The 60,948-nt window shown below is 50.2% G+C and overlaps 5 protein-coding genes across 11 annotated transcripts in view; 2 read left to right on the forward strand and 3 right to left on the reverse strand.

Annotated features, from left to right (window-relative positions):
- The window catches only part of LOC119957843 (zinc finger protein 541-like), a 66,687-nt gene extending 55,695 nt beyond the window's left edge, over window positions 1-10,992 (forward strand). For all 5 annotated transcript variants that reach the window (XM_038785990.1, XM_038785989.1, XM_038785994.1 and 2 more), the window contains 4 exons: window positions 3-91; window positions 2,318-2,470; window positions 4,651-4,835; window positions 10,143-10,992. In XM_038785990.1, coding sequence (XP_038641918.1) covers window positions 3-91; window positions 2,318-2,470; window positions 4,651-4,835; window positions 10,143-10,326 — 611 coding nt within the window. In that variant the 3' untranslated portion in view covers window positions 10,327-10,992. The remainder of the gene's footprint in view (window positions 1-2; window positions 92-2,317; window positions 2,471-4,650; window positions 4,836-10,142) is intronic.
- A 6,436-nt stretch (window positions 10,993-17,428) lies between these two features.
- erh (ERH mRNA splicing and mitosis factor) lies at window positions 17,429-23,171 on the reverse strand. Its single transcript, XM_038786126.1, has 4 exons — window positions 23,074-23,171; window positions 21,974-22,061; window positions 19,998-20,118; window positions 17,429-18,147 (listed from the first exon to the last, which is right to left on the reverse strand). The coding sequence occupies exons 1-4, from the start codon at window positions 23,074-23,076 to the stop codon at window positions 18,045-18,047; spliced, it is 315 nt and encodes a 104-aa protein (XP_038642054.1). The 5' UTR covers window positions 23,077-23,171; the 3' UTR covers window positions 17,429-18,044.
- An 11,889-nt stretch (window positions 23,172-35,060) lies between these two features.
- LOC119957871 (E3 SUMO-protein ligase ZBED1-like) lies at window positions 35,061-44,956 on the reverse strand. The gene is given in 6 exon segments (XM_038786036.1): window positions 35,061-36,524; window positions 36,527-37,520; window positions 37,522-37,742; window positions 38,652-38,787; window positions 39,799-40,110; window positions 44,678-44,956. Coding segments are annotated over 5 exon segments (2,430 nt in total). The 5' UTR covers window positions 40,093-40,110; window positions 44,678-44,956; the 3' UTR covers window positions 35,061-35,739.
- On the forward strand, window positions 44,767-49,913 carry mrps12 (mitochondrial ribosomal protein S12). Of its 2 annotated transcripts, none has more exons than XM_038786037.1 (3): window positions 44,767-44,874; window positions 48,365-48,458; window positions 49,403-49,913. In XM_038786037.1, exons 2-3 carry the CDS (start codon window positions 48,410-48,412, stop codon window positions 49,837-49,839), a joined length of 486 nt encoding a protein of 161 aa, XP_038641965.1. In that variant the 5' UTR covers window positions 44,767-44,874; window positions 48,365-48,409; the 3' UTR covers window positions 49,840-49,913. The 2 variants fall into 2 exon arrangements, with proteins under 2 accessions (XP_038641965.1, XP_038641966.1); XM_038786038.1 differs by having other exon boundaries at window positions 49,406-49,913.
- Window positions 49,914-55,014: 5,101 nt separating this feature from the next.
- Window positions 55,015-60,624, reverse strand: socs9 (suppressor of cytokine signaling 9). Of its 2 annotated transcripts, none has more exons than XM_038786041.1 (2): window positions 60,532-60,624; window positions 55,015-57,921 (listed from the first exon to the last, which is right to left on the reverse strand). In XM_038786041.1, the coding sequence occupies exon 2, from the start codon at window positions 57,685-57,687 to the stop codon at window positions 56,377-56,379; it is 1,311 nt and encodes a 436-aa protein (XP_038641969.1). In that variant the 5' UTR covers window positions 57,688-57,921; window positions 60,532-60,624; the 3' UTR covers window positions 55,015-56,376. The 2 variants fall into 2 exon arrangements, with proteins under 2 accessions (XP_038641969.1, XP_038641970.1); XM_038786042.1 differs by lacking the exon at window positions 60,532-60,624 and adding an exon at window positions 58,840-58,989.
- Between the last annotated feature and the right edge of the window lie 324 nt (window positions 60,625-60,948).

Genomic DNA, 60,948 nt, shown 5'->3' on the forward strand with positions numbered 1-60,948 from the left:
AGGTACTGAGAAATGGACTACTGCAGAAAAAAAGATGTTCAATAAAGCAATTTGCCTTCACAATAAAGATTTCTTTCTAATGCAGAAGATGGTAAGAGATAATCAAATCGCAAAGTCAGGGTATTAAAGGCAGTTAAAAACGATTCAACTGCCAAAATTGACTCTATATACAATATTGAATTAAAAAAAAAAATTTAGAGTACCCAATTATTTTTTTCCAATTACGGGGCAATTTAGCGTGGCTAATCCACCTAGCCTGCACATCTTTGGGCTGTGGGGGCGAAACCCACGCAAACACAGGGAGTGACCCAGGGCCAGGATTCGAACCCGGGTCCTCATGGCCGCAGGCAGCAGTGCTAACCTCTGCTGCTCCAATATTGAATTTTTTAGGAGTTATTTTCACTTTCACTGTGGGCAGTAAAGTGACAGACGAGAGGACAACCTGCCCGTGGTAGAAGATGCCCGTTTTACATTTCCCCACACTGTCGGCCTTCTAGTTTCCTAGGTTACACTACCATCTTAATCTCCAATTAGTCATGAAAATTATGCTCTTGTCCAAAGTAATTTTGATCTTTAGAGCTCATAAAACAGAGGAAGCTTTCATCTTATCGATCGAGACAAAACTCCCAGGCCTCAGCAGAGAGAGAATCCCACTCTGACTGCATGGAATTGCCAGTCCTTGGAAACATTTGTCAGCCAGCACTAAAATACTGACACCTTATTACTGGTGTGTGTGATCTATTTACAGCAGCATTATGGAATTTGAAAGCGTTTAGTGGAAGATGGTGCAGTTAAAACAGCATATTTTGGTTAGCAGCCTCAAGTGGCATCATTGTAAAGTGTAAATATTTTTCTGCCCACAAATGTTTTAATCCAGCACATTCTCCCCGTGTCTGCGTGGGTCTCACTCCCCACAAACCAAAGATGTGCAGGGTAGGTGGATTGGCCACACTTCTTTGGAAAAAAATTAATTGGGTACCCTTAATTTAAAAACAAAACAAATGTTTTAATCCAAACATGGAGGGCACCCATGGAAAAAGAATCACAGCATTATAGTTTAATGCAGTAACTACTGTATTATGAAGTTCTATTTCTACAATTTTGGATTGTTGGTTCGCTATTAGAATTTCCAGCAGTACTCCACAATTTGTTGCTACCACCTAGTGATGAGAAAGAGACTGCAGCTGCTGGAGCTGCAAGATGATCTTTAGCCAGTCAACATCTAAATAATTACATTACATCTCATGGAACTTGGGAATGAATTCCATGCGCAGAATGAAAGTCCCGGCACGCAGAAGCCTTGGACGAAGAAAGCCTTTTTGCTCATCCTTCTGAACACAAACATCTTCCACTGCCAAAATGTAACTGTTTCTTAAATACTTTTATTCCCCTTCTCGCTTCTGCAGCCTGAAGGAGCTTGAACTAAATGAGTTAGGGGTGGTCCCAGTCCCCTTCCTGTGAGTTCGCTGTACTATTTTGATAAAGGCTGCTTAATTCTACATCCAAAAGGTTTTAAACTGGGAGTTTCTGGTTGGGAGAGACTGGTAGTGAATATCAGGACAGGGTGGCTGGTGAATTAGGACACGTGAGCCATTTGAGGCACTATCAGAGAATTTTGTTCTTAAAAATTGTGTAATGAAAAACCACCAGGCTGGAAATCGGACTGTCCAGGTTAAACCCTGTGATTGTCCACGTTTGTAATACCATTAAGTGCAAGAACAATCCTCGGCCTACTGAATTCAAAACATTTTTCTTTAAAGTATAATAGCGGTAGCATAGTGGTTAGCACTATGGTTTCACAGTGCCAGGCTCCCAGGTTCTATTCCGGCTTGGGTCACTATCTGTGCGGAGTCTGCACGTTCTCCCCGTGTCTGCTGGATTTCCTCCGGGTGCTCCGGTTTCCTCCCACAAGTACCGAAAGACGTGCTGTTAGGTGAATTGGGCATTCTGAATTCTCCCTCAGTGTTCCCGAACAGGCACCGGAATGTGGCGACTAGGGGCATTTCACAGTAACTTCATTGCAGTGTTAATATAAGCCTACTTGTGACATTAAAGATTGTGATTAAAATATAGGAATGATTTAAAATTGAATAGTAAGAGGAGGCAGACCTGCTGTAGATTACAGGGCTGATTTTACAAATTACTGCTACCATTGGGAACTCACACTCTACATATTGAAAAAAAGCAGGGGTTCTGGATCTAAAATGTAAACAAGTGAATTGCCCCAGGTGAAACACCCCCCCCAGTAGCGCACACACAAAAGTATTAACCCTGTTAGAACAGATCTATTGCATTCATGGGACCTGCTGTTTTACAGATAAAATACAAAACCGTGGCACAATGTGTTGAATATTACTACACCTGGAAGAAACAGCTAAAATTTGAGTGGAAAAGAACACACTTGCTTGAGGAAGAGGAGATAAAGCGTGAGACAGACAGTCCCGCTGATGGAAAAGAAATAAAAAAGCTGGTTAGAAATGCTGCTAATTATGCTCAGGCCAGTGAGGGAACATGCAGGCAGGTAAGGGAAACCCAAGGCAATGCTGGAGGAGTCTCTGCCCATATCCAACAGGCACCAGATTTTTGCTGCCGGTGTGGATGAGGGCAAACTGCAGGGTGGATAACAGACTGACCACAGGACTATAGTACAGAAGACCGCTGAAATGGGGGTAATAAGCATAAACTAGGAGCAGAAATAGGCAATTCAGCCTTTTGCGCCCGCTCCGCCATTCAGTACGATCAAGGCTGATCTCTTCTTGACCTCAACTCCACTTTCCTGCCTGTTCTCCATATCCCTTCAACCCATTACTAATTAAGAATCTGTCTAACTCCTCCTTGAATTTACTCAATGTCCTGGCATCCACTCTGGGCTCCACAGATTCACCACCCTTTAAGAGAAGTAATTTCTTCTCATCTGTTTTAAATCCGCAACCCCCTCCATCATCCTAAAACTATGACCTCTTGTTCTAGAAAAGGAATGTGATAGTGAGAAACAATATAGCCGGGGGGGAGATAGATACTGTTTAGTTGTGACAAGAAGTTCTGAACGTTATGCTGCCTGCCCAGTATCGGGGTTAGGACATCTCCCGTGGCTGGAAAGGGAGGAGATTGATACAATTGTCAGGGTTCATGTTGGCACACAACACAGGGAAGAACAGGCAAGAGGTGAGTACCAGGAACTAGGAGCTAAACTAAAGAACAGGAGCATTCAACCATTCTAAACTGGATTACCCTAGCTCTGAGTAAATTAGGATAGGGATAAGAAGATGAGTGAGGTGAATGGCTAATGGAGCAGGGTATGAAAAGGAGGTTTCCATTTCATGGAATACCAGCAGCAGTAGGGGGGCAGGAAGGAACTGTACCAATTGGACGGACTCCACCTGAACCAGGCTCAGACTAGGTTCCTAATGGAACGGATAACCAGGATGGTCACAAGGACTTTAATCTAGTTAAGGACGTTGGAGAGGAATGGGGCTCAATGGTAGTAGATAATAGCTGAAAAACAGAAGAAAGGCAAGACGTCAGAGTCCGAAATTGAGCTTTAGGCACCACAGATGTAAATAAAAATAGAGATAAGCAAAGTGTCAGTACAACATTAGAGAAGGACAAGAAGGGGGTGTGTGGCTCAAATAAGAGTTCTTTATCCAAGCCTACAGAGTGTAAGGAACAACAAAATTTAATCTGGCATAAAGTGAACAGGAAAGATGGAAAATCGTGGGGAGGGAGGAGTGAGTAGTAATAGTGATTTAGAATGAAATCACTTCAATAATATGAGAGGATATAACGAGAGGTTAAGCAGACAGTGGAAACCTCATGGGAAGAATAATGAGATAGAAAAGAATAAGACAAGGGATATGTGTATACGGTCCCTGTAACAAGCGAGAAGTTGGAGGCTGTAGAAATACAAAGATTAGGTAAGCATGCAGCAAATGCAGAGTATTATAGGCACAAGCAGACTAGCACAGGTCGGAATGATAGTGAATTTGTTGATTTGTGTCTATGATAGTGTTATGTTTTTGGTCCTGGAACCTTTCAGGATCAAGTAGACGCGGAGGTGATTAACATCGCAACTGTTCTTTAGTGCTGTCGCAGTCGAGCTAATAAAACATGTATGCTGCGATCCCACAGTGCACTGGCTTGCAAAGTACAGCAAGCCAGTCAAAGCATACAGTAGAAAACAGAGAGATCCCAGCTTAGTGCCACTGACCTCTGGGTCTTCAAGCTCTACACCGGGCTGGGACTCCAGTGCTACATTGTTAGAGCTGCTGTCCCTTGAATGGAATGCTAGACCTGGGGTGCTTGTAGAGGATACAAGAGGAAAGTTGCACAAACAGTTGATTTAACCTACTTCAGACAGAAAATGTGGTCGGGACTATTACCCACGGAGGCAGTGCAAATAAATAATGAGAGGCTATTAAGTGAGAATTGAAGAGATATTTGAGGGAATAAGTGATTGAAATGTGTTTCTTTCCAGCACTGACTGGGTAGACTCCAGTATCCTTTCACTGCATACATTCCTTGTATGTTTCTATATCAGAAGGACGTTCTGGTAACAGCAATAGTCAATTTAGTCATTGGTTGTAATATTTTATCAATAACTCTTGTGGGTAAAAATATTCAACTCTGCTTTTTCCCCCTCCCCCTCCTCAGTCGTTCATAGCCTCACAGGGTTTGAGCATTCCTTCCCAGACAAGTGTGAGCCGGGAAAAGCTCAAGAAGAAAATTGTACGGTCTAAGCCGAGCCCTTCTCCATCAGTTCACTGTCAGACGGGAGCCCAGGACAAGAATGAGAAAAAATTTATCCTGGGGAATTTCCCTTGTAAAGAGTGCACAAAGTAGGTAAAGCTATGAGTGGTGGGGTCTGGATAATACATGTTGCCAAGAGTTGTGATTTCCTGATTAACTGCTGTTAAGGTGCAGAATTAAGTAAATAACTTGCATTTATATTGGACCTTTCACCACCTCGGGACAACCCAAAGAACTTTACAGGAAGTGTTTTTGAAGTTCACTGTTGAAATATGGGGAAACTTTTAAAAACAATATGTTTAAGAATTTTTTCATTATCAAAACAACTAGAAACAATCAAACAGAAAAACATAAAAGATAAGAGAAAAAAGGCAAAAACACATACAACATATAATAAACTTAATACAAAAACTAACTTTTAAAAATAAATTTAGAGTACCCAATAATTTTTTCCAATTAAGGGGCAATTTGGCGTGGCCAATTCACCTACCTACCCTGCACATTTTTGGGTTGTGGGGACGAAACCCACGCAAACACGGGGAGAATGTGCAAACTCCACAATACAAAAACTAACCTAAACTCCCTAACACCTGATGGTGATGTAACTCTTTTAAAAAAAAAAAGAAATGAATGGCTGACATCTCGGGTAAAATATCTCCACTGACCCCCTAACGTTGAACTTGACCTTCTCCAAATGCAAAAATTACATTAGGTCACCCAGCCGAAGTGAGGCTCTAGGCGGAGTGGGAGGCCTCCACCCAAGCAAAATTCACCTTTGGGCTGTCAACGAGGCAAAGGCAAGGGCATCCACCTTGACCCCAGACTGAAGCACCAGTGATTCCAACCCCCCAAATATGGCCACCAGCAGACACGGATCCAAATCTACACTGAGTATCTCTGACATGGTGTTAAAGGAAGAAGCCCATAAACCTATCGACTTGGGACAGGACCAGAACATATGCGTGTGATTAGCCAGCCCACGATAGCGGTGCTCACAGTTATCCCCAGGGAAGAACCCGTTCATCCTTGCCCTGGTCAAGAGCGTCCTCGGCAAAACGTTAAACTGAACCAGAGGCACAAAAAGGACAGTACTGCAGCGGGAGCCACCTTGTGTACGTCTTCCCCCTACATTACACCACTGGGAAACTTTCTCAAGGGCAATTAACAATGGGCAATAAATGCTGGCCTAGCCAGTGATACCCACTACCCATGAATGAATTTAACACTGGCAGCACGCAAATTGTGCACAGTAAGCTCCCACAACAGTAATGAGACAATAGTGAATTATCGCGGATGCTGGAATCTGAAACGAAAATAGAAAATGCTGGAAAATCTCAGTGGATCTGACAGAATCTGTGGAGCGAGAACAGAGTTAACGTTTCGAGTCTGGATGACTCTTCGTCAAAGCTGGAGAGAACTGGAAATGGGCTGGGGTGCGGTGAGGCTGGATAGGGGGTGCGGTGAGGCTGGATAGGGGGTGCGGTGAGGCTGGATAGGGGGTGCGGTGAGGCTGGATGGGGGTGCGGTGAGGCTGGATGGGGGGTGCGGTGAGGCTGGATGGGGGTGCGGTGAGGCTGGATGGGGGGTGCGGTGAGGCTGGATGGGGGGTGCGGTGAGGCTGGATAGAGGGCCAGAGATAGATTGAGGCTGGGGAGAGATTGACAAAGATGTTGTGGACAAAAAGAAAAAGGGAATGTAAACGGTGGTGATTGTGGCACATTAACAGCACCCCCTATCCAGTGTTAATGGCACAACAAAGGTAAGCAGTGTGTCAAAGGACAACCTGGAACAGAGAACAGATGGCCCTGGTGGGGTGGGGCAAGCAGAGACAGTAGTAAGCGAAAAACAAGATGGAAAATAGGATGAAAAGGGGGATGGAAAATTGAATCAATGGAAGAAATTGGATCTCAAACAATGACGAGACAGAGTACAGAAATGAGATACAAGGGCAGCACGGTGGCCTAGTGGTTAGCACAACCGCCTCACGGCGCTGAGGTCCCAGGTTCGATCCCGGCTCTGGGTCACTGTCCGTGTGGAGTTTGCACATTCTCCCCGTGTCTGCGTGGGTTTCACCCCCACAACCCAAAAATGTGCAGAGTAGGTGGATTGGCCACGCTAAATTGCCCCTTAATTGGAAAAAATAATTGGGTAATCTAAATTTTAAAAAAAAGAAGAAATGAGATACAGAATCTGGTGAACTGATGCGACAACAATAATCTCTCCCTCAATGTCAACAAAACGAAGGAGATTGTCATCGACTTTAGGAAGCGTAGTGGAGAACATGCCCCTGTCTACATCAATGGGAATGAAGTAGAAAGGGTCGAGAGCTTCAAGTTTTTAGGTGTCCAGATCACCAACAACCTGTCCTGGTCCCCCCCATGCCGACACTATAGTTACGAAAGCCCACCAACGACTCTCTCAGAAGACTAAGGAAATTTGGCACGTCAGCTACGACTCTCACCAACTTTTACAGATGCACCATAGAAAGCATTCTTTCTGATTGTATCACAGCTTGGTATGGATCCTGCTCTGCCCAAGACCGCAGGAAACTACAAAAGGTCGTGAATGTAGCCCAATCCATCACGCAAACCAGCCTCCTATCCATTGACTCTGTCTACAATTCCTGCTGCCTTGGAAAGGCAGCCAGCATAATTAAGGACCCTACGCACCCCGGACTTGCTCTCTTCCACCTTTCATCAGGAAAAAGATACAAAAAGTCACTTACCAACCGACTCGAGAACAGCTTCTTCCCTGCTGCCATCAGACTTTTGAATGGACCTACCTCGTATTAAGTTGATCTTTTCTCTACACCCTAGCTATGACTGTAACATTATATTCTGCAGTCACTCCTTCCTTCCCCATGTACGGTATGCGTTGTCTGTATAGCAGGCAAGAAACAATACTTTTCACTCTATACTAATACATGTGACAATAATAAATCAAAAAATGAAAATAAAATGATAGAAATAAAAATGGGATGAAGGTGGATGAGAGAGTTCACAGCCTGAATTGTTGAACTCAATGTTAAGTCCAGAAGGCTGTAACGTATCTAATCAGACGGTATGGTGCTCTTCCTCTTGTTTGAGTTGGGCTTCACAGGAACATTGCAGCAGCCCAAGGGCAGACAGGAAAGCAGGACGGTGAATTGAAATGGCAGTGACAGAAAGGTTTGGGTCCTGCTTTTGTAGGGATTGATGGTGTTCTGCAAAGCGGTCACCCAGTCTGCATTTAGTCTCTCCAGTGTAGAGTAGACCATATTGGGAGCAGCAAATACAATAGACCAGACTGAAGGAGGTGCACGTGAAGTGTTGCTTCACCTGAGAGGAGTGTTTGGTGAGCAGGAAGGTAAAGGGGCAGGTGGTGCATCTTCTGCGATTGCATGGAAGGTGCCATGGGAAGAGGGTGATGGGGGAGTCAACTAGGATATCCCAGAGGGAACGGTCCCTGCGGAATACTGACAGGGAGTGAGGGGATGATGTGCTTAGATCATGCTGGAGTTGACTGAACTGGACAAGGATGATACTTTGAATGGGGAAGCTGGTGGGGTGAAAATTGAGGACGAGGGACCCAATTCTGCGAGGGGATGGGGAGAGCAGAGGGGCAGAAATGAGAGCCCTGTCAACTATAGTGGGTGGGACGATTAATGAAGAACGAAGATATCAGCACCATTTTGGAAAGTGGCATCATCACAACAGATATGGTGAAGGAACTGGGAGAACTCGATGGAACCCTTGCAGGATGTGGGGGTAATGAGATAACGTTTCTTTACCATGCTTTTCAGGTGAATTGCAGTTGTGTTTTGGGTTCTTTCCTTTACTTGCTGCTCAGGAAGGTTCTTTCTCCTCCCTCACTTCTGCATGTTCTGAGAATCTTGCAGTGCCACTTCCCACTTTCTCTTCATGTGGTGAAACTGCCCGAGTATGAAACGGTGGACAGCTTGGTCCAACAAACTTGTCCCAAGACAAAAATCAACCACAACTTGCACTTGGATAGCACCTTCAACGCATAACACATTCCAAGGCATTTTACAAGAGGAGAGTTATTGGTCAGCAAGCAGTCGTGACAACTAATCCTGTCTGCCGATTTCCCTTCCACCACCAAGGGTAACACTTGATGAAAATCCGAGGTTAGCTAAAGGGAAGGAAAACATTTGGGTGTTCAGATACTAACATGGCCCTAAACTCACCATTTCCTACAGCGAGAGGACATGGCCTTGTTGTAAGGCACAAGGAGTTTTGGGTATGGGACACCCACTCTGATAACCTCACCCTTTTGAAATAAAGGAAGAGATTTTTTGGGATGTGCATGCGATTAGTGTGGGAGATACATGGTGTGGGAAATTCTGAGTGTTCCTCTTAGCAGAGTGAATTGCAAAGAGTTAGTTGCACAACCATTAGGTTTCAGACAGTGAAGAAGAATTGGTGTCTGCTGCTTTCAGCCATGATGAATCGTTTAAAGCAGGGGTGGGCAAACTGCGGCCCGCGGGCCGCATGCGGCCCGCCAAAGGTATTTCTGCGGCCCACCAAGTCATTAAAAAAAAAAAAAAAAAAAATTTTTCTAAAAAAAAAAAAATTTTTTTTTTTTTTAAAGGTTAATGGGTGGGGGGGCTGTTGGATTACTTACTGGCATAGGGTGGATACGTTGACTTGAGTAGGGTGATCATTGCTTGGCACAACGTCGAGGGCCGAAGGGCCTGTTCTGTGCTGTACTGTTCTATGTTCTATATGAGGCGCCCAGAATCATAACCGGGTGAAGTAATTATTTTACTTAATATACTATGCGGCCCTTTGTGAATTGTGAATTTCTGAATGCGGCCCTTGCACGGAAAAGTTTGCCCACCCCTGGTTTAAAGGCTTTTCTTTTCCCAGCTGGATAAGGGTGTAAACTGCCCTCCATGAAGGATCATTTAGAATCTTACGGGTGACACAGTAGCACAGGGGCTGCACTGTTGCTTCACAGCGCCAGGGTCCTGGGTTTGATTCCCGCTTGGGTCACTGTCTGTGTGGATTCTGCACATTCTCCCCGTGTCTGAGTGGGTTTCCTCCGGGCGCTCTGGTTTCCTCCCTCAAGTCCCGAAAGACGTGCTTGTTAAATTCTCCCTCCGTGTACCTGAACAGGTGCCAGAATGTGGCGACTAGGGGCTTTCACAGTAACTTCATTGCAGTGTTAATGTAAGCCTACTTGTGACAATAATAGATTATTAAATAGCAATTTGCAATGACAAGAACTCAACTGCAACTACAGTGTCACATAGATAACAAAGCGAAGTTCCCTCCCCCTGCCCCTTCTGTAATCAGCAGAGCGTTGTTTGATTATTTTGCATGGCAAGTAACCAGATTGGTTTACAAACTAATAACCCATTGGAAAACAATCTTTATTATGCACGTGTATTTCAGAGTATTTGACAAAGTGAAAAGTCGAAACGCTCACATGAAATGCCACAGGCAGCAGGAGGAGCAAGAAAGACAGGCAGAGATGAAGCGGTCGAGGATACGTTTGAAAGTTGAGCCAAAGGAGGAACCAGAGGAGACCATTCTAGTCTTCACGTCAAACAATTTGTCAAACATTACCACACCATAAAAGACTACCAGCATCTTGGGGCTAGCAGATGTAGAAAGAAGGTTTTGGGGAGAGAGCAGAGCAGTAGTCTTGAGTTTCAGATTGTACAAAGAGCTTGCACAGAAAGAGTCAACACCCTCCCCTCTACTGTAAATAACTGCTTCCAGGTATTTTGATTTGGTGCATCTGGAGGTGGGGAATGGGTGCACATTGCATATTGTAAGTCTAGACCACCAGACACACATAAAACACGAGTCTGCAGCAAATAAATGCACAGGTTTATTTTTCAATTTCACATTGGACTGTTTTCAAGACGATGAAGACAGGTCCTAAACGAGGTACTTTGTGTCAGCCACAAGATTAACTAGTGGGGTAGAGAAACCCTGGTTCAATGATGATGTGTTAAACCTGTTAAACTCTTGCCATTGAGCTGCTAAGCTTGCAGTAATTTACAACCCATAATGACCTTAGTGTATAGATAAAGAAGCTCCCAAAAGGTAATAAATACCTGAACCATTGTATTTCAGTCACCTTTGAAGAATGTTCTATTGCTACCCCACTCACCAGCCAATGGACAGGTAGAAATTGGTGATGCCCTGGGTCTTAAAGTAAAATCACTGATTATCAGCAGAAAATTGGGACATGGAGCACAATGAAACAGACAAAATAATAGAGGTTAAAGGAAAGAAATCCCTTCTCCTAAAATAGAAAATACAGGGTAATGGAAAAGAGATGATTAGCCCGGGGAGGGGGTGGGGGAGCACAGGGGTTCCACGCCTCAACAGGAGGTAACTTCAGGAACAGTTTATAAACAGGCAATGACGATCAATCACCACTTCCACGTTCTCATTGGAAATGAGACACAAATGGGGAGATGATTGTTGTGAGTGGATAAACCTGCTTGTCAACTGCTACCCCGTGCATTGTCTAATCTACAATGGGGTATAAAAAGTTTTAGAAGCTACCTTTGGTCACCACGAGCTCGGGTAGGTAGGGCAAGCAGATGATGTTTGGTCAGCTGCTATCAGTGTCTCTTGAAAATAGCTGGTTTGAGAGAGTAAACGGAGGTGAGTGAACTCCAACTTTGTCAGTGAGCTCCTTCCCTCTACTGGGAGACATGGGCAAGATCTTTGCCTCCCAGGGAAATTTTTCTTTTTCTCTCCTTTAAATTTGAGGATAGGTTTCCTCGGTTTCTCTTACCTGCTCTCAGCCAGGGTGTGCGCACACTCAGGACACCCAGAAGATGGGCTTGGGGGAAATGACCTGCCCAATGTCACAAGGAGGTGCACACATTTGTTTCAGGAGCAAATCTCCCTGAGGACAGTGCATGGGTTTCATTTGGCGGATGCCTGCTCAGCAATTCCGGGGATGGAAGCTGTACCACAGCACTTCTGAGACACGCAGTGTTCACACGCATGTACACTCCAGCAGGAGTGGCTAAATAATGAGCAGTCAAACTCCCGCTCGGGAGTGCTGAGGATAACTAGCTTTCCAATAATCTCCCTGTCCTAAAAAATGCATTATATAGTTTTATCCTCTTTGCATTTTTAACATTGGTGATATTATCACTGTCTGTGGCAATGGAAAGATAATTGCTACAGTCGTTATTTTATGTACTATTTTAAAAGATGAAAAAATTTGCAGTACATTTTAGCGCTTTTAAACAGGAAGTAAAGCTGAGCCATTAGGATATCGTGCCCTCTTAGCCCCAAGAATCTGGTCAACATGAGAGTCACTTCAGGCAAGAGTAGCTTTTTAAAAAGTTATTTTTAACAGAGGACAATCACCGAGATGTCATTATGCCAAATCTCTGGACAGGATTTGCACGGGCAGACTTTATTTTATGGTGGCTGGACCTGAAAGGCATCAAACTTTGTACCCGAGCATTGGATACACACCCAGGAGTGGGAAAGACAACATTCAGCCAGCTGAAACCCAACCTGCCACGTTAATCATTTTCATTTGGGGACGATCAGAGCTGTGGGGCAGTGATCAAATTATAAACTGTGTTTCAGATCATATTATACCAAGAAATATTTGATCAGGAAATGGGGGTCAGAATTTCCTCATTAGTGGGAATTTATTAATCCGTGGGAGAGGGGGCAAGTACTTTAGATTGAAAGTAATCCCCAACTATTTTAACTTGAGGCATCTCCTGCTAAATTTGTCCTGTTGTTTCCTCACCCTGCCCATATAGTCCATAAACTACATAAAAAGTCTAAGTTTATAGATAACCACCCTCTTAAGAATTAAACTCCCAACTGTCCCAAAATCCATTCAAATTAATTGCTGAAATAGTTTCAGAATTACACGCATCTGTCAACTCTGCAGGGGGATCAGTTAAATATTGGGAGTTACCCCTTTAGGATTTGGTAATATTGCACATCTTGACAAGATGTGCTGTGCAGTTCCAGCAGAGTGGAGATCTGTCTGCCTCCTGTTAATTTACATCAGATTAATGCCCAGTTCTCAGTGGCTGAATGGGCAGCGTTCCAGATGAGAGATTGGGAATGCATTAAGCCCCAGAGCAACTATTTCTGCTGTCGGGGTTCCTTCTTTTGATTATAGTCACGGTTTATAAAACGTGATCCACTCTACGAAATGCAAAATAAAATAAAAGAGTTGGGCGCCATAAAGTTTCAGAGCTTCAACTGTTTCTGTTTGACAAGTGAGAGAAGGAATGTGGCCTGATTCATTTCCTTCGCATTCACCAAAACGCGAGATAATTTTTATAAAAGCCCAAACTAAAGACTTTGTTGTTTCAAATGCTTTCATAATCTGGAAGATCTAAAATGGAACAGCTTTTGCTTTACACGAGTTTTATCTCTTAATTTTCTATTGTACATTGCTGTATATTTTCCTTAAGATACCAACCCATGGGCAGTTCACAGATTACTAGAAAATTGCATTAGGAATGGATGTATTTTTACTTTTTTTTGCTGATAAGTGCAGTGTTTTCTTTTGTGTATATAAGAGAATTTTTACAAATACAGCATATTCGAGTGTGTTTCTGCATTTCTGTTGGGAGAAGCTGGGAAAAGGAGGGAGTGCTGATTGCCCCCTCTGATCCGGTTACCTGAATTCCTCCTCGAAGTAGTGTGCTGCCAGTGTTATTCAGAAGCACTGAAGCGTTTCAAATTCATCAAGTTGGGGCTTTGTGTGGAAAATAAAATCTGTTGAATAATTAGATGCAAACCCACCAATGCTGTAAGCACAAGGCCCTGTAGAGTTAACTTGCTTTAAAACTGTGCAGGATTGTTTCAATAAATATGTTGACTGTTGGGAGTATTATTTCAGCTTTGTACAAAGGACATATCTGTTTTCCCTTTTCAATTCCTGAAAGAATGCAAATTACTCAACCTTAGTACTCTCAGCTGCTACACGTAACACTTTCTTACACCCAAATTGTCCCATTCAGGCGCTGACTTGATTTTATGCAGGGCCATACTTTTCTCCAGAGTTGGTTGGTCCTTCTGGCCCTGAAAATCTTTTACCGGGTTGAATATTGTTTTAAAAATTGGTTTGTTGTTGGAAATTGGTTGCAGCTCCACAATCCTGTGAATTTACCAAACCACCTTCTCCTCCACCCCCCCACCCCAAACACACACTGGTGGTGTCAGATTGAGCAGAATTAAATGAGAATTGGTTGATTAGGACCAGAGTTTACAGCTTTGATTTTTCTCAAGCATTCACCACTGGCAGTGACTATATAGACTAAAGTCAGAACCCACCCTTGCCTGATACCCAGACATATTAAGCAGACGGATAGTATCAATTTTGAGAGTTGTGGATTTAAGTTCCAATCCGGCACATTATTAAAATTTTTTTTTTTTTATTTTAATTTTTTTTTTAAATTTAGATTACCCAATTATTTTTTCCAATTAAGGGGCAATTTAGCGTGGCCAATCCACCTACTCTGCACATTTTTGGGTTGTGGGGGCGAAACCCACGCAGACACGGGGAGAATGTGCAAACTCCACACGGACAGTGACCCAGAGCCGGGATCGAACCTGGGACCTCAGCGCCGTGAGGCGGTTGTGCTAACCACTAGGCCACCGTGCTGCCCCGGCACATTATTAAATTAAGAGTACCCCCCAATTATTTTCTTTCCAATTAAGGGGCAATTTAGCGTGGCCAATCCACCTAGCCTGCACATCTTTAGGTTATGGGGGCGAAACCCACGCATACTCGGGGAGAATGTGCAAACTCCACACGGACAGTGACCTAGAGCCGGGATGGAACCTGGGTGCTATTAACCTCCTTTAATTCTCCACTCCAGCAATCATTGTATTTCCCAATCCAAAGTATTCTTTACACAACCCGAACTACCTAACGCAGCCAGATTCCTCTCCTTCCCAACGAAGGTGCACGTGTTTAGAACAGAAAAATACAGAACAGATTAAGAAAAAAAATTAATCGACTCCCCATCATTCTACCATAATCCATGTACCTATCCAATAGCCACTTGAAGGTCCCTAATGTTTCCAACTCAACTACTTCCACAGGCAGTGAATTCCATGCCCCCACTACTCTCTGGGTAAAGAACCTACCTCTGACATCCCCCTATATCATCCACCATTCACCTTAAATTTATGTCCCCCCGGGGAAAAAGTCTCTTATCTATTCCCCTGATCATCTTATAAACCTCTTCTCAAATTGCCCCTCATCTTTCTCCGTTCCAATGAGAAAAGGCCTAGCACCCTCAACCTTTCCTCGTAAGACCTACTCTCCATTCCGGGTAAATCTCCTTTGCACCTTTTCCAAAGTTTCCACATCCTTCCTAAAATGAGGCGACCAGAACTACACGCAATACTCCAAATGTGGCCTAATCAAGGTTTTGTACAACTTCATCATCACCTCACGGCTCTTAAATTCAATCCCTCTGCTAATGAACGCTAGCACACCATAGGCCTTCTTCACAGCTCTATCCACTTGAGTGGCAACTTTCAAAGATCTATGAACATAGACCCCAGATCTTTGCTCTACATTGCCAAGAACCCTACCGTTAACCCTGTATTCTGCATTCATATTTGTCCTTCCAAAATGGACCTCACACTTTTCAGAGTTAAACTCCATCTGCCACTTCTCAGCCCAGCTCTGCATCCTATCTATGTCTCTGCAGCCGACAGCAGCCCTCCTCACTATCCATAACCATCAATCTTCGTATCATCTGCAAATTTACTGACCCACCCTTCAACTCCCTCATCCAAGTCATTAATGAAAATCACAAACAGCAGAGGACCCAGAACTGATTCCTGCGGTACGCCACTGGTAACTGGGCTCCAGGCTGAATATTTGCCATCCACCACCACTCTCTGACTTCTATTGGTTAGCCAGTTTGTTATCCAACTGGCCAAATTGCCCACTATCCCATGCCTCCTTACTTTCTGCATAAGCCTACCATGGGGAACCTTATGAAAATGAAAATTGCTTATTGTCACGAGTAGGCTTCAATGAAGTTACTGTGAAAAGCCCCTAGGCGCCTGTCCGGGGAGGCTGGTACGGGAATCGAACCGTGCTGCTGGGCTGCTTTAAAAGCCAGCGATTTAGCTCAGTGAGCTAAACCAGCCACTTACTAAAGCTGCCTTACTAAAATCCATGTACACTACATCCACTGCTTTTCCTTCATTCACGTACTTGGTCACCTCAAAGAATTCAATAAGACTTGTGAGGCAAGACCTACCCCTCACAAATCCGTGCTGACTATCCCTAATCAAGCAGTGTCTTTCCAGATGCTCAGAAATCCTATCCCTCAGTACCCTTTCCATTACTTTGCCTACCACCGAAGACTAACTGGCCTGTAATTCCCAGGGTTATCCCTATTCCCTTTTTTGAACAGGGGCACGACGTTCGCCACTCTCCAATCCCCTGGTACCATCCCTGTTGACTGAGGACGAAAAGATTATTGCCAACAGCTCTTCAATTTCATCTCGCTTCCCATAGAATCCTTGGATATATCCTGTCAGGCCCGGGGGACTTGTCTATCCTCAAGTTTTTCAAAATGCCTAACACATCTTCCTAACAAGTATCTCCTCGAGCTTACCAGTCTGTTTCACACTATCCTCTCCAACAATATGGCCCCTCTCATTCGTAAATACTGAAGAAAAGTACTCGTTCAAGACCTATCTCTTCAGACTCAATACACAATCTCCCACTACTGTCCTTGATCGGACCCACCCTTGCTCATTCTCATATTTCTCACGTGTAAAAGGCCTTGGGGTTTTCCTTGATCTTACCTGCTAAAGACTTTTCATGCCCCCTCTTAGCTCTCTTAATCCCTTTCTTGTTCCCTCCTGGCTATCTTGTATCGCTCAAGCACCCTGTATGAACCTTGTTTCTTCAACCTTACATAAGTATCCTTATTCCTCTTAACAAGACTTTCAACCTCTCTCGTCAACCATGGTTCCCTCACTCGACCATCTCTTCCCTGCCTGACAGGGACATACATATCAAGGACACGTAGTATTTTTTCCTTGAACAAGTTCCACATTTCAATTGTGTCCTTCCCTGACAGCCTATGTTCCCAACTTATGCACTTCAGTGCTTGTCTGACAGCATCGTATTTACCCTTCCCCCAATTGTAAACCTTGCCCTGTTGCACGCACCTATCCCCCTCCATTACTAAAGTGAAAGTCACAGAACTGTGGTCACTATCTCCAAAATGTTCCCCCACTAACAAATCAATCACTTACCCTGATTCATTACCAAGTACCAAATCCAATATGGCCTCCCCTCTGGTCAGACAATCTACATATTGTGTTCGAAAAGCTTCCTGGACACACTGCACAAACACCACCCCATCCAAATTATTTGATCTAAAGAGTTTCCACTTAATATTTGGGAAGCTGAAGTCACCCTACCCTGTGACTTCTGCACCTTTCCAAAATCAGTTCCTCCACATCTCTGCTGCTATTGGGGGAAGTTTAGCAGACTACGAGCTGAAGTGTACAGAAGACGCCTGAAAGGACTTTCCCAACCCCCAAGGCACACAGAAGCAAGGAGTAAATTGCCTGGCAATATCCCCTCTGAGGAAACAGCATGATGATGAGATTTCGGGGCACGCTCCGTGCAATATCCAATTCGGACGGCAACGTTTAAATAAATAACACCGACGCAATGACAATTTTCATATTAAAACAAAAACATTTAATCTGCAATAACCTGAAGCAAAAAAAAAACTACCGCGTAACCAGAACTTTGGTCCTACAGAAACAGCTCTGCAGAGACAGCACATCAGATAAGAAGTTTCAACTTTCTAGAAAAATGTTTAACCGAAAAAAGGTTTTGTTCCAACAACCTGTTCACTCTTCAGTTCTATCAACAGGACAGGTTACAGAAAAAGTGTTTGTAAAACCACTCTCTCATCTAAGCTGGCCTTGGGTCTGAACATAAACAAGCCTGTGTGGCAGTATTATGTTCTAGTACACCCGTGAATGGCAAAAGCAGGTATGTTTTGACATCAGTGTATGAATGTAAGAGCAGGGCCCCTTATTCCATTCAATGCGACTACTGTTTTAAAACACCAATGCATGATTTAATATAAAGGAGCAAGCTTTCTAATGGGCTTGAAGGGGGGGGGGGGTTGAAATAAATCAAATCATCTCTACAAAAATACTGAGATCTACAAGCAGCACCCTGAGGTGCTCCCAGGATCTGAAGAGGTACATCTGTGAGCTAAAAAAAAAATTGGTGCAATCACTCTCCACGTGGAGCATTGATCCGCAGAGCCAGGACAGCAGCTACTTCCCTGCTTGCTGGGCTTGTCGACGGAGCAGAATGTAGATTTTCTCCTTGAGCCAGTCCTTGTTGTAAGGTTGGTAAGTCTGAGTGTCTGCTCGATACCTGGTGAAGGAAGAAAAGTGTTCGTCAAGAAGCTTCATCGTTCAATTCCGACTCCGACAGCTTATAAAACTGGATGGCCCAAGCATTTTCATGTTCAGCTTTCAATCTTCGCCAAACCCTCCTCTTCCCCCAAGATAGCAGCTCCCATTTCAGAGGGTGCATTGATTTACGGGCAAACCCTGTTATAAAGGTACACTGCGTTGTTGGTAAAGGTTGCCCAGTGTCAGAATCACAACTATTTGCAAAATGAAATACAGCACAAGTGTGGGCTACTTTTTATGCACAGGGTCACTATTCCATCAAAAACTATGAAGCGTTTTTAAAATTTAAAGCTGGTTTTCGGGCTGGGAGATGGAAGGTCACCAGCTTGATCCATATTTAGAGGCCACTCATAGAATTTACAGTGCAGGAGGCCGCCATTCGGCCCATCGAGTCTGCACCGGACCTTGGAAAAAACACCTTACTTTTTTTTGGGTTATAAATTTGAGTACCCAGTTCATTTTTTCCAATAAATGGGGCAATTTAGTGTGGCCAATTCACCTACCCTCACATCTTTGGGTTGTGGGGGCTAAACCCATGCAAACTTGGGGAGAATGTGCAAACTCCACACGGACAGTGACCTGGAGCCGGGATGGAACCTGGGCACCGTGCCGTAGCAATGCTAACCATTGTGACACCGTGCCGCCCCCCAGAGCACCCTACTTAAGCCCATACCTCCACCCAGTAACCCCACCTAACCTTTGGGGCACTAAGGGGCAATCATACCACGGCCAATCCATCTAACTTTTAAAAAATTTGGAGTACCCAATTATTTTCTCCAATAAAGGGGCAATTTAGCGTGGCCAATCCACCTACCCTACACATCTTTGGGTTGTGGGGGTGAAACCCACACAGACACGGGGAGAATGTGTGAAATCCACATGGACAGTGACCCAGGGCCGGGACCGAACCCTGGTATTCCATGCCGTGAGGCAGCAGTGCTAACCACTGTGCCACCGTGCTGTCCCCAATCCACCTAGCCTGCGCGTGTTTGGACCGTGGGAGGAAACCGGAGCACCCGGAGGAAACCCAGGCAGACACGGGGAGAATGTGCAGACTCCGTACAGACAGTCACCCGAGGCTGGAATTGAACCTGGGTCACTGGCGCTGAGGCAGCAGTGCTAACCACCCTGCCACTTGCACTCAGTGTAATTGCTCATTTACTAGAAAAACATTAGAAAACAGCTGACCCAGGAACCAAGGGGTGAATGGCCTTCTGTATTCTTTTTTAAAAAATTTAGATTACCCAATTATTTTTTTTCAATTAAGGGGCAAATATAGCGTGGCCAATCCACCTACTCTGCACATTTTTGGGTTGTGGGGGCGAAACCCACACAGACACGGGGAAAATGTGCAAACTCCACACGGACAGTGACCCAGAGCCGGCATCGAACCTGGGACCTCAGTGCCGTGAGGCAGCAGTGCTAACCACAAGGCCACCGTGCTACCCTGGCCTTCTGTATTCTAAAGTTGTATGATAAGTTAAGACAGGATCCCCAGGCTGGGGATTGTATGGACAAACCATGCTGGGAGCTGTTAATAGGCAGACTAATGGATTTTCTCGACTGTTGTGGGGTAATGCTTTGAAACACTTTCTCACACAAACGGGTAGCAGATATCTGGAACTCACCCCTCGAAATGTGCTGAGGCTCGGGTCAATTAAAAACGATCAAAACTGAAGATCGGTAGATTTTTTTGAACAGTATTAAAGGGTTAGATAACCAAGATTAAAATTTAGATAGAGATCAGGGGTACCCCAATAACTAGTGGACAGGCTGGAGGGGAGTGATGGTGCAGGTGAAGCAACTTACACAAGGCAGCTGAGGTCAGCAAGGTCATCAATGAAGTCAAAGAGTTGGCTAATGTCATACGTGATGGATGGACTGTTTGGGTTCATCCTCTTCAAATGCTCTTCAAACATTTTGCAGACACCTGAGGAACAACAAATGCACGAGTCTCAGTATCGTTTAACTTTTAGCTTTAAACTTCTGGTGCGCCAAATGCTGAAGTTTCTTTAATATGTTTGTGGGAAAAGGCCGTCGCTGGCCGGGCCTAGCATTGACTGCCCATCCCAACTGCCCTCGAGAAGGTGGTGATGAGGCGCCTTCTTGAACTGCTACAACTGTTTACACACCCATCATGATGCTGTTCAGGAGGGAGTTCAAAGACTTGGGGCCCGGCAATAGTGAAGGAATGGTGAATTCTTAAAAGGGAAACAAGAGATCTCACATTCACACCCTTTTCTCACTCTTCCCCCACCTCCACCCTGTGCAATCACTGCTCCCAGAAAGTCGTTGCATATCGGAATGAGCTGATCTACCACATTAATGAAAAATAACTAGGCCGACAAAGGGGAGGCACAAGAAAACGAGCGGCTTGAGAAAATACAAATCTAGAGAAAGCAACATCAGTTTGTATTTATATAGCGTCTCTCACAGTAACTTGGCCCAAAGTGGCACACACAGGAGGTTTTGACACCTCACTACCCGAGATATTAGAACCAGTGACCAAGAGCTAATCCAAATGATAGTTTTTGAGGAGCAGCTTTTTGAGGAGCACTTACAACCAACACCAGCAGCTCCTGTCCAGTCACATTCGAGGAGTTGCAATGGCATCAGCTGCTGGCAGATGAACCAGCTGCTGGCAGATGAACGAGCTGGGCTTCTCCTGCTGCTCTCTGAACAGCGACCCAGGATTTTGGACAAAGGGGTTTTGCTTTTAGTCTTTCGCTCGTCAGGGCACTTTGCAAGAATACCGGTATAAGTGGAAAAAGAACGATTTATATCGTACAAGAATGGCCGTCGCTTATTTTGTTTAGCTGAAACAGCAATAAGTGACAGCCATTCGCTGATTTATTCCTCAGGGCAACTCTTAACTGATCAGGGCCAAGCTGCCTGGTTTAAATTTCAAACAATGCTTGGCAGTTATCTGTCATTCATCATCAACTGGTGTATTCTCCATGACAACACCTCCACCATTCAAAGTGCACTTTTTCTCAGTGTCACAAGTAGGTTTACATTAACACTGCAATGAGCGGGCAGCACGGTGGCCTAGTGGTTAGCACAACCGCCTCACGGCGCTGAGATCCCAAGTTCGATCCCGGCTCTGGGTCACTGTCCGTGTGGAGTTTGTACATTCTCCCCGTGTCTGCGTGGGTTTTGCCCCCACAACCCAAAAATGTACAGAGTAGGTGGATTGGCCACGCTAAATTGCCCCTTAATTGGAAAAAATAATTGGGTAATCTAAATTTAAAAAAAAAAAACACTGCAATGAGGTTACTGTGAAAATCCCCTAGTCGCCACACTCCAGCGCCTGTTCAGGTACACAGAAGGAGAATTCAGAATGTCCAAATTATCTAACGAACCATCTGCATCCTCTTCTCATACATGGTAAATTGCTTTCCCCGTATACTAGCATTCTTGTGAAGTGTCCTGGTGAATGCAAGATTGTGTCTCTATTTGTCAGCTACAATCCATGCTCTGTACCTCCAAACAAGAAGTTTCAACAGCCAAATAGCCTGTTGACAAATAACCCTGATCGCACATTACAAACGATACCCTTGAAACGCAAACCACAGCAAGAGCTGCCTTGAGCAGGGGAGGTCGGAAATAAGTTGCAAATGCCATGTGGCCTCCAGTGAGCACCAAGTCCAAAGTGGTTACACAGTTTTCTCAAAGCACCCCCTGACTTGACTCAATGCCCTGTTCCTGAAGAGGGTTTGAGAAACCCAGCCACAGATTCACATCAAAAGACCGGAGGTTGAAATTGTGTGAATCCTGCTCCATACCTTCCATGCATTCATTGACCGATTCATAATCTGCGTAGGTTCTTCCCTCTGGCCGCTTTGTGGGCTGTACGAGGAGGATGGTGTGCGACTAAAACAAAATAAATAGCACGGAGGTTAATTAAAAGCTGCAGGAACGGAGCGAAGCCACTCGGCTCATCGAAGCTAATCGGTTGCCATCGGTACCCAGACTGCTGAAGGCAAGGCCAGCGATGGAAAATGAGGGACATTCATGAGGCCGGAATTGGAGGATCGCAAAGATCTCAGTGGCTTTGTAGAGGAGGTTGGGGGATGTCAGACATTGGTGGGGGGATATTTGAATGAAATGAAAATCGCTTATTGTCACGAGTAGGCTTCAATGAAGTTACTGTGAAAAGCCCCTAGTCGCCACATTCCGGCGCCTGTTTGGGGAGGCTGGTACGGGAATTGAACCGTGCTGCTGGCCTGCTTTCAAAGCCAGCGATTTAGCCCAGTGAGCTAAACCAGTCCCTTTATTCAGGAGGGTGGGGGATGGTTTTGAGGGGAAAGAGTGATGGGAGAGTTGTTTTGGATTTTGTCTTTTGCGGGTGGTGGGGGTTTATCGGCTCAGACCCCGGGTGATGGGGTTTTAGGGAGCGTTTCTTTGGGGGGGGGGGGTAAAGAGGTTGCGGTGGAACTTTGGGTGTTCTGGGAGAGGGGGGGGGGGGGGGGGGTTGTTGGCTCCGGGGGGGGGGGGGAGGGAAAGGGGGGGCTTTTAGGGATGATTTGTGCTGGGGAGGGTTTGGGGTTTATTGGGGGGGGGGGGATGATGGGGTGTTTGTTGGCTTGGAGCACATCCCTCAAAAAAAAACCACCCCCCCAACCAACATCTCCCCCTCTCAGGGGGGTTAATTGTTTAGGATGTGGGGGTGTTTTGTGGCCCTGAGCTGCCATTCTGGGGTGGGATTTTATGGGGGGGGGGTCTCTTCCCCCCCCCCCCCCCCCCCCCCCGAGTCCTGGGTCTGTGTTAGTGAGGGGGGGGGGGCTCTGTCCGGGTGGGGGATCTGTCCCGAGGGGGGGTGTCTGTCCTGGGGAGGGGGGGGGTCTGTCCCATGTCCCCCCCCCCACCCCTGCGAATTTCTCACCATTTTTATTTTGTTGCTGCTTCTGTCGCCTCACGAGAAAAAAGATGGCGGACGGAAACTGCGACCTTCGACCCGGAAGCGCGGTGACGTAGCTCGCGCTCAGCCCCCTTTAAAATAACCTCCCGGGGGGGCGGGGCCACAAAGTTCCAACAAGTTTTTCAGAAACTTTCAGAGGCAAAAAAATGAAACTGCAATTGGGAGGATTAAAAAAGGCAAAACGTTTTTTAAATTGTCTCCTGGGGATTGGACAGAGTCTGGCTGGGGGGGGAGGGGGAGGTGGTATAAACCCCATGGGGAGGGGGTACAAACCCCAGGGGGGGTATAAACCCCATGGTGGGGTATAAACCCCATGGTGGGGTGTATAAACCCCAGGGGGGTATAAATCCCAGGGGGAGGGGTCATAAACCCCATGGGGGGGGTGTATAAATCCCAGGGGAGGGGTATAAACCCCAGGGGGGTATAAATCCCAGGGGGAGGGGGGTATAAACCCCAGGGGGGTATAAACCCCAGGGGGAGGGGTTATAAACCCCAGGGGGAGGTATAAACCCAGGGGGAGGGGGGTATAAATTCCAGGGGGAGGGGGGTATAAACCCTAGGGGGAGGGGTTATAAACCCCGGGGGGAGGTATAAACCCAGGGGGAGGGGAGGTATAAACCCCATGGGGAGGGGTGTCTGGACTCACCTGCGGGTCAGACCGGGTCAGGACAGCAGATTTCCTCCCGTAAAGGGCACCAATTAATTATTTGTGTAGCGCCGGCCACGGTAGCACAGTGGTTAGCATTGTTGCTTCACAGCGCCAGGGACACAGGTCCGATTCCCGGCTTGGTTCACTGCCTGTGCGGAGTCTGCACATTCTCCCCGTGTCTGCGTGGGTTTCCCCCCACAAGTTCCGAAAGACGTGCTTGTAATGTAAATTGGACATTCTGAATTCTCCCTCCGTGTACCCGAACAGGCGCCAGAATGTGGCGACGAGGGGCTTTTCACAGTAACTTCATTGCAGTGTTAATGTAAGCCTACTTGTGACAATAAAGATTATTATTAATGGCACCGTTACCAATCCCCTTTCTTTTATGTTCATGGCAAATTCGTCCGTACCTCCTTCAGCCCAACCTATCCCTGGCCCCACCTCCTCCACTCCCTTTCCAACTATAGAATTCTTCGCATTTCCACCTGCTGGAGGATTATTTATATCCGAGACGTTAATTCACGTTTCTCCCTCCACAGAGGATGTCGGACCTGCTGAGTTTACCCAGAACTTTCTACTTTTACTCCCTGGATTACCAGGGACCAGTGATATTAACACAGCACCAATAATTCCCTGTATCAACAACTTGATTGGCTTCTTGGATGAAGTGAATGGAGATGGTGGATGAGGGATGTACAGTTGATGTTGTGGATCTGGACTCTCTCCCTAACAGCACTGTGGGTGTACCTAACCTCAGGGACTGCAGCGGTTCAAGGCAACATCTCATCCACCACCTGCTAGACGGAAATTAGGGATGGGCAATAAATACTGCTCCCCATAACCTGTATATGAATATTAAAAAAGGCCCTTTAGGCAGTATGTTAATGAAGAGAGTGTCCAGTTCGATTAATGCCTGGGGTGAGAGATTTTAAACTGTGTGAAGTGACTACAGACTAGAGACGGTTAAGGATAATCGGCAAGAGGCAGGAAGAAGATAGTTGATATGGTTTAGAATGCACTATTGTACCTGAAAGTGTGGTGTAATCAGATTCAATAGCAATTTTCAAAAAGGAATTAGGTATACACTTCAACAGGAAGGTAAAAAAAAATTGCATGACTTTAGGTAAAGAACTGGGGAGAATGGAACCAATTCGAAAACTCTTACGAAGATCGTGTGCAGGATCACGGCGCCGAGGACCCGGGTTCGATCCCGGCCCCGGGTCACTGTCCGTGTGGAGTTTGCACATTCTTCCCGTGTCTGCGTGGGTCTCACACCCACAACCAAAAGGTGTGCAGGGTAGGTGGCTTGGCCACACTAAATTGCCCCTTAATTGGGAAAAAAAAAATTGGGTACTGCTGAGTTCACCTGCGGGAAGTGCACCCATCTCCAGCTCCTCAAAGACCGTGTTAGGGAACTGGAGCTGGATGAACTGAGGATCTTTTGGGACGCAGAGTCGGTTATAGAGGGTTTCAGTTACTTGGATAATTGGAGCCCATTGAGTTTTTGAAGAGATGACAAAAAAAATTGATGAGGGAAGGTTTATATTGGCTTTAGTAAGGCCTTTGACAAGGTCTCACATGGCAGACTGGTGCAAAAATGAAAATCACATGGAATTCGGGGTGGGCTGGCTAGATGGATACAGAACTGGCTTGGTTATAGAAGGAATTTACCTCTTTATTTACCTGAGGAAGGAGCAGTGCTCCGAAAGCTAGTATTTGAAACAAACCTGTTGGACTTTAACCTGGTGTTGTAAAACTTCTTATGTTGGTTATAGAAGACAGAGAGTAGCAGTGGAATGGAGATCTATAGCTAGCGATGTTCCGCAGGGATCAATGCTGGGACCTCTGTTGTTTGAAATATATATAAATGATCTGGAGGACAATGTGGGTGGTCTGATTAGTAAGTTTGCAGATAACACAAGATTTTTTAAAAATAAAATAAATTTAGATTATCCAATTCATTTTTTCCAATTAAGGGGCAATTTAGCGTGGCCAATCCACCTACCCTGCACATCTTTGGGTTGTGGGGGTGAAACCCACGTAAACACGGGGAGAATGTGCAAACTCCACATGGACAGTGACCCAGAGCCGGGATCGAACCTGGGACCTCGGCGCCGTGAGACAGCAGGGCTAATCCACTGCGCCACCGTGCTGCCCCAGATAACACAAAGATTGGCGAAGTTGCTGATAGTGCCTGTGTTGATATGCATCATTGTAAATACACAAGGGGTTAATGTAAATACACTTAGACTAGATAGACACTAGAGGGAGCACCAGAGACATGACTGACAGACATTCAACCAATATGTCAGTAAGATAGGACACGACCAATGGGCATTCACAACACACAGAAGTGACAATACCACAGGAGGGCATTACACCAACCCATATAAAAGGACACAGCACACATGATCTTCCTCTTTCCAGTGGAGACACTCAGTGAGTACACAGGGTTGATTGAACACATCACACCCACCACGTGGATTGTAGCGGACTGGTTCGTCAGTCTGAGTAGCTACAGCAGGATTAACAGGAGAGTCGAATCCAAGTAGGAGAATTGTTAACAGTTAATAAATGTGTTAAAGTTATCTCCAAGTCTGAACCTTCCTTTGTCAGAGTGCACATCAAGGAAGCAGCTTATGCTACGCCAAGAGCATAACAAAACAGTGCCGAGAATAGTCAGAGGATACAAGGGGATAGAGATAGATTGGGACTTGGGCACAGAAATGGCAGGTGGAGTTTGATTCGGACAAATACGAGGTGATGCATTTTGCAGGATCAAATCTAGGCATAAATTATACTGCAAATGGCAGAACTCAGGAGTTGGGAAATCATGTTGCAGCTGTATGTACCTTGGTTAGGCCGCATTTGGAGTATTGCGTGCAGTTCTGGTCACCACATTGTCAGAAGGATGTGGAAGCTTTGGAGAGAGGGCAAAGAAGATTCACCAGGATGTTTCCGGGTCTCAAGGGTGTTGGCTATGAGGAGAGGTTGAATAAACTAGGATTGTTTTCACTGGAAAGACGGAGGCTGAGGGGAGACCTGATAGAGGGCTACAAAATTGAGACGCATAGACAGAGTGGATAGTCAGAGGCTTTTTTCCAAGGGTGGAAGTATCAATTACAAGGAGGCACAGGTTCAAGGTGAGAATTTTAAGGGAGATGTGCGAGGTACGTTTTTCACGCAGTGGTGGGTGCCTGGAATGTGCTGCCAGGGGATGCGGTGGAAGCAGGCACATTAGCAACATTTAAGAGGCATCTGGATGGGTACATAAATAGGGAGGAAATAGAGGGATTTGGTCCAAATAAGGGCAGAAGGTTTTCTTTTTAGTCAGGGCATTGTGATTGGCACAGGCTTGGAGGGCCGAAGGGCCTGTTCCTGTGCTGTACTTTTCTTTGTCCTTTTGTTATTCTGGGAAAGGTGGGACCTGTACAAACAGAACAAGTTACACCTGAATCACAGGGGTACCAATATCCTGGGAGGGAAATTTGCTTAAGCTCTTCAGGGGGTAGCGGGGAGGGTTTAAACTAATTTGGCAGTGGGATGGGAAACTGATTTGTAGTTCAGGAGATAGCGTTGCTGGAGTTCAGGAAGTTGAGAGTAGTGCAGTACTGAGGAAGGTACCAAGGTCACAAGAGTGGACCTGCAGGCATGAAGGTGGTTTGAAGTGTGTTTACTTCAATGCGAGGAGCATCAGGAATAAGGTTGGTGAGCTTGAAGCATGGATTGGTACCTGGGACTACGATGTTGTGGCCATTACAGAGACGTGAATAGAACAGGGGCAGGAATGGTTGTTGGAGGTTCCGGGTTTAGATGTTTCAGTAAGATTAGGGAAGGTGGTAAAAGAGGTGGAGGAGTAGCATTGTTAATCAAGGATAGTATAATGGCTGCAGAAAGGCAGTTTGAGGAGGATCTGTCTACTGAGGTAGTGTGGGCTGATGTTAGAAATAGGAAAGGAGCGGTCACTTTGTTAGGGGTTTTCTATAGGCCCCCAAACAGTAACAGAGATGTGGAGGAAAAGATTGCAATCCAGATTTTGGATAGATGCGGTAGTCACAGGGTAGTTGTCATGGATGACTTTAACTTTCCAAATATTGATTGGAACCACTATAATTCGAATAGTTTGGATGGGGCTGTTTTTATCCAGTGTGTGCAGGAGGGTTTCCTCACACAATATGTGGATAGACTGACAAGAGGCGGGGCCACATTGGATTTGGTACTGGGTAATGAACCGGGCGAGTGTTAGATTTGGTTGTGGGAGAGCACTTTGGAGATAGTGACCACAATACGGTGACTTTCACTATAGCAATGGAGAGGGGTAGGAACATGCGGCAGGGCAAGGTTTATAACTGGGGGAAGGGTAATTATGATGCAATTAGGCAAGAATTGGGGAGCATAAGATGGAACCAGGAACTGTCAGGGATAGGCACAATTGAGATGTGGAGCTTGTTCAAGGAGCAAATACTGCGTGGCCTTGATATTATGTCCCCGTCAGGCAGGGAGGAAATGGTCGAGTGAGGGAACCATGGTTTACAAAAGAGGTTGAATGTCTTGTCAAGAGGAAAAAGGGGGCTTATGTAAGGATGAGAAAACAAGATTCAGCTAGGGCACTCAAGGGATACAAGATAGCTAGGAATGAGCTCAAGAAAGGGCTGAGGAGAGCTAGGAGGGGGCATGAGAAGTCCTTGGCGGGTAGGATCAAGGAAAATCCCAAGGCTTTTTACACTTATGTGAGGAATAAAAGAATGACCAAGGTGAAGTTAGGGCCGGTCAAGGACATTAGGGGGAATGTGTGCATGGAGTCTGAAGATATAGGAGGCCCTAAATGAATACTTTTCATCAGTGTTCACAAAGGAGAGGGGCCATGTTGTTGAGGATAGTGCAATACAGGCTGGTAGGCTGGAGGAGATAGATATTCGGAAAGAAGTTGTGTTAGAAAGTTTGAGAAGCCTGAAGATAGAGAAGTCCCCTGGGCCTGAGGGGATATATCCTAGGATTCTTTGGGAGGCGAGGGATGAGATTGCAGAGCCTTTGGCTTTGATCTTTTATGTCCTGTCTACAGGAATAGTGCCAGAGGACTGGAGAGAGGCGAATGTTGTCCCCTTGTTCAAGAAAGTGAATAGGTATAACCCTGGGAATTATAGGCCGGTTAGTCTCACTTCGGTCATAGGTAAATTATTGGAAAGGATCCTGGGGGATAGGATTTATGATCATTTGGAAATATACAGCTTAATCCAGGATAGTCAGCACGGATTTCTGAGGGGTAAGTCTTGCCTCATAAGTTTGATTGTATTCTTTGAGGAGGTGACTAAGTACGTAGATGAAGGTAGAGCAGTTGATTTAGTATACATGGATTTTAGTAAAGCATTTGATCAGGTGCCCCGTGGTCGGCTCATGAAGAAAGTAAGGAGGTGTGGGACAGGGGGAAATTTGGCCAATTGGATAAGTAACTGGTTGTCACATAGAAGACAGAGGGTGGTGGGAGATGGTAAATTTTCATCCTGGAGCCCAGTCACCAGCGGTATACCACAGGGATCAGTGCTGGGTCCTCTGCTATTTGTGATTTTTTTATCAATGACTTGGATGATGGAGTTGAAGATTGGGTTAGTAAATTCGCTGATGACACCAAGATTGGGGGAGTAGTGTATAATGTGGAGGGCTGTTGTAGGCTGCAAAGAGACATTGATAGGATGCAGAGCTGGCTGAAAAGTGACAGATGGAGTTTAACCCTGATAAGTGTGAGGTGATTCATTTTGGTAGGACAAATTTTAATGCGGATTACAGGGTTAACGGCAGGGTTCTGAAGAATGTGGAGGAGCAGAGAGATCTCGGAGTTCATGTCCATAGATCTCTGAAAGTTGCCACCCAAGTGGTAGAGCCGTGAAGAAAGCCTATAGTGTTAGCATTTATTAACAGGGAGCTTGAGTTTAAGAGCCACGGGGTTATGCTGCAACTGTACAAGACCTTGGTTAGACCACATTTGGAGTATTGTGTGCAGTTCTGGTCACCTCATTATAGGATGGATGTGGAAGCATTGGAAAAGGTGCAAAGGAGATTTACTAGGATGCTGCCTGGATTGGAGGGTAGGTCTTATGAGGAAAGGTTGAGGGAGCTAGGGCTTTTCTCATTGGAGCGAAGGAGGATGAATGTGATTTAATTGAGGTGCATAAGATGATGAGAGGGATAGAGTGGACGTTCAGCGACTTTTCCCTCGGGTGGATGTAGCTGTCACAAGGGGACATAACTATAAGTTTCATGGTGGAAGATATAGGAGGTATGTCAGAGGTAGGTTCTTTACTCAGCGTGGTTGGGGCGTGGAACGCACTCCCAGCTATGGTAGTGGAGTCGGACACTTTAGCAAATTTCAAGCGGTTATTGGCTAGGCATATGGAGTGCACTAGAATGATTGAGAGTAGGTTGATTTGATCTTAGTTTCAGAATAGTTCGGCACATTGTGGGCCGAAGGGCCTGTACTGTGCTGTACAGTTCTATGTACTCTAATTTAAAGCTGGCACAGGCATAATTAGTTGAATGTCTGGGTCAGTTCTGGAATGACGGGGAGAAACTGGGCTGGAATCTCCGGTCTCCCAGCCGCGTGTTTTTTGACGGCGAGCTGTGCGCTGACGGCATTCTCTGTTCCCACCGCTTATCAATGAGATTTCCCAATGTAACCATCCACGGCGCCGGAAAACCCACAAGTGGGAGTGCGCTGTTGGCGGGAAGAGAATTCTGACAGCGAAGAATAATAATAATCTTTATTAGTGTCACAAATAGGCTCACATTAACACTGCAATGAAGTTACTGTGAAAATCCCCTAGTCGCCACATTCCGGTGCCTGTTCAGGCACACCGAGGGAGAATTCAGAATGTCCAATTCACCTGACAAGCACGTGTTTTGGGACTTGTGGGAAGAAACCGGAGCACCCGGAGCAAACCCACACGGACACGAGGAGAACGTGCAGATTCCGCACAGACAGTGACCCAAGCTGGGAATCGAACCTGCAGCCCTGTGAGTTGTGGAGCAACAGTGCTAACCACTGTGCTACTATTCCCAGCCCTGGAGAAGGTCCTGCCGTTTCAGGGTGAGAAGTTAGGCCGAGGTACGTTCTACCCTCTCAAGCCCTTGTGAAAGACCCGACGGCCACTGTTCTGAAGACGAGCAGGGGTGTTTCCTCCCGCGTCACTGCCAACGTTGATCCCTCAACCACTCGTACAGAAGAACACCCGGTCGTTATCACATCACCTTGCTGTGGGTGGGATCATGCTGTGCTGAAATGACCTGTCAGGTTTGTGGCATCGCAACAGTGATTACCCTTCAAAAAGACTTCACTGGTGGTAAAGAACTTTGGGACATCCTGAATTCTGAAAGGCGCTACATGGACACAGGTTTACTCTTTCAACAATCACTCGTCTGGATCAGCAACATCCTTCTGAACCACAAATTTAATCAATAATTCAGAATGCAGATAGGGCTTTAAACTGCACAGTGAGTGGCAGCGCCCGTGTGAGAGGGAATTTGGATAGTTGAAGAGGACGAACGAGGCGATAGTGCAGGTTTGCAACGCGGGTAACAATAATCAGGATGTGACAGGAAGGGACATAGTGTGCACAAACATACGGGGCACGATTCAACCAAAACATTTTGTCATTTTGGAATGTTTGGTGGGATGTTTCTCACTGGCTTTTTGGGTGAGATCCACACCGCTATTCACCCACATTTCAGTCAGTTTCTTTGGGCCTTGAGGAGTTGGCCCAGTCAAGCCAACACTCAAACTCAACATTTTCTCAACACTGGGAATCTGACCTCAGCGGGCAGAGATCGGGCCGCCATTTTGAAAAGGTTCCCTGATCTCCAAGTGAGCTTGAGGAGCCCCCACATCCTCCACCCATGGGAAATTTCACCTCCCCCCTACACACACACACATGGGAATTACCCCAACCCCCCCCCCCCCCCCCCAAGAGAGAAAACCCCAATATGGGTCACTAATGGCCCCCCCTTTGCAGGCCTCTCCACTTATTTCCGGCCCCCCTCCTTCAGAACCCCCAGTGTAACCCCCCCCTCCCCCTAAACCTTCACGAGGTCCCTTCATACCTGCCCTAACCACCTGTTTCATGGGCATGGCTCCCCTTCAGGCCCTGACCCATGGCAGTGCCACTTGGGCACATTGGCGGTGCCAGGGTGATGGTGCCATGGTGAAATACTGTCAGTGTCCAAGTGCCAGAGGGAGAGCAAGGCCACCACCCTGTCCTGGTCCCCGACCACCCAGGGGTCTCCAATGCCTTGGGAAACTCCCCAATTGCCTTCAGGCCTGGTCCATGTTTGTATGGATCAGTGCTTATCAGTACTAAATAGTGCCTGGTCCAGGCCTCGTTGGGGAGGAGGTTAGGTCCTGGGCTCCGGGAGAATCTGCCGCTACCATAGTTAAATGAGTTAGACAGATCGATAAGGGAGTTCAGAAATACTGGCGGGCAGGCAGCCAAATGGAGTTTGTCACAATTAGATCAGCCACGAATGAATTGGAGGGGCAGAGTGGCCTCCTGCTGTGCTATGTTTGTGGAGCAGTTTGATGGCCCAGTGGTTCAATGCATTGTCCACAGGTTTTTTCCCAACTCCGTGCTGTGTTAGGTGATTAAGTGGTTTGGGAGTTAGGTTACTGCATTGTGAACACTCTGAATTTCCCTCTTTCCCATTCGTTATCTTTACAAATGAATAGAACAGGGGACACTGGATAACACACCTGCAGATCACACCAAGCCTCTGTGATTTCAGGACTATTTCCGGCTGACAAACTGTCACGTGTTCTATTCCCTGATCTGTGGCACTTCTGGACAAAGTAATATTTAATCCTGGGTAAGAATAGTCAATTCCATAATTTGTCAAATGAGGCAGCTCAAATCTCAATCCCCCAAATCACCCATTGACCTCAACAATTTACACCTCCCCTCACTCGGATGTACATCTCTCAATTGGGGTACTTTGACAAGGACTGGCTCAACTTGGAATAAATGGTCGCTCAGAACTTGAACCGTGTGATGGCAATAGAACCATGGAATGCCTACAGTGCTGAAGGAGGCCATTCGGCCCATCGAGTCTGCACTGTGCGGAGTCTGCATGTCCTCCCCGTGTGTGCGTGGGTTTCCTCCGGGTGCTCCGGTTTCCTCCCACAGTCCAAAGATGTGTGGGTTAGGTGGATTGGCCATGCTAAATTGCGCGTAGTGTCCTGTAAGGTTGGGGGGGGGGGGGGGGGGGGGGGGGGGGTTTGTTGGGTTACGGGTATAGGGTGGAAATGTGGGTTTGAGTAGGGTGATCATTGCTCGGCACAACATCGAGGGCCGAAGGGCCTGTTCTGTGCTGTACTGTTCTATGTTCTATGACCCTCTGAAAGAGCACCCCACCTAGGCCCCCTCCCCCGCCCTATCCCGTAACCCCACCTAACCTGCACATCTTTGGACCGTGGGAGGAAACCGGAGCACCCGGAGGAAACCCACGCAGACATGGGGAGAGCGTGCAAACTCCACACAGACAGTGACCCAGCTGGGAATCGAACCTGGGTCCCTGGCGCTGTGAGGCAGCACTACTGACCACCGTGCCACCCGTATAAGTGAGGGGAACATTGGAATTTTGCTAGGACACAGACAGGGGGTGCAGGGCTTTGACACTGGGCTGTGTGGGGCGCACGCACCTCCTAATGACTGGGTAAAGAGGTAGCATAGACACGATGGGCCGAATGGGCTGCTCCTGTGCTGTGTCTGCTGGTTGGTTCCTGGTCTTTCTGCTTGTCCAGGGTGCAACTTCTGGGGTGGAGAATGGAGAACACAGACCTCAGTTCAGCTGAAGAGGCCATTCAGCCCATAGAGCCTGTTCCATCCTTCTGTGGGATCATGGTCACTCAGTGACCTAACTCTATATGTCCACTTTTGCCCCATTTCTCTTCATACCGTTAGATACTGGAGATCCATCAATCTCAGACTTAAATTTAACTAATGATGTAGGATCAACGGCCATTTGTGGAAGAGTTTCATGCTTTTACCGCTCCTTTGTATGTAGAAGTGTTCCTCATTTCACTCAAAATTTCAACCCCTATTCGTAGACTCGTCAAATGTGGGGAGAAGGGGCAGCAAGGTGGCGCAGTGGTTAGCACTGCTGCCGTACGGCGCCGAGGTCCCGGGTTCGATCCCCGGCTCTGGGTCACTGTCCGTGTGGAGTTTGCACATTCTCCCCGTGTCTGCGTGGGTTTCGCCCCCACAGCCCAAAGATGTGCAGCGTAGGTGGATTGGCCACGCTAAATTGCCCCTTAATTGGAAAAAATTGGGTACTCTAAATTTAATTTAAAAAACAGTGGGAGATTATTCAGCAGTGAGAGTCACACACAGATAGTGCCCCCCATCACCACCTCCACTGGACACTGGCACTGGAGCAGCCACCACACTGCGTCACAGTAGCACAAGGGAAGCAGGTGGATCTTCAATGAGGAACATTACACAAGATGATAGGTCACTTGTTAATCTCCAGCCGTTTACAGAGAGCAATGTCTTGCCCATCAGAATCTCATTGCTGCTTCTGAAACCGGTGTCAAAACAATGGATCAAAAAAAACATCACAAAGTTCACTGAGTCACAAAGGAGCTAAACATGGAAGATAATGTCTCGGTTACATCTTCATCTCGTCACCGGTAAAACTCTGCGGAAACACACAACGGCCGAGATATCTTTCCAAAGTGTTTCTGGTCAGGTTCTTCTCCCCGTTCTCTGCCACACACGTGGCCGGGAGTGAGTGTGATGTTTGTGACACTGGGGAATGTTCCATTTAACTGAGCGTCTCGCTCATGTTTCCAGTCTGGGAATGACCATTCGGCCCCATTTGACCCTATTCTTTCCATCACCCATATTGCAGCCTTTGGCTGTTCCTTTCATGACCGTAGCCACCTCCTTCCTGGGCTACAGGTTTCAGTTGCTGTTGATCTGGGTGAAGGCAGACGTCCGAAACCTATACCCCCATCCACGTGCCCCTGTCAGAAACCCGCTTGCCAGCTCTGAGACACGGGGCCAGGACCAGCGTGCTGTGTGCACGGGAATCGCCGAATCCCATCTCAGGTTAGGTTACACACCAGATTTAAATACTATTTACAGGCGTTGGTCTGGCAGGCATTAATCTCAATGCAACCAGGGGGATCTTGCTGTGCACAAACTGGCTGGACTACACGGACGTTGTACATCACAACAGTGACTGTGTTTCAAAAGCGCTGGAGGGGCCCGAAAGCATTTTATGACATCCAATGGGAGGTGGATGTATCTTCAGCTCCTTTGCCGAGGGCTGTGGGGCAGACTGTTCATTCCGAATAAACAGACACAGTTGGTTTTTGGGATGGGATTTCTTCCTTCTGGAATTCTGGTCCTTGCCGAGTTGTCTGAACTCAGCCGGTGTGAGGGCGATGGGTTCGGATGGGAAAATCACGTCTCCTGTCACTGGTGAGGAGAGGGAAACCGGGTTCCCACATCCTACCCAACGGATGTTGCAGGACAGGACGTGATGCCTGCCCTAGTCGATCTGCCTACCAATACTCACAGCTTCAGCTCACACGCTAAGTGCGAGTGGATTAATGGAGGATGCTGGAGTGGGGTGGGAGGGGGGGAATTGAACGTCAGTGGCAGTGCGGGTGGGAGGGGGGTTGAAGGTCAGTGACAGTGAGGGTGGGAGGGGGGTTGAAGGTCAGTGACAGTGAGGGTGGGAGGGGGGGTTGAAGGTCAGTGACGGGGGTTGAAGGTCATTGATAGTGGGGGGGAATTAACGGTCATTGATAATGGGGATGGGGTTGAAGGTCACTGAGAGTGGGGGAGGGAGTAGAAGGTCATAGACAGTTGCGTGGAGCACATGGGGTCAATAAGCTATTGGCTAGAGATTCAAATGAACCCCAATTGATGAACAAGTTGAGAAACAAATTAAATCTGGCGACTCCCCGTGTCCACAGGCCGGTGCCGACCTCATTGTCTGTATCTCTTTAGTGATTCGATATAATCAAAGTTTTTGTGCAAGAAGAGGATTTGGTCAATGTCCTCTGGCAGCAGAGCTGACCTGGCCTGCTCTGGGATGCTATTGGAACAGAAGAACGCGGTGGTAGCCGACACAGAGGTGGCAGGAATGGCCAGGTACTGCCTGGCCAGGTTGGCCACCACCGGGAATCGATGCTCGTTGTTTTTCCACCACTCGAAGGGGTTGGTGTTGCGTTTACGCAGGGGCTCGGCCAGGTAACTCTCCAGCTGCTGGTGAATCTCTGGCATGCGCTCAGTGGGGTCTTCGCCGAACAGGAGGTCGTACTCACACTGGCTGGGTCGGTGGCTCCCCTTGCGGTCCCGGTGCTTGCCGCCCAGCTCGTGTTCTCTGGCACTGTGCTCGTCTGAGGAGGAGCTGGATGAGTGAGACTGAGGACTGACCACAGCACTGGACAGCATGTTCTTCACCTTATTGTGGACCTTGTCACGCGTGTCCGCACTCAGGAAGCGCAGGTCCTTGAATCGTGGATCTAAAAAGGATGCCACAATGGCCGGACTCTCCATCATTACATCGTCATCAGGGAGGTGCCAACGTTTAGCTATCTCGGTCCTGATCTTTGCACTCACTGTCCGGACGATACAGCCTGGGTCACCGTGGTGATGCCTGAGGGCTGTTATCACCCCATGAAGACAGGGGACCAAGGAGGACACAGAGGCATTCTGCTCCTCACTGAGGAAAGACGATGCTACTTTCAAAGTCTTCAGGATGGGCAGTAATCCTGCAGGAGTTTCCACTGGTGATCAGAGAGGTTTTGGACAGTCAGACTCCCAGCTCGATCCTCCTCCAGCACCATGCTCACTGCCCAGCGCAGCTCCAACAGTCTCTCACACATGTCGAAGGTGCTGCTCCAGCGAGTGGCAGAGTCCATGACCAGTGCCAGCCTCTCTTTGTTCATTTCTGCCAGCTTGGCGCCCAGTTCGGCATTTGCCCGGGGGCTGTGCACAAAGTGGTTGACGATGCGTCGAGCGACGCTCAGCGTGTGCTGCACCTGCTCCACCTGCAGCCCCAGTTTGATGCACAGCTGCAGCATGCGGCCAGCGCAACAGAGACTGGACCAGCCAAAGCGCTCCTGCAGCAGGCGGGCGCTGCTCAGGAGGCCGCTCGCGCTGTCGTGCACCACGCAGCTCACCGCTTTGCAGGAGACACCAAACTCGCCGGCGACGGTGTAGAGCACCTCCCCGACATAATCTGGCGCTGGGTTGTACTGGGGGGTGGTCTTGAGAACACAGCGGGCCAAGCGCCAGCGACAGTCAATGAAATGGCCCACGATGGTCAGGTAGGTCTGTTTGCCCTGGGACGCCCAGGTATCTGTGGAGAGAGTCAGAGATGGGACTGAGTGTAGATGGTGCTCCAGCTGTAACTTGGCGATGGTGTATTTGTGTCTCAGGTTAGTGGCTAAAAGGGTGCTTGATGGTATTTTATAACTTGGCTCCAGGAAGCTAAGCAGCCTCTTAAAGCCCTCGTTATTGATGACAGAGAGAGGCTGCAAGTCCCGGAAAACCATTCCCAGAATCAGGTCACTGATCACCTCCTCTCTTTTCTCTGAGCAAGGTCTGGCGTCGTGCAGGACCAGTTGGGAGATGCTCACTGGCTTGTTCTTCTTCACTTCGGGCTCTTGCCCCATGGACTCAGAGGACGAGGACCCCTCGTCGTGGGACTGCCGGAGGTCGAGCTCACTGAGGTTGTGTTTGCGTCTCAGATGCTCACGCAAGGCTGGTCATGCTGTTGTGGTAACACAGCTGCTTCCGACAGAGGCTGCATTCCACGCAGCGCTCGTTCAGCTTCTTGAAGAACTCCCACGTCGTCTGCGAGCTTTCCTGGCAGCTCACAGGCGAGGCTCGTTTGTAGCTCAGCTCATTTCCCTTCCTCCTTCTGGAACCCACACTCCCATCCCTGGCCAGGTGATAGGATCGCAAAACCATGGAGAGCTCGTCTGCAAATAATACAAAAACATTCAGGGCACCCAGTTCATTTAATCAGACCATAACTCAGAATGTACAGCACAGAGCCAGCCCATCAGACAACAGATCTGTACTGATGTTCATGGTCAAGTCTCCTCCCTCGGGGCAGCACGGTGGCACAGTGGTTAGCATTGCTGCCTATGGCACTGAGGACCCGAGTTTGAATCCCAGCCCCGGGTCACTGTCCGTGTGGAGTTTGCACATTCTCCCTGTGTTTGCGTGGGTTTCACCCCCACAACCCAAAGATGTGCAGGGTAGGTGGATTGGCCACGCTAAATTGCTCCTTAATTGGAAAAAATAATTGGGTACTCTAAATTTCTTTTTTTTTAAAACTCTCCTCCCTCGACTTCTACCTCACCCTATCCTTCTATTCCTTTCCACCTCATGTGTTTATCCAGCTTACCCTTATATGTCTCAAAACTTTACCTCCAATCATTCCCTGTGGGAGCGAGTCCCACATTCTCCCCACTCCCCGTGGGAGTGAGTCCCACATTCTCCCCACTCCCCGTGGGAGCGAGTCCCACATTCTCCCCACTCCCTGTGGGAGCGAGTCCCACATTCTCCCACTCCCTGTGGGAGCGAGTCCCACATTCTCCCCACTCCCCGTGGGAGTGAGTCCCACATTCTCCCCACTCCCCGTGGGAGCGAGTCCCACATTCTCCCCACATCCCCGTGGGAGCGAGTCCCACATTCTCCCCACTCCCCGTGGGAGCGAGTCCCATAGTCTCCACACTCCCCGTGGGAGCGAGTCCCACATTCTCCCCACTCCCTGTGGGAGCGAGTCCCACATTCTCCCCACTCCCTGTGGGAGCGAGTACTGACAGAGTTCATTAGCACTGGCTAATTTTGATCTAAGATTCCACACTATATTGTGACTGTACCTTCAGCTAATGCAGTGCAGGATTCGGCAACCCCAGCAAAGGGGTAGATTTCCTGGTCCTCATCGGACTCCAGTTGAGCTGCACACTCTCGCAGCATCTCGGATATCCTCTTACTGCTGTGTGCCGGCAGGGTTACCTTCAGGGAGAGAGGGATGGAACAACATTACAGTATTAGCTTTTTCGAAGCCTGTCCTGTGATGATAAGAATTTGGCTAAAGAGTCCACACATTCCCATCTCAGAGCTGGCACTGATACACGGATAAGGAAGCTCGGTGGGGGTTGGGTGGGTGTGTGTGTGGGGGGGGGGGGGGGGGGGGGGGGGGTTTGAGGTGCACTGGGAGGAGGAAAGGGATGTTGGGCGGCATTGTCATTTTTATTATTTGTTGAGCTACACGGACCAGATGTTCACAAACTCCATCCCGGGTTGGCTGAACTCAGTGGGAAACCAGCCAAGCTGCTGAAACTCGCAATAGGAGGCTGGAGAGGAGGAACCACAGTGAGGGGAGGGGGAGGGAGAGGGAAGGGGAGGGGGAGGGAGGGGAAAGGGAGGGGAGGGAGCAGTGAAAGGCACTAAAAGACAAACAACTTGTTCGTAACTCGAGCCTTTGACACAATCACAAGGAGCTCCTCACAGGTATTTAGAAATCAATATTTCACCCTGACCCACAACTGGGGGTAATTAGGGCAGCTGGCAGTTTGAAGAAATGGTAGAATTTGAGGAGAAACTGTGAATTAGGGCAGCACGGTAGCATTGTGCAATTGCTTCACAGCTCCAGGGCCCCAGGTTCGATTCCGGTTTGGGTCACTGTGTGTGCGGAGTCTGCACATCCTCCCCGTATGTGCGTGGGTTTCCTCCGGGTTCTCCGGTTTCCTCCCACAGTCCAAAGATGTGCGGTTAGGTGGATTGGCCATGCTAAATTGCCCTTAGTGTTGGGTGGGGTTACTGGGTTGTGGGGTTACTGGGTTATGGGGATAGGCTGGAGTTGTTGACCTTGGGTAGAGTACTCTTTCCATGAGCCGGCGCAGACTCGATGGGCCGAATGGCCTCCTTCTGCACTGTAAATTCTGTGAATTCTATGAATTGGGGATTGTACGTGGACAGGGTCACATCTCCTAATGTCACCTTCCAAAGGGAAGAAGAACTTACAGGACTGTCTATCCCAATAAGTTGTGTGATTTTTGGAGTCCTGTCCTTGATGGTCAGAATGGCGGGGGTCCGCTCAACCCTGCTGTCTCCCTGCACCTTGTTGTGGTCAGTCAGCTCCTCTGTGAAGTGGATGCGGTGATTCCTCTCCAGGTGCAGCCGCAGCACAGTGCCACTGCCAGACGTGACCAGCTCTTTGCTGCAGATGTTGCACACGATGGTCTTATCATCCCTCCGAGTTACATATTTCCAGAGCTCACTGGCCCGGGGCATCCCCGAGCCTCCGTGACTCCGCATCAGCTCCGGCCGGCCTGACTGCAATACAACAGGGAGATGGGTCACATCAGGTCCTCTCCAGCCTGCCACTCCCTCACCCTCCCCCACCCACCATGCCTCCCCCAGCCCTCACACACCCTCCCTCCCTCCCCCACTCACCACCCCTCCATCCCTCACACCCCCCCCATCCTTCACACCCCCATCCCTCACACCCCCCATCCCTCACAACCCCCCTCCATCCTTCACACCCCCCTCCATCCTTCACATCCCCCCAACCCTCACAACCCCTCCATCCCTCACACCCCCATCCCTCACACCCCCCATCCCTCACAACCCCCCCCATCCTTCACATCCCCCCAACCCTCACATCCCCCTCCATCCCTCACAACCCCCCCTCCATCCTCAGACACCCCTCCATCCCGCACACCCCCCTCCATCCTTCACATCCCCCTCCATCCCTCGCACCCCCCCAACCCTCACATCCCCCTCCATCCCTCGCATCCCCCCCATCCCTCACACCCCCCCATCCCTCACACCCCCCCATCCCTCACACCCCCCTATCCCTCACACCCCCCATCCCTCACAACCCCCTCTCCATCCTTCACATCCCCCCCAACCCTCACACCCCCCCCTCCATCCCTCACCCCTCTCCATCCCTCACCCCTCTCCATCCCTCACCCCTCTCCATCCCTCAGACACCCCCCTCCATCCCTCACCCCCCTCCATCCCTCGCACGCCCCCTCCATCCCTCGCACGCCCCCTCCATCCCTCGCACCCCCCTCCATCCCTCGCACCCCCTCCATCCCTCACCCCCCTCCCTCCATCCCTCACCCCCCTCCATCCCACACCCCCCCTCCATCCCTCACACCCCCCGCTCCATCCCACCCCCCTCCATCCCTTACAGCCCCGCTCCATCCCTCACACCCTCCCCATCCCTCACACCCCCCTCCATCCCTCACAACCCCTTCCATCCCTCACACCACCCCCCCATCCCTCACACCACCCCCCCATCCCTCACCCCTACATACCTCACCCCTCCATCCCTCATACCCCCCCATTCCCTCACACCCCCCCCCCATCCCATCCCTCACACCCCCACCCCCCACTCACTCTCTTCTCCCTCACTCACCCCCCTCCATCCCTCACACCCCCCCTCCATCCCTCACACCCCACCTCCATCCCTCACACCCCACCTCCATCCCTCACACCCCACCTCCATCCCTCACACACCGCCCTCCATCCCTCACACCCCCCATCCCTCACACCCCCTCATTCCCTCACACCCCCTCATTCCCTCACACCCCCTCATTCCCTCACACCCCCCATCCCTCACACCCCCACCCCCCATCCCTCCAACCCCCCCATTCCCTCACACGCCCCCATCCCTCACACCCCCACCCCCAATCACTCACACCCCCACATCACTCACACCCCCACCCCCATCACTCACACCCCCATCCCTCACACCCCCACTCACTCTCTTCTCCTTCCCTCCATCCCACACCCCCCCTCCATCCCACCCCCTTCCATCCCACACCCCCCTCCATCCCACACCCCCCTCCATCCCACACCCCCCCTCAATCCCACACGCCCCCCCTCCATCCCCCCCCCCCCTCCATCCCACCCCCTTTCCATCCCACACCCCCCTCCATCCCACACCCCCCCTCCATACCAACCCCCCATCCCGCACCCCCCCTCCATCCAACACCCCCCCTCCATCCCACACACACCCCCTCCATCCCACCCCCGCTCCATCACACCCCCAGCTCCATCCCTCACTCACTCTCCCCTCCATCCCTCACTCACCCTCCCCTCCATCCCTCACTCACCCCCCCCTCCATCCCTCACCCCCCCCCCTCACCCCTTCCATCCCTCCCCCCCTTCATCCCTCACCCCCCCTCCATCCGTCACTCCCCCCCCTCCATCCGTCACTCCCCCCTCCTCCATCCCTCACCCCCCCTCCCTCACCCCCCCTTCATCCCTCACCCCCCCTCCATCCGTCACTCCCCCCCCTCCATCCGTCACTCCCCCCCCTCCATCCGTCACTCCCCCCCTCCATCCCTCTCACCCCCCCGTCCCTCTCACCCCCCTCCATCTTTCACCCCACTCCATCCCTCACCCCACTCCATCCCTCACACCCCCCTCCATCCCTCACCCCCCCTCCATCCCTCATCCCTCACCCCCCCCATCCCTCACCCCCCCCCCCCTCCCCCTCACACACCCCCTCCATCCCTCACACCCCCCTCCATCCCCACCCCCCCCTCCATCCCTCACCCCCCCTCCATCCCCCCCCCTCCATCCATCCTTCACCCCCCTCCATCCCTCACACACCCCTCCATCCCGCACACCTCCCTCCATCCCTCACACCCCCCTCCCACCCCTCACACCCCCCTCCACCCCTCACACCCCCCTCCATTCCTCACACCCCCCCCTCCATCCCTCACACCCCTCCCCGCTCCATCCCTCACACCCCCCCTCTCCATCCCTCACACCCTCCCCCTCTCCATCCCTCACACCCTCCCCCTCTCCATCCCTCACACCCCCCCGTCTCCATCCCTCACACCCCCCCTCTCATCCCTCACACCCCCCCCCCCCTCTCCATCCCTCACACCCCCCCCTCTCCATCCCTCACACCCCCCCTCTCCATCCCTCACACCCCCCCTCTCCATCCCTCACACCCCCCCCCTCTCCGTCCCTCACACCCCCCCTCTCCATCCCGCCACCCCCCCCCTCCATCCCTCACCCCCCCCCCTCCCATCCCTCACCCCCCCCCCTCTCCATCCCTCACCCCTCTCCATCCCTCACCCCTCTCCATCCCTCACCCCTCTCCATCCCTCACCCCTCTCCATCCCTCACCCCTCTCCATCCCTCACCCCTCTCCATCCCTCACACCCCCTCACCCCCCCTCTCCATCCCTCACACAGGGAAACCCCCCTCTTCCATCCCTCACACCCCCCTTCACTCCATCCCGTCACACCCCCCCCTCTCCTCCATCACACCCACTCATCCATCCCTCACAACCTCACAACCCCCCCTCTCCCATCCCTCACCCCCACCCCTCTCCATCCCTCACCCCTCTCCATCCCTCACCCCTCTCCATCCCTCACCCCTCTCCATCCCTCACCCCCCCTCTCCATCCCTCACCCCCCCCCCTCCTCCGTCCCTCACTCCCCCCCCCTCCGTCCCTCACCCCCCCCCCTCTCCGTCCCTCACACCCCCCCTCCATCCCTCACACCACCAACCCCAATCCCCCCCTCAACACCCACCACCCCCATCCCTCACACCACCACCCCCCCATCCCTCACACCACCACCACCCCCATCCCTCACACCACACCCCCCCTCACACACACACCCCCCCTCTCCGTCCCTCACACCCCCCCTCTCCGTCCCTCACACCACCCCCCCATCCCTCACACCACCACCCCCATCCCTCACACACACCCCCCCCTCACACACACACCCCCCCTCTCCATCCCTCACACCCCCCCCCTCCCCACACCCCCCCCTCCATCCCTCACACCCCCCTCCATCCCTCACACCCCCCCTCCATCCCTCACCCCCCCCTCCATCCCTCACACCCCCCCCCCTCCCTCACACCCCCCCCCTCCATCCCCCACCCCCCCCTCCATCCCTCACACCCCCCCCCCATCCCTCACACTCTCCCCCCCCCATCCCTCACACCCCCCCCTCCATCCCTCACACACCCCCCTCCATCCCTCCACCCCCCCCTCCATCCCTCACACCCCCCCCTCCATCCTCACACCCCCCCCTCCGCCCTCCACCCCCCCCTCCATCCCTCACACCCCCCCCTCCATCCCTCACACCCCCCCCATCCCTCACACCTCTCCATCCCTCACCCCCCCCTCCATCCCTCACACCCCCCCCTCCATCCCTCCACACACCCCCCCCTCCATCCCTCACACCCCCCCTCCATCCCTCACACCCCCTCTCCATCCCTCACACCCCCCCTCCATCCCTCACACCCCCCCTCCATCCCTCACACCCCCCCCCCCACCCCCACACCCCCCCCTCCATCCCTCACCCCCCCCCCCCTCCATCCCTCACACCCCCCCCTCCATCCCTCACACCCCCCCCCCTCCATCCCTCACACACCCCCCCCTCCATCCCTCACACCCCCCCCTCCATCCCTCACACCCCCCCCCCCCCTCCATCCCTCACACCCCCCCCTCCATCCCTCCACACCCCCCCCTCCCATCCCTCACACCCCCCCCCTCCATCCCTCACACCCCCCCTCCATCCCTCACACCCCCCCCTCCATCCCTCACACCCCCCTCCATCCCTCACCCCCCCTCCATCCCTCACACCCCCCCTCCATCCCTCACCCCTCTCCATCCCTCACCCCCCTCCATCCCTCACACCCCCCCTCCATCCCTCACACCCCCCCCTCCATCCCTCACACCCCCCTCCATCCCTCACACCCCCCCCTCCATCCCTCACACCCCCCCCTCCATCCCTCACACCCCCCCTCCATCCCTCACACCCCCCCCCCATCCCTCACCCCTCTCTCCATCCCTCACACCCCCCCCCATCCCTCACCCCTCTCTCCATCCCTCACACCACACCCCCCGCATCCTGTCACTCACTCTCTTCTTCCCTCCAGCCTCCCTCAGTCACTATCTCTCGGTTGTCACGGAAACGCGGCTCGAGGTTCCCGGAAGCGGCTCCGCAGCAACAGGAAGTGACGCAGATTTGGGGCCTGTCTGTATCTAAGCCCCGCCCCCGGTCTCCACGGAAACGCGGCCTGGTTCCGCTCGGAGCCTCACTCCAGCCCGGCCCGCGGGTGAGTTTCCCCCGGATCCGGCCCCGTACCTCCGGGAATTATCCTCAGTACCTCTGGGGTTGGGTCTGGGTGGTCAGTTAGGCTCAGTACCTCTGGGGTCTGGGAGGTCAGTTAGGCTCAGTACCTCTGGGGTCTGGGAGGTCAGTTAGCCTCAGTACCCCTGGGGTTGGGTCTGGGTGGTCAGTTAGCCTCAGTACCCCTGGGGTCTGGGAGGTCAGTTAGCCTCAGTACCTCTGGGAGGTCTGTTAGCCTCAGTACCTCTGGGAGGTCAGATAGCCTCTGTACCCCTGGGGTTCGGTCTGGGTGGTCAGTTAGCCTCAGTACCCCTGGGGTTGGGTCTGGGAGGTCAGTTAGCCTCAGTACCCCTGGGGTCTGGGAGGTCAGTTAGCCTCAGTACCCCTGGGGTTGGGTCTGGGAGGTCAGTTAGCCTCAGTACCCCTGGGGTTGGGTCTGGGTGGTCAGTTGCTGGACCCAATGCCAATAGTTCACCAATGACTCTGGCTGCACAGAATTGGGCATGATGCCCCATCCAGTCAAGTATCATATTCGCCCTCTTTGTCCTGCTTGATCACCCTGATTGGGGCATTTGCTTGATTGGGAGGGGGTTAAACTCTGTCTGGGTGGGGTAAACACTGGGGTGGGGTAAACACTGGGGTGGGGTAAACACTGGGGTGGGGTAAACACTGGGGTGGGGTAAACTCTGTCTGGGTGGGGTAAACTCTGTCTGGGTGGGGTAAACACTGTCTGGGTGGGGTAAACACTGGGGTGGGGTAAACACTGGGGTGGGGTAAATACTATCTGGGGTGGGGTAAATACTATCTGGGGTGGGGTAAATACTATCTGGGGTGGGGTAAATACTATCTGGGGGGGGGTAAATACTGTCGGGGGGTACATACTGTCGGGGGGGGGTAAATACTGTCGGGGGGGTAAATACTGTCGGGGGGGGGGGTAAATACTGTCGGGGGGGTAAATACTGTCGGGGGGGTAAATACTGTCGGGGGGTAAATACTGTCGGGGGGGTAAATACTGTCGGGGGGGGTAAATACTGTCGGGGGGGGGTAAATACTGTCGGGGGGGTAAATACTGTCGGGGGGGTAAATACTGTCGGGGGGGTAAATACTGTCGGGGGGGTAAATACTGTCGGGGGGGTAAATACTGTCGGGGGGGGTAAATACTGTCGGGGGGGTAAATACTGTCGGGGGGGGGGGTAAATACTGTCGGGGGGGTAAATACTGTCGGGGGGGTGTAAATACTGTCGGGGGGGTTTAAGTACTGTCGGGGGGGTGTAAATACTGTCGGGGGGTGTAAATACTGTCGGGGGTGTAAATACTGTCGGGGGGTGTAAATACTGTCGGGGGGGGGTAAATACTGTCGGGGGGGGGGTAAATACTGTCGGGGGGGGGGTAAATACTGTCGGGGGGGGTGTAAATACTGTCTGGGGGGGTAAATACTGTCTGGGGGGGGGGTAAATACTGTCGGGGGGGGGGGTAAATACTGACTGGCAACCATGGAACCTGCATCCAACAGCTCGGGGAGGAAGGAATTGATTTTAGACTTCCATCAAGAAAAACCCCTCTGGGCAGCACGGTGGCACAGTGGTTAGCATTGCTGCCTACGGCGCTGAGGACCCGGGTTCGAATCCTGGCCCTGGGTCACTGTCCGTGTGGAGTTTGCACGTTCTCCCCGTGTCTGCGTGGGTTTCACCCCCACAACCCAAAGATGTGCAGGTTAGGTGGATTGGCCACGCTGAATTGCCCCTTAATTGGAAAAAAATAATTGGATATGCTAAATTAAAAAAAAACGAAAAACCCCTCTAACTCCTACAAAAAGGGGGGCTGTAAATACCGAGGCGCTGGGTGGGATTTTCCGGTTGCCGACGTTGAAATCGCGTTCGGCGAAATCGGGGACAGTGCCGGTTTTTAGATGCTCCGCCCCCTCCAAAACAGTATAATCGCTGAGTAGGCCGCATGCTGCTGGGACGGCCTCAGGATATCCTCTGAGGCCCTCCCCCCGAAGCTCCGCCCCCGACGGCCCGACTTCCGAAGGCGAGTCGAGTGTACTCTCATTTTCCGGGGACTTGGCGTGGTGGCTGCGGACCGTGTCCAATGCCGCCAGTCGGGTGCAGGGAGTGCAATTCCGCTGGCGAGGGGAGGGGGGGTCTTCAGCAGGGGCTGGGGGTGGCGAAGGGGGCTTCAAGCGACACTATCTGGCAGGCCGGGTCCGTGCCCAGCCGTCGCCGTGCGCATGCGCGGCCATGGACCTGGCCATTCTGCATCCGTATCTGCAGGTAAAGACGGGGGCTTCACGTGGTGCGGCTGCTAGCCCCCCACCGGGTGGAGCATCGGTGTGAGGGCGGCACGACGTTTTGGTCAGAAGACCAGATGCTTCCTCCGGACATAGCTGCAAAATCGGAGAATCCAGCCCACTATTTCTGGGCTTGGCATTCTGGTGAAACTGATTTCCCGAGTTTCTCGTGTCCACATCAGATGAAAGCTTTCCCAAATGCAAGGTTAATCTGGAAAATCAGTTAAAATTGTTACCAGACTCATTATTCACTCTCTCCATCACCGACACACAGGAGCAGCCGTGTGTACCATCCACAAGATGCAGGAACTCACCAAGGTTTCTTAGACAGCACTTTCCAAACCCACGATCACTACCATCTAGAAGGACAAGAGCAGCAGATATCTGGGAACCCCACCACCTGGAGGTTCCCCTCCAAGTCACTCACCATCCTGACTTGGAAATAGGTCTCTGTTCCTTCACTGTCGCTGGGTCAAAATCCTGGAGTCCCTCCCTAACAGCACAGTGGGTGTACCTACATCTCAAGGACTGCAGCGGTTTAAGACGGCTCACCACCACCTTCTCAAGGGGCAACTAGGGATGGGCAATAAATGTTGGCCTCACCAGCAAAGCTTGTATCAGTGTGATAACATTCGAGGCTATGGGCCAAGTGCTGCAAAGTGGGATTAGTATAGCTTTGTTGGTGCAGACTGGATGGGCCAAAGGGCCTCTTCTGTACTGCATGACTCTCTGGACAGGGTAAGTTATTGAACCTGTTTCCATTGCCATCTCAAGCTGAGCGTTCCAAATCATAACTTGCAGCATAAAAATAGTAATAATCTTTATTATTGTCACAAGTAGGCTTACATTAACAGTGCAATGAAGTTACTGTGAAAATCCCCTAGTCGCCACACTCCGGCGCCTGTTCGGGTACACTGAGGGAGAATTCAGAATGTCCAAATTACCTAACAGCACGTCTTTCAGGACTTGTGGGAGGAAACCGGAGCACCCGGAGGAAACCCACGCAGACAATATCCACTTCATCTCTCCCTCTGGTTCTTTGCACTCTGGTTACAGACACCCCTCCTGACGGAAGGTTCCCCTTCTTTACTTTTCAACATCTCCATCAAAGCTCCCCTTAATATTCTCTAAGGAGATAATCCTGGCTTCTCTAATCTTATCGCACTGGTTTGTTTTCGTTGTGTAGGACTGAAAACTACTCTGTTCCCGTGGTGGGGTCAAGGCTGAAGAGATGTTCTCCACAGGTGCGATGAGGACCTGGATGTCATCGTTGAGTTTGGGTGAGAGTTTTATTTGTGTCAGAATCAGAAGAGGGGCAATCAGAAGAAATGGCGGGGCTGGGAGAGGAGGGGGTGGAATAATTAGCAGGGAAGGTGATCGTGTTTGTACAAAAACTGTGTGATGTGCGGGTTGTTTTGGCAGCAACGGCGGCGAGGATTCTGCACGCAGCGAGTGGTTAGGATCGGGAATGCATTGCCAGAGAGTGGGAGGATCCAAAAGGGAACGGGATCATTTTCTGAACAGGAAATCGGCATAGGGCTAAGGGGAGAAGGTGGGGCAGTGGCACCAGCTGATTCAGAGAGCAGCACAGAGAGGACTAAATGTGGGGGGGGGGAAAAGGCTGGCTCATCTTTCAGCTGACATAGTAGGTCAAGTGGCCTCTCTCTGTGTTGTAGACCGTTACGATTTCTATCACACGATGGGCCGAATAGCCTCTGTTGTTCTGGAATTTAGCACTGGGTGGCTAATTGAGTGTTTTCCCCTATTTGTCAGCAAATATGCTGACTTGCTGCCTCTACCCCCTCTCTGCAGCGCTGGGAGAGCGGTGGCAAAAATGTACCCGAGCACTCAGTCCGTCCCCACAGCAGGCCTATGCTGCAGACATCGTCTGTCCAGTGCTAGGTTGGCCAGGCGACAGACCGTTGTGCTTCTCCCTAGTTGATCTCCCATTGATTGCAGAAGGACAACCCCAATCTCTGCTACAGACCCACCCACTCAGCCCCAGTCAGGATGGTGAGTGACTTGGAGGGTGGTTCCCAAGTATCTGCAGCCCTGGTCCCTCTAGTGGTGGTAACAGTTTGGAAGGTGCTGCTGAAGGAGCCTTGGCGAGTTGCTGCAGTGCCTCTTTTAGATGGTGCACACGGCTGCCGCTGATTCTGTGCTGTAATTACAACCTGTTTGCTGACATTAAAGACACTGTGAATGTTTCTGTGCTTCCCTCCAGCAGCCGCAAGACTGCTCAACTCCTCCCCAGCTTCCCATCTTCAGCGGGTTTTCCCACCCAGAGTCACGCTGCCTCCTCCCGTTTCCCAGCAGAACAGCCGGACCATGGCCACCCTCCACCAGATGCACAAGATGGGCAAACCCAAGCGCGCCCCACCCAAGGTAGGCGCCACCTTCGGCCGGCCCCAGCTGAAAGGTGTGGTGCTGAAGACCATGATCCGCAAACCAAAGAAGCCCAACTCGGCCAACCGCAAGTGCGCCCGCGTGCGGCTCAGCAACGGCAAGGAAGCGATCGTCTTCATCCCCGGAGAGGGCCACAATCTCCAGGAACACAACATCGTGCTGGTGGAGGGGGGGCGAACACAGGACCTCCCGGGCGTCAAGTTAAAAGTCGTTCGGGGGAAGTACGACTGCGCTCACGTCCAAAAGAAAAAGTAACGGCTGTGTGTCGCAGGACATTATTGAAATAGTGGCTGGGACTGCGAGTGAATGATTAAAGCTGTTTGAATCCACGTTTGGCAGGATTGCCTTTCTTTATGATTACGCATGTTCCATTCACCTAGAACAGAAAACAGGTCCCCAAACCTTTGTCACCAGTCTTCACAGTGTCATGGCGAGTGGGGGAGGAGGGGGGTGGGGTGCACAGCTGTTAGCCTCAGTACCACTGAGTCGGGTATGGGTGTGTACATGCCAACATTCCTGATCGCTGCCCAGATAACCCTCCCCAGGAAATGCGGGGAATTTACAGTTCCCTCTGAAACTCTCCACATCCTCAACCGTTTACAGTTTCTACAACGGACTTGGATGCAGGGACCAAAGATATTGTCGCTAAATTTGCTGATAATACAGAAAGAGGTAGGAAGGTAAATTGTAAAGAGATGGGGACATGGATAGCTTAAGCGAGTGGGCAGAGGATTGGCAAATGGAGTAAAATGTGAGATGGTCCATTTTGGATTGTCTTTTGAGGAAAGGTTGCAGAGGTCAGGCTTGTATCCGCTGGAGTTTAGAAGATGAAGAGGCGATCATCTTCTTGAAACATGTAAGATCCAGAGGGGTATTGACGGGGTGAATGTGGAGGGGACGTTTCCTCTTGTGGGAGCATCTAGAACTAGGGGGAGTCACCCATTTGAGATTAAGCTGAGAATTATTTTCCCTGAGGAAGAGGAGTCTCTGGAGCTCTCTTCCTCAACAGGCACTGGAAGCAGAATCTTTGAATATTTTTAAGGCAGATCCAGGATTAACACGGGGGTGAAAGGTTATCGGAGGTCGGCGGGAATGTGCGGTTGAGGTTGGAATCAAATCAGTCACGATCTTATTGAATGGCGGAGAAGCCTCGAGAGGCCGATTGGCCTCCTCCTGTCATTAACTTATATATACTCATGTATGTTTTTTTATTCGCTGGGAGGCCGGGGAGGAGAGTTTCTGCAAGGTCCTCCTGCAGAAGCAGCAGGAAAGACCTGGCAAAATGGTCCGCTCTGCCGACGTGGAGACTCGGTCCTTGGGATGAGGGGGGACTCTCACGTGAGGATGACTGTTAGGGACGGGTCAGTCACTGTATAACACAGGTACAGTATTGCTGGATACAGGTCAGTCACTGTATAACACGTACAGTACTGTTGGATACAGGTCAGTCACTGTATAACACAGGTACAGTACTCTTAGGGATGGGTCAGTCACTGTATAACACAGGTACAGTACTCTTAGGGATGGGTCAGTCACTGTATAACAGGTACAGTACTGTTGGATACAGGTCAGTCACTGTATAACAGGTACAGTACTGTTGGATACAGGTCAGTCACTGTATAACAGGTACAGTACTGTTGGATACAGGTCAGTCACTGTATAACAGGTATAGTACTGTTAGGGACGGGTCAGTCACTGTATAACAGGTACAGTAATGCTGGATACAGGTCAGTCACTATAACACTGGGATTCAGTACAGGTCAGTCACTGTATAACACTGGGATTCAGTACAGGTCAGTCACTGTATAACACTGGTATTCAGTACAGGTCTGTCACTGTATAACACTGGGATTCAGTACAGGTCTGTCACTGTATAACACTGGGATTCAGTACAGGTCAGTCACTGTATAACACTGGGATTCAGTACAGGTCTGTCACTGAATAACACTGGGATTCAGTACAGGTCTGTCACTATAACACTGGGATTCAGTACAGGTCTGTCACTGTATAACACTGGGATTCAGTACAGGTCAGTCACTGTATAACACTGGGATTCAGTACAGGTCTGTCACTATAACACTGGGATTCAGTACAGGTCAATCACTGTATAACACTGGGATTCAGTACAGGTCTGTCACTATAACACTGGGATTCAGCACAGGTGTGTCACTGTATAACACTGGGATTCAGCACAGGTCTGTCACTAACACTGGGATTCAGCACAGGTCTGTCACTGAATAACACTGGGATTCAGTACAGGTCTGTCACTGTATAACACTGGGATTCAGTACAGGTCTGTCACTGTATAACACTGGGATTCAGTACAGGTCTGTCACTGTATAACACTGGGATTCAGTACAGGTCTGTCACTAACACTGGGATTCAGTACAGGTCTGTCACTGAATAACACTGGGATTCAGCACAGGTCTGTCACTGAATAACACTGGGATTCAGCACAGGTCTGTCACTGTATAACACTGAGATTCAGTACAGGTCTGTCACTGAATAACACTGGGATTCAGCACAGGTCTGTCACTGTATAACACTGGGATTCAGTACAGGTCTGTCACTGTATAACACTGGGATTCAGTACAGGTCTGTCACTAACACTGGGATTCAGTACAGGTCTGTCACTGTATAACACTGGGATTCAGTACAGGTCTGTCACTGTATAACACTGGGATTCAGTACAGGTCTGTCACTAACACTGGGATTCAGTACAGGTCTGTCACTGTATAACACTGAGATTCAGTACAGGTCTGTCACTGAATAACACTGGGATTCAGCACAGGTCTGTCACTGTATAACACTGGGATTCAGTACAGGTCTGGCACTGTATAACACTGGGATTCAGTACAGGTCTGTCACTGTATAACACGGATTCAGCACAGGTCTGTCACTGTATAACACTGGGATTCAGCACAGATCTGTCACTATAACACTGGGATTCAGCACAGGTCTGTCACTGTATAACACTGGGATTCAGCACAGGTCTGTCACTATAACTGGGATTCAGTACAGGTCTGTCACTGTATAACACTGGGATTCAGTACAGGTCTGTCACTGTATAACACTGGGATTCAGTACAGGTCTGTCACTGAATAACACTGGGATTCAGTACAGGTCTGTCACTGAATAACACTGGGATTCAGTACAGGTCTGTCACTGTATAACACTGGGATTCAGTACAGGTCTGTCACTGTATAACACTGGGATTCAGTACAGGTCTGTCACTGTATAACACTGGGATTCAGTACAGGTCTGTCACTGAATAACATATTCAGTACTGATCTGTAAAACATTGGGAGTCAGTACAAATCAGTCACTGTATAACTGGAATTCAGCACAGGTCTGTCACTGTATAACTGGGATTCAGCATAGGTCTGTCACTATAACATGGGGTTCAGCACTGCTTTGTCACTGATAAACCGGTGCGTACCTGATCTGGCTGCGTGAGGAATCGCCTCACGATTTTCGCAAGACAACTCCCTTTTCCCATCAGAGAAAGGAAAGCTGAGGGCTGTTCACCGTTCCTCTCCTCTTGTCCTCCTCCCCAGAGGGCACCGCCTTTCACCAGCAGGTAGTTCAATAGAAAGGCCAGTAACTCACCAATAACCACCCAGGAGGCCATTTACAGCCTTGACAGGAGACAGGGAATCCGATCCAATCCTGACGCCAATTCTCAGCAAATATGTGCATGAATCCTGAATAACTCGTTTGCTCTTCCCTACCGAGGGCAGAGACCGAGGGTGAGGGCCTGCTGCGAATGGTGGGAAGGCTTGGGTTTCCCACAAAGCCATTCCCTCCTAACCAGTTTGGCAATTTATACAATTATTCAAACAGTTTCTTTAAACAGAAATGAACAAATATTTTACGGTGAAGGATTGGGCTGGGAGGCATTCCCTTTGTACACTGCTTGTCTGAAAGTGTATAATGGGAATGCAAGGGCGTTAGCACTGCTGCTTCACGGCGCCGAGGTCCCAGGTTCGATCCCGGCTCTGGGTCACTGTCCGTGTGGAGTTTGCAAATTCTCCCCGTGTCTGCGTGGGTTTCACCCCCACAACCCAAAGATGTGCAGGGTAGGTGGATTGCCTACGCTAAATTGCCCCTTAATTGGAAAAAATGAATTGGGTACTCTAAATTTATTTTTAAAAATAAAGGGAATGCGCTTTCCCTTTACAACTAACTTCAGGCCAGAAAACTTGGTCTTTAAAATTTATTTTAAAAACCTTGCTGATTAGATCACCTGCTCCATTTACAGTCAGAAGCAACAACTGCCACTCCAGGTGAAGGGAGGAGAGGATTGAGCTCAGTCAGGGGGTCAACGCCTTCAGGGAAATGCACAAAATAAAATGTTTATCTCTCCTGATCAGGGACATGTCAGGGCCCAGGTGTGAAGCGTCTGTCCTCCTTGCCGTGACTAATCTTGCTTTTATTCCCCTTTATTTGCTCCTCCGACTCCAGCTTCCTGCCAGTGGAGACTGCTTTTACCTATACTACTTAGTGGAGTGAAACTGCTCCATATCCTGCGCTGGTTACCTACTGACAGATCTCCCATGGCATTGCTTGTGCATAGTCGCAGGTTGTGGTATCTGGCCGTTGGCCTAGCAACAAGCTGTATTTATTTAGTCACATCGTAAAATGTCCCAATGCACTTTGGAGGAGTGTGAGCAAACAAAAATAAAGCTCTAAATGCATATTCAGGGCTCAGTGAGGTCAGTCAGAGAGCAATTGTAATTATTTGTAAATTTCTGGGAGCCAATCAGCAGCTGGGCTTTTTCTAGCGTATATTCTGGAGCACTAGGTGGAAATGTTTTTGGGGTAGACATTTTGGCAAGCAATCCCCGATCACTGGCCCTGGTTACAGAGGAAACTCAAGAAGAGAAATGGACAATCTTCCTCCAAAGTTACTGCGGGAAAGGGAGTGAATTTGTGTGAAAATCCCAGGCCTTTGTGTGAGTGTGTGTGGTTATAATAGAGGTCTCGCTCTTGCTAAGAACTATGGGTGAACCCTATCGTAGATATCATGGAATTTACAGTGCAGAAGGAGGCCATTCGGCTCATAAGAGTCTGCACCGGCTCTTGGAAAGAGTACCCTACCTAAACCCACACCTCCACCCTATCCCTGCAACCGAGCAACCCCAACTAACCCAAGGGCAATTTAGCATGGCCAATCCACCTAGCCTGCACATCTTTGGACTGTGGGAGGATAATGGAGCACCTGGAGGAAACACAGGGAGAACATGCAGACTCCGCACAGACAGTGACCCAAGCCGGAATCAAACCTGGGATCCTGGCGCTGTGAAGCAACAATGCTAACCACTGTGATAACGTACTGCTCCTCCATTATGATGATTCTTGACCATATGCCTAAGCTCACGGACCATCAAAGACATTAAATGAAGCTTGATGAACTGAGGGACAACTGTATAGATTAGTTTTGAGCTTTTAATTTATCCAGGCATCAACTCTAAACGTAGTTTGCATCAATTTAACTCCTCCTGCAACTAACTAGCCCTCAGCATTTGCTGAATGACTCTTGGATCAAAGAATTATGTAGGTGAAAAATGTGACTCCAAATAAAACAAGTGTATCCAGCAGCTCTGGATTTGTAACCTCACCAATCAGTCAGTTACCCAGTGATTTTATCAAGAAGATTTACAAGCCTCTGCGCATGTAGGATTTGCACCGGTACCTGTAAACGTCTGGAGTCACATCCTGAATAAACCCTAGACAGAGTATAGCCAAAAACTGTTCGATCGCAGCAGACACCTAAAGTAAAGGCCAAATTCTGACCTGAACTGAGATCATCAAACTCAGAACCGACCACCCACAGGACTGAAACGTGCAGTAGATTTATCCACAGGTCCGTCCGCAGTTACACAATGAGATTACAGCCTTAAAAAAAAATCACTCTTCAGAATTTAATGACATACATCAAAACAATCATGTGCTCGATTAAGATTGTGTTCTGGTCAATAGCTCAGTGCATTGACAGTCCATACACTTGGTGGCCGTAGGGGACATGGCTAACACATATGGATGGAATCTCTGGAAGCAATGTCTGGTTAATTACCCGCAGTTAACGTGGTCCATATCTACACCGAGACAGTGTAACAACTAAACCTTTAACAAACAAAGCAGCTCTCAGTCATGGTCCCAATGGTGATTTATGGCTTCAGTTTTATCTCCCCCTCCGTGCCTTTTCAAACTTATAAGGGGGAAAATTTGGATTGACAATTGAATTGGGGGGGGGGGGGGAAGAGATTGTGATGTTGGTGGAGGGGGGCAGTAAACAAAGGTGACACATGGCACACCTGGGCTTTCACCTCTGGGGCCCACGTTTCAATCCAGGCTGGATAACAGATGCAGTCTTCTTAATTCGGGAGATGTGGGAATCGGATGTGAGATGAGTTGGTCAGTCTCAACATGGGGGTTGATTGGTACCAGGAGTGGCGATCAGACGCAGGGTGGCTGGTGTAGCTAATGGTATCGCATTAATGCAGGAGGACTGAATCCTGTGTGGTTTGGGGAGCAGGAGGGTGGCAAGGTGTGTTATTGGGACAGTGCAGAGGGAGCTTTGCATTGCACATACCTGTGCTTAATGCTGCAATACTTTGGTGCTCCAACAAATATAGAATTAGCACAAAAAAACTGCAAGAAAATACTGTTAGGTTAAGGTCAGAATTTGTAATCTTCAAATAAATAGTAAACGATAAGAAAGTTATTTAAAGTTGATCCTCTATCTCTGCGGTTTGGAGGAGGTCCAGTTACAGTGACTTTCTGTTGGTTTCACCTGGTATCGAGTCGACGCACTCGCACCTTTTGCTTGTAATGATATTCCTTCAGGTATTCCTTCAGGGTGTTGGGAATCGGGAGGAGGTCAATCCCATCGTAGGTGGAGCAGCTGGAAATGGCAGCCCTGCAGATGTGCTGGAGACTGAACGGGAAGGTCCTGTTGATGGGGCTGGAGAGGAGTGGTTCGAAGAACATGCAGGAGTTGGGATCCTTGTAGTGCTCCAGCAGGCCGGTGACAGTGGGGGCGTGGAAGACGCTGGGGTCGTGGACATCAAAGCTGAAATTGTGGTTCCACTGCTCAATGCGTGCATGCAGGGAGCGGCTGTACCTGCGGAAGCTGACCGAGAAGAGGTAGTCCTCCTGGGCAGAGTCCCGCAGCAGGAAGGCTCCCTCTGGTTTACCCTCCAGCAGAGCCTCAGCCTGGTACCGATCCATCACCCCCCAGTAGCAAGGAAAAGTGGTCAACTCCAGGAGGTCGGGAACCAGGCAGTGGATGTAGTCGATCTGCGTGTGGGCGCGATAGCCATCTTTGATTTCCACCTGCTCTGGGGCCAGTTGGGGAGGGGGCACCTCCTCGACGGGCACACTCTCCTGTACCTGGAGCATAGCCCGGTCATCTCCAGCCAGCTCATTCATTCCTGGCGCCAGTTTGGGCCCCAGTTTGTACAAGGGGTTAATCTGTGCTGTCACCTCAAAGGTGTGAATCTGTGCGTGGGGCGGGGGCTCGACCCCCTGCTCAATGCTGATCCGCCTTCTCTCTCTCAGACGGTCATCTTCATCCTCCACTGGCGTCCCACCAGAGGGTGCGGTATCCAGCATCGGTGGGCTCTGTGAGACGGGGGCCGTGTGCTGCTTGATCAGGTACCATTTCTGTGCTAAATCTGTGCCTTCAGGAAAGGGGCATTTATCAAGCATCAGTTCGCTAATGTGGATCTTCCTTTTGGAGGAGGATAAGATGGCAGAATGTAGGCTGTGGGATTTAATGGGAAAACACTGGCCCACAACATCCTGTATCCGCTGCCTCAGGGATCTGCTGTGCAGTTTGCATGCTCCAAAGTCACGGGAATCCTTCTCCCGGGTCAGATCCAGATTCTGTTTCCCCGATCTCCCGCCCGAAGGATTCTCGACATTCCCCTCCTTTTGTTCTATTCCCGAGGTGCCGGCGGAGGCCTCGGATTTGTGGGAATTTCTGTTCTTCCTTTTGCTCCGACCTTCCGCCTGATCTTCTGGGTCCCCCCGTCTGACCTTTGGCCTCACAGCCCGCTTATCCTTCTCCGGCCTCTGGTTTTCTTGTGGATCCGACATGTTTTCCGGGAGTGAGCGGGAATCAGCGCCGATCGAGGGTCACAGCTTCAAGACGAACTCCCGCCGAGACACCAATGGCTGATCGAATCAGTTAACAGACGATACCTAGAAACACGCCCAACAGTTCGAGCAGCCATCTTGCCCTGTGCTGCCAGCCCTGCGCCCATTCGCGATTCCCCGCTCCTCGGTTTGATTCGGGGCTGGAAACCAGGAAATACCACGGAGAAACTCGCACTGCAAAAAAAAAAGAGATAAAGGAACATGAATGAAAAAGTTCGGCACAACATCATGGGCCGAAGGGCCTGTTCTGTGCTGTATTTTTCTATGTTCTATGACACAACTAGCCTGATCAGATGATCTCCGAATAACAGAGCGACTGCTTCACACCGGCAGACCCTCGCTCAATATTTCGCCCCTTGGCCCCTGTTGCGCAGCATTGACAGGGAAGTGGGAGAAGGGATCCCTCAGGATTAATTCTTGCCCCTTGAGGGGGAAAGCAGTGAGTACGGTCGTGGAGCCCCGGCTTCCGTCTTGTGACTGAGGGCAGCTAACAGCACAGGGCTGGGGCTGCCCTGTCCGACTCTGCTTGGGTGGGGCTCCTGCACCAGTCATTAATCCGGCTGAAGAAACTCCTCGTTAACCAGACCTGATGCAAAATACTCTCCATCTCAGTAACAAATACTGGGTGTATTTATATGGGAACAAGCCAGAGGCCCTGAGTAAATATGAAGTAATAGGTCGGCAAGGTGGCACAGTGGTTAGCACTGTTGCCTCACAGCGACAGGGCCCCAGGTTCAATTCCTGGCCTCGGGTCACTGTCTGTTTGGAGTTTGCACTTCCTCCTCTTGTCTGTGTGGGTTTTCTCCGGGTGCTCCGGTTTCCTCCCACAGTCCAAAGATGTGCAGAGTAGGTGAATTGGCCACGCCAAATTGCCCCTTAAGTGTCGAAAAGATTAGGTTACTGGGTTACGGGCACAGGGTGGAGGTGTGGGCTTGGGTAGGGTGCTCTTTCCAAGGGCCGGTGCAGACTCGATGGGCCGAATGGCCTCCTTCCGCACTGTAAATTCTATGATTCTAAATGCTCAGTAAATACCGAGAAAATCCCAGTGAACAGCTGAAAAATACCCAGTAAATATCCAGCCCCCTGTTTAACCTGTTAAATTCCCAACTAATCACTAATAAATATCCGGTAAATTCAAAATGACCATTAAATCCCCGATACCGAGGATAGTATCTGGGAAGGAGAATTAATACCAATTGAAGGTGTAATTAATGGGGAGAGGGGGCAATTGCCGGGGAGAGGGGGCAATTACTGTGGGAAAGGGGAGATTACCGGGGAAAGGGAAGGAGAGTACTTACTTGGAGTATTTACTGGGGGAGAGTATTTACCGGGATTATTTGCCTGGGGAAGGGAGTATTTACTGGGGGAGGGAGTATTTACTGGGAGTATTTACTAGGTGAGTATTTACTGAGGAAGGGAGTATTTACCGAGATTATTTGCCAGGGGGAGCATTTACTGGGAGTATTTACCGGGGGTATTCAGCAGGGGAGGGAAGTATTTACTGGAAGTATTTACCAGGGGGAGGGAGTATTTACCGGGAGTATTGACCAGGGGAAGGGAGTATTTATTGGGAGTTTTTATCACGGGAGCATTTACTGCGGGAGGGGAGTATTTACCGGCGAGGGGAGTATTTACCGGCGAGGGGAGTATTTACCGGCGAGGGGAGTATTTACCGGCGAGGGGAGTATTTACCGGCGAGGGGAGTTTTTACCGGAGTATTTACCGGGGGAGGGGATATTTACCGGAGGGAGGGGGATATTTACCGGAGGGAGGGGGGTATTTACCGGGGGGTAGGGGGTATTTACCGGGGGGGGGGGGTATTAACCGGGGGGAGGGGGTATTTATGGGGGAGGGGGTATTTACCAGGGGGGGGGGGGGGTATTTACCGGGGGGGGGAGAAGGGGGGTATTTACCAGGGGGGGAGAGAGGGGGGTATTTACCAGGGGGGGGGGGGAAGGGGGGGTATTTACCAGGGGGGGGGGGGAGGGGGGGTATTTACCAGGGGGGGTATTTACCAGGGGGGGGAGGGGGGTATTTACCAGGGGGGGGAGGGGGGTATTACCAGGGGGGGGGGGAGAGGGGGGTATTTACCAGGGGGGGAGAGGGGGGTATTTACCAGGGGGGGAGAGGGGGGTATTTACCAGGGGGGGGAGGGGGGGAGAGGGGTAGTTACCGGGGGGGGGGAGGGGGGAGAGGGGTAGTTACCGGGGGGGGGGGGGGGGAGAGGGGTAGTTACGGGGGGGGAGAGGGGGGTAGTTACCAGAAAAAAAGAGGAAAGTATTTACCAGGGGGGGGAGGGGGGAGAGGGGTAGTTACCGGGGGGGGGGAGAGGGGGGTAGTTACCGGGGGGGGGGGGGGGGAGGTTACCGGGAGGGGGAGGGGTATGGGGGGGGGGGGGTTAGTTACGGGGGGGAGGTTACCGGGAGGGGGGAGGTAGTTACCGGGGGGGAGGGGAGGTAGTTACCGGGGGGGGGGGGGGGAGGTAGTTACCGGGGGGGGGGGGAGGGGGGTAGTTACCGGGGGGGGAGAGGGGGGTAGTTACCGGGGGGGGGGGGAGAGGGGGGGTTAGTTACGGAGGGGAGGTTACCGGGAGGGGGGGGGGGGGGGGGAGTTACCGGGGGAGGGGGGGAGGGGGTTAGTTACGGGGGGGGAGAGGGGGGGAGTTACCGGGGGGGGGGTAGTTACCGGGGGGGGGGAGGGGGGGGGGGTTAGTTACGGGGGGGGGGGGTATGGGGGGTTAGTTACGGGGGGGAGGTTACCGGGGGGGGAGAGGGGGGTAGTTACCGGTTTCCCGCCCCGGCCGCCGCCGTCGCCGTTTCCCCTCCGTTGCCCGGGACTGAGGAGCGGCCCCGCCCCCGGCAGCGCCCTCGGAGCCCCCGGCGGCCAGAGCGCGAACTGCAGCTGGGCGGAGAGAAAACCCGGAACAGAGTCACTGAACCTGGAATCAGCCACTGACCCTCACTGGGTCCCACACACACTGACCCTCACTGGGTCCCACATACACTGACCCTCACTGGATCCCACACACACTGACCCTCACTGGATCCCACATACACTGACCCTCACTGGATCCCACACACATTGATCTTCACTGGATCCCAAACACACTGGCCCTCACTGGATCCCACACTGGATCCCACACACACTGACCCTCATCGGAACCCACACACACTGACCCTCACTGGATCCCACACACACTGA

Source organism: Scyliorhinus canicula, chromosome 27, assembly GCF_902713615.1.
Source record: "Scyliorhinus canicula chromosome 27, sScyCan1.1, whole genome shotgun sequence".
NCBI classification, from domain to species: Eukaryota; Metazoa; Chordata; class Chondrichthyes; order Carcharhiniformes; family Scyliorhinidae; genus Scyliorhinus; species Scyliorhinus canicula.

Bases quoted from the DNA above. Each gene is read 5' to 3' on its own strand.
- erh (XM_038786126.1), bottom strand. The intron at 20,119-21,973 runs GTATGGAGCAGG...GTTGTTCCTCAG, and splicing joins GGTCAATGAATGCATGGAAG to GTGTCTGCAAAATGTTTGAA. The intron at 18,148-19,997 runs GTAAGTTGCTTC...TTCCTTCACCAG, and splicing joins GCTGACCTCAGCTGCCTTGT to GTATCGAGCAGACACTCAGA.
- mrps12 (XM_038786037.1), top strand. From the start codon at position 48,410: ATGTTCTCCACAGGTGCGATGAGGACCTGGATGTCATCGTTGAGTTTG. The intron at 48,459-49,402 runs GTGAGAGTTTTA...GCTTCCCTCCAG, and splicing joins GATGTCATCGTTGAGTTTGG to CAGCCGCAAGACTGCTCAAC.
- socs9 (XM_038786041.1), bottom strand. From the start codon at position 57,687: ATGTCGGATCCACAAGAAAACCAGAGGCCGGAGAAGGATAAGCGGGCT.